Raw genomic sequence first — 72089 nt, forward strand, 5'->3', positions numbered from 1 at the left:
ACCATGCGTCAATACGCCGCAGATCCTCCTGCATTTCAGTACAATTTTCCATTGTTGCAACCTCTCGATACACCACAGCATCATCTGAAAAAAGCCTCAGTGAACTTCCGATGTCATCCACCAGGTCATTTATGTATATTGTGAATAGCAACGGTCCTATGACACTCCCCTGCGGCACACCTGAAATCAGTCTTACTTCAGAAGACTTCTCTCCATTGAGAATGACATGCTGCGTTCTGTTATCTAAGAACTCCTCAATCCAATCACACAATTGATCTGATAGTCAGTATGCTCTTACTTTGTTCATTAAACGACTGTGGGGAACTGTGGCAAACGCCTTGCGGAAGTCAAGAAACATGGCATCTACCTGTGAACTCGTGTCTAAGGCCCTCTGAGTCTCGTGGACGAATATCGCGAGCTGGGTTTCACACGACCGTCTTTTTCGAAGCCCATGCTGATTCCTACAGAGTAGATTTCCAGTCTCCAGAAAACACATTTTACTCGAACATAATACGTGTTCCAAAATTCTGCAACTGATCGACGTTAGAGATATAGGTCTATAGTTCTGCACATCTGTTCGACGTCCCTTCTTGAAAACGGGGATGACCTGTGCCCTTTTCCAATCCTTTGGAACGCTACGCTCTTCTAGAGACCTACGGTACACCGCTGCAAGAAGGGGGGCAAGCTCCTTCGCGTACTCCGTGTAAAATCGAACTGGTATCCCATCAGGACCAGCGACCTTTCCTCTTTTGAGCGATTTTAATTGTTTCTCTATCCCTTTGTCGTCTATTTCGATATCTACCATTTTGTCAACTGTGCGACGATCTAGAGAAGGAACTATAGTGCAGTCTTCCTCTGTGAAACAGCTTTGGAAGAAGACATTTAGTATTTCGGCCTTTAGTCTGTCATCCTCTGTTTCAGTACCATTTTGGTCACAGAGTGTCTGGACATTTTGTTTTGATCCACCTACCGCTTTGACATAGGACCAAAATTTCTTACGATTTTCTGCCAAGTCAGTACATAGAACTTTACTTTCGAATTCATTGAAAGCCTCTCGCATAGCCCTGATAGCAATATAAAAATCACTTAACTGCTTTTAATACTGTATGAAAGATCTTACGAAGATTATTATGTTTACTTCCATAGACTATTGGTGCAAAGCACAAGACAGCGGCGGCGGAAGTGCAGCTGCAAGGTGGGGCTTGTTCCCTTCACACCGCTCCTCTTTGCATGACGGTCTGAGGACTGGGAAAGTTCTCACGGATCCCTCTATCACACACCAACAGAAAATTGTAAGTAGGCTGTTTAAGTTTTTTATTGGTAACGCCGTCGCCACATAGCGCTCTGTATGAAAACCACTGGCTGTACCGTGTGCACTCGGTGGCTGGTTATCATTGTTGTAATACTCGCCATTGTAGTGTTGGGCAGCGGCAGCTGGATGCTAACAGCGCGTAGCGTTGCGCAGTTGGAGGTGAGCCGCCAGCAGTGGGTGATGTGAGGAGAGAAATGGCAGAGTTTTGTAATTTGTAAGACTGGATGTCATGAACTACCATATATATTTTGACTATTAAGGTAAATACACTGCTTGTTCTCTATTAAAATCTTTCATTTGCTAACTATGCCTGTCAGTAGTTAGTGCCTTCAGTAGTTTGAATATTTTATTTAGCTGGCAGTAGTGGTGCTCGCTGTATTGCAGTATCTTGAGTAACGAAGATTTTTGTGAGGTAAGTGATTTGTGAAAGGTATAGGTTAATGTTAGTCAGGGCCATTCTTTCGTAGGGATTTTTGAAAGTCAGATTGCGTTGCGCTAAAAATATTGTGTGTCAGTTTAAGCACAGTCATGTATAATTTTTCAAAGGGGACGTTTCAAAATGTGCTTATAATGAGTTAATTCAAAAAATCAAAACCTTTTATTATCAATCATAGTGTAACAGACATATCAAGTCCTAAGTGTTGTACCATGTAGTTAGTCGCCACTGTACTTAAGTTTAACTTTACTTAAACTAACTGTGTTTGGAGGGTTGTAAACAGGCTTATAAGGGACAATCAAATGAAAACGAGGCAGCTGGAAAAAAGTTAGTAAACTGCTTATTATTTGAAAAGTAATCGCCATAGCTTTTAATGCATTCATCTCAGTGTGAGACAAGACTGTCGGTGCCTTCATGTAAAAAGATTTTGTTTGCCTACAGAACCACCGAACGAGCTGGCGCAGTGGTTAGCACAGTGGACTCGCGTTCGAGAGGATAACGCGCCTCCGGCCATCCTGATTTAGGATATTCGGTTTCCCTAAATCGCTTCAGGCAAATATCGGGATGTTTCCTTTAAAAAGAAACGGCCGCTTACATTCCTTTACTAATACGAGATTGCACTCTGAAGTAAATTGATTCCCATGTATGTCTTTCTGCGGAGCACCAAAACTATGGAAATCACATGGGCAGAGATTGGGACGCACGTGTTGCCAGCGTTTTTCCCGACTATGCTCAGTGGGACAATGTATTAACAGTTACAGTGATTACTTCTCAAATTATAAGCAGTTCACATACTCTTTTTCACCTGTCTCATTTTCATTTGATTGTCCATTGCATCAGGTGGTTATAATTAAAGTGTAGCTACTCACAGAGGTCCAGCGTGGGCTCTGATTATCGTTTGACAGCGAAAATTGGTAGATATTCTAATGCATTAATGAGGAACCGATTTGCCCTGGGGAAAAAAAAACTGTTCCAGTTTTGGCTAACATGTGCTAACCTGACGCTGTGAATACAAGAAAGAAATATGGAAATATTTCCGAATGTTACGGTATATTGATAATTTTTACTTGTGGACCGTCTGACAGCAACTGAATAAAACACAATTTTAGTGCCATACGCGTTTCGCCTTTATTTTCTGCAAGTCGTCATCAGTGGCAGGTTTCGTGGACAATTTCTTACATATTACGCTCCTGTTGCATTTTTGGTGTTGTTCTTCTTCTTACGAACGCCAATTTGCGTTTTTTTTCCACATTCCACATCATTATGCACTGAACGCTTGTTTTAATGCAATTAACACTGGTTCAAAACATGTGTTGCCGATCGGACCATGCTGTAGACATAATGCAAGTAGCAAAATTTTGAACAACTCTGAGCATAAATTCATTTCTCAATAATTTGTAATTACGGAAAACAATAGAACAATTCATCATCTCATCTAACTGTCCTATGCAGTGGATGATTATAATTAAAGAGCAGCTGTTCATGGTAGTCCTTTGTGGGCGGTAATTATGGTGTAGTAGCTAATGCGTTTATGTGCACCGATTTACTCTGGAAAAAAATAGTTCCGATTTTGGCCACCAGATGCAAATTTGGCGCTGGGCAGCTTCTCGTCGATGCCTCCGGTACTCATACTGAACAAATCGTGTGAACAGCAGTTAATAATAAAATCAATATTATACCTTTCTAACTTTTATCTTTTCTGCTCACGTCCCGTTTCCTATTCCATTACATTCGGAAATTTTAAACTTTTGTAGTCCTGTCTTCCTCAGTTGCGTCTAATATCACGGTATATTGATAATTTTTACTTACGACCGTCTGACAGCAACTGAATAAAACACAATTTTAGTACCATACGCGTTTCGCCTTTATTTTCTACGCTGTTGCATTTTTGGTGTTGTTTTTCTTCTTATGAACGCAAATTTGCGGTTTTTTCCACATTCCACAGCACTATGCACTGAACGCTTGTTTTAATGCAATGCAGTGTCCTGTTACTTGTTCCATAAAATGTAATGCGCCCTCTACATTCTATTATCAGATTTACTCATCTCAATGCTACTAAATTATGAGAATAAAAATGTGAAGTTGGGGTTTAACAGAGTACCACTTACTAATACTTTCGTTGTTGTACCACCGAAATGAAGTCATTCGTAAATCTTAAAGTACACTCTATCATAAATTTCAACTATTTAGTAATAAGTATTTGTAATTCTCTTAAAGAATTTAAAAAATGTACTACATAAAAACAGATTTGAAAAGAAATTGCATTGAAGGTAAATGTGAAATAATCGGGAAATAGGGAATATGGTTGCAAAAATGCAGATAGTAATGTAAATTTGGAAAAAGCGTACTTAACGTACACAAAACACAATTCTGAGATCTGTATTAATTAACCTCTTAAAAGTACTACTTAATAACGACTGAACAAATAATATGATTCGATAAGAAATGTCTTATGTTCATTAAGTTTAGAATAAATTTCCTAAACAATTATGTTGTGATTCGTTCTACATTCATCTGTTTGTGTAAGTCGCAAATCTAAACTTCGCCCTCCGCGTCTGTGTAATCAATATGCGTTTAGTGGAATATCAAGTGTACCATGTTTTCCGACACACCATCTTGCACTTTACAACATAACAAATGAACCAGCAACATCCTTGGCGCTTCGCGGTCTGCGCCGTCTTGTCAACGTTCGCGGGGCTCCCCGTCGGAAGTTCGAGTGTATGTGTGTGTGTGTGTGTATGTGTGTATGTGTAGTCCTTAGTGTAAACTAGTTTAAGTTAGGTTACGTAGTGTGTAAGCTTAGGGCCCGATGACCTCAGCAGTTTGGTCCCATTATATCTTAGCACAAATTCCAAATTTTGCATCCGTAGCCAACTCGAGTAGTACATAACGATCTGATATTCTTTTAATTGATAAACTTAATTTTGATCTTTAGTATACTTTCCAATAATTATTACACACTATTGAAAACTTACCTCTAAAAAGTTTGTCTAGCTAGACAACAGCTTTTCTGCGCTGTAACTCACACGACGTTCGGACGAGCAGGACTCTCTACAGAGCATAACGGGAACATTTTGAAGAAATTTATGCGTGTCCTGCTGCGGTACTCCACTCAAAGGACAAGATATTGCGGTATTCCGTATACCCGACTATTCCGAAGTGCCTGACGTTTACCTTCTTCCATTTGGTCACACTGCACATTTTATTTCGCCAAGAGGAACCAGTTATTTAACCTACTAACTTCCCTCTAAATATTCCTCCTGATTACTGTTTCATAAGAGACAAAAGCAGTCATCAAATGCCCATAGAAAATTTCCAGTACGGACGAGCCTTGCTGAATATGCTAGAGATGAACGCGAATAGTCAGTTCCTTCATTAAAGGAGCTGATTTTAATGGGATAGCACGTTTATTTTGGAAAAGAAATTCAAAACGTTTTACCAAAGAACCTTTTCAGTTTATACCTAACACACAAACTACCAAAATTTCGTTATCCCACCTTGAGCCCTCCAAAACCATTTTCTCTCCTTCGTCAAATGTTTTACTAGTCAGTGTTTCTGACAGAACTAATAACTGCTTGTAATGGAATAGTGTTTTATGTCTGGAAAATGTGCACCAAAGTGAGACGTTTCATGCAGTGTACATCGCTTTGCGAAACCTTTAGCAGAATTACAGACTGAATGAACCGATTTTTCTGTTTCTATTTTTGTGTTTCAGGAATGTGAAACGGAAAGGAAGGAAGGATCATCAGAAATTAATTATGAAGATGATTAAAAAGAGAGAAGATATTCCATAGAAGGATTAATATTTGAGAGGAAAAGTATTAAAAGTACCTGCTTCTCGGAACCTCGCAGTTAAATGAGACGATTTGTAACTTCCTAAGCAAAGCTTGGGTCTGCTTTTGCTAGTGTCCTGTCTCTAAAGAGAAAAGCCCCAAAGTCCTTTAACAAACGAAAACCAGAGCGGCCAGCCGAAAATTCCTCTAACAAACAATTTACGCAGCCGTACTTCAGTTTGGCACTGCAGCTGTCTTCATACTGCTGCCTACGTGTTTTTTTGGGGAAAAATTCCTTCTGTTACTCCAAATGTGTTTATACACAAAAATACCTCTGCTTTATCGAAACTCTACAGTACTGTTAAAGTGTACCTAGTTATGTCTTAATGGTGGCTAACCCCTGCTTTATCGAAACGCTGCAGTACTGTTTAAGTGTACCGTGTTATGTCTTAATGGTGGCTGCCACGGTTGATAAATTTGCATTACTAGTGCACCTACACAATCACTGAAGTGTATGGTCGAAACCTGCGACAGTTCGTAATTATTCGTGATCATGTCAATGAACAAACAATTTTGAAAATATTCTATCTCTCGCAAGCACAGATTATTAGTATACTTCCCATAGTCGTCAGCATAATTTATTATTTAAGCGATTCTTGAGTTTCTCCCGGCGTATTTGATAATCAAAATATCCACGGGTGCACCGCCGGTCTACAGTGTCCAACGAGCACAATCCATACATTGCAACAAAGGAATTTAACTGTGAAACGTATCTCTTAAAGTCAATACAAAGTTCTTGTCTCTTCCTAATCCATTCCGAAACGCCACTGGGTAGCTAGTACGGTATGGCACGTGGTAGAGCTGGAGGCGTTAGTAGCAGTATACTTATGATAATGGGCAAATATGCTAGATATTGAACACAGGAAATAAACTTAGTACACAAATTTCGACCAAAGCGCTAAAAGCAATGGTACCTGGAAAAGACAAAATTACAAACAGCAGAATAAATATAAAACTTAAAAATGAGGATGGAAGGGATCGGGAACACTTATTACGATTGCGAGGAACCACAGCCAGTTGATGGCCTAGTAGCAGGTAATGCTGTCACTAACGCCACCTAAAGGCAAAAATGTACATTGTACCACATCGAACTGTCTTATGTCAGTTTAGTAAGCGACTATGTTACGGAATGGTGTAGCAACTGACAAGAACTTCGTACTGTTTTAACAGGTATTTTCTCAATTTGATTGCGTTGTTGCATTGCATGATTTTTAACATATGATCTTATATTGTTTGCTTCATACCACAGATCTCATGATAGGGCTATCCCGAAAAGCGTTATAGGATGATAAAATAAATAAAAATTATATTTGCGACCAGGATAAGTGTTTTAAGATTTATTGCCAAATATGAACTCAGGTCTCGTGAGAGACCTTTTGTGGAAAGTGATAAAGCAGAGAGTAGTTTTTCTAGAATCACACAGAGAATGTGCTAGGTGATTCGTACTGACTAGACTTTCTGTATGTCTGTGCAGTCTGAACACACAGATCATTCGACGAAATAGTAATTGGCTCCTTTGTCATTACCCTGGTTACAATTTCAAAAGGTCAGAGGCCGAGGGTTCACCAGATATTGGAGACAAAATAATGTACTCTAACATCACATGTTTATTCGCCCTCTTGCATAATGTATTAATACGGCCGTTTACGCGCGTGCGATCAAGGAGACCGTAGTTCACACATATTCACTGTTTCAGTGCAGACAATTATCTTAGTGACTTTCAACGCTACAGCTCAGCACAGAGGGAATGCTAGTGATCGTTCGTGAGAAAAATTACAATGGGATGAGGAAAGAAGAAATGTTAGAAGTCGTTGGAGACGGAGCACTTGCACCTCTCGCCAAGTAGGGGGAAGGAACTGTGCTGTCTTACTTCTAATTATTTCGTTATTATTTTAGAATTTTTGTTCGGAATAGATATTGCCGCTGAGTGGGTAATTGTTCAGTCGCCACTTCAAAAGTGAGCACATCACCACCTCATTCTGTGCTGGGCGGGCAGATTCGTTTAGTCAAGTTTAGGTAATAAATCAATGAGTGATGCAACTTTTATTTTTAGCATATCAGAAAATCTAATAAAGGACACAGCAATTCTATTCTTTTGTTCGGACAGTGGCTGTTGGCCCATGGTGTTCTGAATTTTGTGCGTGGTGCTGTGTAACAGTGTGCTCAACTACGAGATCTCAAAGTCAGTAAGTGGCTGGGAAACAACTAAACTGTTACCTTAAAGGGCGCATCATCCGTCTGATGAAGGTGCAGTCCAGGAACTGATCAGACGAATGGTTCCCTAGCATAGAGGTATTTGACTTTGCAGATGGAAGAAGACTGAATCTCTTGTATAGGAGTGGTTAATCGGTGAACTGGGTCCTGTGAAGCACGGTTGATTTATAGCTAAAATCACTTTCTAGACTTTCCAGAATGCGGTAAGACCACTTTTCTTCAAGGTAGTAATCGACTATCTGAATTTGTTCGTACTAACTGCACCAACTAGCATTACTTACCGGAATCTCGAGCTGCATACTGTATTGCAGGTTCGACAAAAAATATTGGCCCAAAATTTTGGAGGAGCGCAATGAAGATGATTTGTTTGATCCAATTGAGTATCAGCTGACGAAAGATAAAACCTATAGATTTACGATTGAGAAGCATGTTACCTTGGCGTGTATTCATTGGAGGCAAGGAGAGGATAATCAGTAAAGGCAACGAAGTCGCTGGGCTTCAGGATCCTTTTTACTCCCTCCCTGAGATTTTTTACTGGGTCATGTGTACTAAAGTAACCAACAAACGTTAAGAGAGCTACACCAGGACACTGAAAACACTGCTGCTCACGCCGCTCAAACAGATATGTTACGCACGCCTCACACATTGATAAATCACAAATCATGCCAGGTGCAGTCATTTTTCAGCATAGTTCTAGAGGCGTTCAATAAGCAATACCACACAATTTTCGTTGCCAATTTTTGTCGCAAAAATACGAATTTGGTTGTAGGGCGTAGTAGAGTATTCCCCCCGCAGCACCTATAATTTCATTAAGATCCAGTTGGTGGTGACGCTATATTTAATCTTCGAAATGGCCTCTGTAACGGAGGTGAGTTCCAAGCAGAGAACTGTCATTGAGTTTCTTTCGGCGGAAAAACGGAATACCGTAGATATTCATAGGCGCTTGTAGACTGTCTACGGAGACCTGACAGTGAACAAAAGCACGATGAGCCGTTGGGCGAGACGTTTGTCATCATCGGATTGAAGGAGGACATAGAAGCAATTCAGAGGCGGGCTGCTAGATTTGTTACTGGTAGGTTTGATCATCACGCGAGTGTTACGGAAATGCTTCAGGAACTCGGATGGGAGTCTCTAGAGGAAAGGAGGCGTCCTTCCGTGAATCGATACTGAGGAAATTTAGAGAACCAGCATCTGAGGCTGACTGCAGTGCAATTTTATTGCCGCCAACTTATATTCCGCGGAAAGACCAGAAAGATAAGAGAGATTAGGATTCGCACAGAGGCATATAGGCTGTCATTTTTCCCTCGTTCTGTTTGGGAGTGGAACATGCAGAGAAATTCTAGTTGTGGTACGAGGTACCCTCCGCCACACACCGTATGGTGGATTGCGGAGTATGCATATAGATGTAGATGCAGATCGCGACGAGGTCGCGCACACCTGTCCGATCTCCCGAGTGCCGGTCCACCGCACACACCTGTGACTGGTGCAATGTTGGAACGAGAGGACACTCTCATTCGTGGTAATCGACAGATCACAATGAAACACATCGCTGCAGAACTGGACGTCTCTGTTGGTGGTGCTGAGACAGTCGTTAACCAGTGGAGTTACTCAAAGGTGTGTGCCCTTTGTGTTCCTCACCGCCTAGCAGGAGACGGATTTTGCGCCTTCCGACTTCCATCTATTTGGCATAAAGAAGGATGCACTCCGTGCGAAACAGTAAGTGGAAGCTGAGAAAGTTATTGAGTCAGCAAGACGTTGACCTTGATGTCGACTAGTGCAGTGGTACCACGTGAGTCTACAGAACCTCCCAGTAACGTGCCATAAGGAATCGCATTGAACGGGGCTTATAATTTAAAGATAGGAATTGTAACCAAAAGTGGAGAATAATATGGTGTACTTGAATCCTGAATAAAACCAAACATCTTTCAGAAAACATGTGCTGCATTACATACTGAAATCCCCTCGTATATAAGGAGCTGTTTCTCAGGTAATTAACTAGAGTCTGTTATATCGTGTGACTTGTAAACATTTTCCAGGAGCTTCATTTGGACCACACTGTGAATTTACGGCGGCTACTGAGCGTAGCGGAGCGGCTGCAACGTGGCCACCTCCTGGCTGAAGTCGCTCTCCGTGTCCTGCAGCAGGTGGACGGCGTCCTCGACGAGGCGACGGCTGGCGTCGCGACGCGCCTCGCCCTTCTCCAGCACCTTCTCCAGCACCGCCCGCAGTTGCTCCGCCGCGTTCAGCTGCGACGTCCCCTCCAGCCAGCGTATCATCGCGTCAGAGAAACCCTGCGGCCACAGACATTGTCACTGAGCCAGAGTGCAGCTTTGAACGTTAACGGAAAGTCACGCAAGAGAAATTTGACTGTCGAAGATACACATCACATTCATAGAAGATAGGAATGTCACTATATGCTAGATGGGTATTGTGGAGGTCAGTGGGTGTTATCATACTAAATGCTGCTGAGGGAATCGGTTTCTTTTTCTTTTTTGTTCCTTTTTGCCGGCTTTGCAATCGGGCCTACCTGTTGCTTGAATATTTGTTGAGTTAGTGCCATTTTTTATGATGTATGAATGACTTCATACATACAACGGATATAAGAGCAGAGATGTGGTACCTTAACAGATTAGTGTGTTGTTTGTTTCTTATCTGTTTCTGGAAGATAATGGTTCAAATGGCTCTGAGCACTATGGGACTCAACATCTTAGGTCATAAGTCCCCTAGAACTTAGAACTACTTAAACCTAACTAACATAAGGACATCACACACACCCATGCCCGAGGCAGGATTCGAACCTGCGACTGTAGCAGCCCCGCGGTTCCGGACTGCAGCGCCAGAACCGCACGGCCACCGCGGCCGGCTCTGGAAGATAGTTCGTCTTTGTGTGCATGTCTAATTTCAGAATATCTGGATCGGCCTCAGCTTCCATGTGATGTTTTCTGTAAATATTTACGTCAACTTATCTATTATAGCATTATATGTTTCTGTTAAAAGGAGAGCTAAAATGTATGTTATTACACAAGTTAATGAAAGAAATGAGCAACGTAAGGGTAAAGAAAAGTGAACAAACACGTGTAATAGTGTTTTCCTCCTGTTTTCCTGTGACTCTTGGCCTGAGGGACGTCTCTTCACTAGGTCCAGCACTGGTAGGACAGCAAGAAAGAGAGCCATGCTATGTTTTCAGCATCAATCAACAAATCAAGGGAATGTTCATCAGCCATTAATTCCTTTATTTGTTGTCCTACAAATATTCCTTCCTTAGTTTTTGCTTCACTGATCCTTGGAAACGTATCTCGCAATCACGTGAATCCATTGCTTTCACTCAGGTTTTGATAAGACACAACGTAATTCGTAGTGGAGGCACACGCACATTTTTCGCTTCAGCAAGTGGAATCTTCTTCTCTCCACGCAGCAGTTTTTTTTTCCGAGGAGGCTATTTTTTATTTTATTTTCAAAAACAAAGTTTTCGTCTTCCTTGCGTTCCATTCGCATATAAAGCAGCAATACTTTGTGCACCCGAGCTACACATATGCCTTTTGTATTTCTTATGTTGAATATGCGTGGACAGCAGTTTAAAGTCCTCAGGTATCTGCTTAATGTTAACGGTATGAACAATCGGAACACAAGGAAATTTGTTACCATTATGGAGAAGTACTGTTCAGACTATAAACGATAAAAACTTTCGTATCAGGAAGAAGATTCCTTCCTTTTAATCGTGAAGCTAGAAGATCAGTCTTTTGCTTAGACACTTTTAAATCAAGAATAAGGTCGCTGAGATCTCTTGAGAAGAGAGAAAATAAATTTGGCTCATTTGATTCACAGAGTGTGTGTGTGTGGAATGTTGAGTCTGGACACATGTTCTGTGTCTTCTAGGTGTTCGTTATGTAGTCATCTTCACTCATTGTCACATTCTCAGGAGGCACTTTTCTTTGTTTTGGAGGTGATTTCAGTTGTTTTTGCCTCACAGAAATAACAGTTTGTTGTGTGATTCGTTGGTTCGCCTAGATCATGGGGGCACCAAGGTACATGAGACGTGATGCTTTTAACCAGCCGGACGGGAATGTCACACATGTCAAACAGCATATATGGGAGGCCCATTTTTTGTCTTTTTCGCCAACCTTGCAATCAAAATAAAGTTCATAGCATTATCTATTTCAGAGGATTAAGTTTTCTGCTACGGTCGCAGGTTCGAATCCTGCCTCGGGCATGGATGTGTGTGATGTCCTTAGGTTAGTTAGGTTTAAGTAGTTCTAAGTTCTAGGGGACTAATGACCACAGCAGTTGAGTCCCATAGTGCTCAGAGCTATTTGAACCATTTGATTAAGTTTTCGTTTTTGCTAGTTCAGAGTTACCACAGATATAACGAAGTGAATTTGGGTTATTTGTACAAGTATTAGGCATTTATTCTTCTGCATTCACGCAATACACAAACCTTCACGAACCTACAGGTACTCAGTTCACAAAGTCAGAGCTTCTCACTACTGAGACTGATGCGGCAAACACAACGGGTTGCAATGCAATGTGAACATCACTCATCGGCCTCTTTCGTATCCTAGTGGTGGGTGTCGGAAATGAGGATCACGTATGGAATACCTTACACATATTTCTATTTTTACTAACAATTACATCTGCAATAAATGAATGCAAATTAATTAAGCAATACCAATACAACCAATGTGCAGCATTTTCAAGTTCTTTTATAGATACAGGATAAAATACTGAACCCGACAGGCTAAATCGGATTTCATTTTAGAATTCAGTAATTCTCGGCTAAGAAAACAATTCAAATCCCTTGTGACAGAAATGCTGTTGACCTTTGTATGTACATACGAAAATTGACACAGTCTGACGCCACAGAGTGAAATTATTTAATACTAACATGGAAAAAAGTGTACTATTGTTTTTATCACTTCACTTTTAAAGATATTTGGGTTTTAAGCGTTTGCTGTCTACTCTTCCACGCACAACATAACTCCATACATTCTACTCATTTGTCACCACAGCTTTCCTTTTCTTCAGAAAAATAAAGAAGTGAACAAAATTCTAGCGACACTGAATGCAGTACGTGTGTTTAACATATATACATTGATACAGTTTGTAATTTTTTTTATGTCTCATGAAAGACGATTTATACAATAGAATACCCTGAACGAGTAGAGATGGGACATTCATATTCATAGGACAAGGAGATTAGTACGTTCTGCAGAAATTATTAGCATTTCAGACACCATAGTTAACTAGATGTCCTGTTGCCTAGTAGGCACTGGGTCCGCCATGGACCCTGATAACTTATGCTGTGCACAGTCGCATCGACGCGTTGAAAGCGCAAATGACGTCCTGTGGTGTAGCCGTCCATGCTGCTTCCAACCGGTTCCAAAATTCATCTCTGGTGGTTGGCACTGGCTCACAGCGCTGCACCCTTCATTACACCATATTCCACACACTTTCGACTGGCGACAACCCTGGTGATCTGGTGGGACAGGACAAAAAGCTGACATCCTGTGACACCAAGAAGGCACGAGTTCGTGCAGGAACATGCGATCGTGCCTTGTCTTATTGAAAAATAGTGTCTGAGATATTGTGTAGAAATGACGGCTACTGATCCCAGGATGTAATTCACGTAGGTCACGCTGGTCACAGTGCCCTGGACACCCACCAACTGTGGTTTGTGGTTGTACCCAATACCACCCCACATCATAAGGCCATGAATTGGTGCTTTATGGCTTGTGCGAATACAGTCACTGTGATGCCGCTTCCCCTGTCTTGGGCAAAGCAAATTGCGGTCATCATTTTCAAACAAACAGAAACTGGGTTCGTCCAAAGCACTATTTGACGCCATTCCTGTCCCCAGTGAAGTCGTTACATGTACCATTGCCTTGTAGCATGTTTCTGCACATTCGTCAAAGGTAGAACGATGCCCACGGAAACCAAGCCGTAACAAATTGCCACGAACTGTCAGGATGAGATGTTTTTCTCGGGAGGTGGTCTGGTTGGTGCGACATGACCCATTTCGTCGGGGTCCATGGCCTTCCGTGAACCATTCTGCACACGCACGTTGAACTGCCGAAACATTTAGTCCCATACGAGCAGCACTTTCGCTGATGAATGTATCACATTCTCTCGTGGCAATAATGCGAACTTTTTCAAAATCACTCATTTGACGCTACGGTCCACATTTACACCTGTGGGGCATCCTGCACGCCTGCTCAAGTCACACTGATCTGTTACCTTCGGTTTATAGCGACAACGAGAGCGGCAGGCACACTTTACCGGTAGCTGGTATTACGGCGCAATGTGATGTTGAGCTTTAAGCAGCCGGCCGCATGGTTCAAATGCTAATCGTTTCTGCAGAACATACTAATGTACATGTCCTGTGAACATGAAGGTCCTATCTCTAGTTCTCAGGGTGTTCTGGTTTTTCTAATCATGGGTGTATTTTATGTCCAGCGTTAAAACAACTGTAACTGAAGGATATGTACCTTCTAATATCCAATATACTACAACATTACTGAGCAGGCCAGTATTAGAAAATAACAAAAAAAGTTCACAATGCCCCTGACGAACTCCGTGTGACTAGACAGCACATCTATACTCTGCAATGACTGGGCAACACACTTTTGTATCGTAGAACAAAGACACTAGTCGTACATGGGATTACGCTATTACTAAATTACCTTTCTCTGACGTCCATATTCCGTCGAAAATAAGCACTGAACCAAATTTTGTTAGTTATCGGGGGCAGAATTAAATTTTCACTCTGCAGCGGAGTAAGCGTTGATGTGAAACTTCCTGGCAGATTAAAACTGTGTACTCGACTACGACTCGAGCTGAGGATCTTCGTCTTCCGCTAGCAAGCGGTTTACCAACTGAGCTACCCAAGCACGACCAGGTCGTGAGTTCGAGTCTCCGCCCGGCACACAGTTTTAATTTGCCAGGACGTTTGATATGAGAGCTCACTCCGCTGTAGAGTGAAACTGATTATGGAAACATCCCCCAGGTTGTTGCTAGGCCACGTCTCTTCAACATCTTTTGTTCTAGGAGTGCTGGTCCGCAAGTTTCTCAGGAGACATCGGTGAATTTTGGAAATGATATTATCTCGGACATATCGTGTTTCACAATGGCGAACTTATTCATCATGAGTTGACTGTCTGACATCTGACAATTCCAGCATGCATCATCGTGCCTGTCAAATTTGTTTTGACAGACCGGCGAACGGGTGCACGTCACACCAAATTCTGTCCGGATTTCAGGGTTCTGATACGGAAGTTACCCACCTCCTAATAGAACGCAAGCTCGCGTACTCTGCAAATTTTCGTAGACGCTTCAGAATATTATAGCTGCCTCAGCGCGTTGCTCCTCGCCTACATTGCCACTGTCATCTGAACCCAGGTCAAAGGGTAAAGTATTGCTGCAAAGGCGTCGGGTTGTTAAATGACATTCACGGCTCCCTCGTCTCCAATGAACCATAGTTTGTGGTGGACTTTTTCATAGTTGATTCCACTGGAACAGAATTGGACCTCACAGTGGATTTATAAAAACATCGTCAAATTGTGTTGTAAAAGGGATTAACTCACGGGATAAATTGTGTAGCTTCCACCCCGATGACTGGTTTACCAAACAAGAACCATCTCTTCTCTGATTTGTGTTTCTCGTTCTTTTCTGTCATGTGCAACAGCTTGCTATAATCATAAAGGAATTATTAAAAACTTGTCATTATATTTGCAAACTTAAATACGCCACTCCTCCCAAATATACACTGTTTTCATTTTATTCTGCTCATAAAATTAGTTGATTTGTTTTTAATTTGAGTTCTGAAAGCGACCACAGACACAGGCATCAAAAGTACCATGAGAAAATTCACTAATTTCGTATATAAAAATGGAGGCTGGATCTCATGATTTGATGTTATTGAGAAGATAATGCTTCTCTTTATGTAAATGCAATAACATTTACCATCACTCGGACATTTTTATTATAATAGCGAGCCGCAGCTTGCAATACATCGGTGATACCTGTTTCTCCGATATATCGATATCGAAATGGCATTATCGAGTGCCTACATTTTTATTTTTATTACATTTTTTTCGCGATTTTCGGTAAATATATGAAATTGTTCTTTGAAATTGAAGTATAACATAATTTTACTTTCGCTGTGTGAAGGAGTTTTGCTACATTTTGCGCACCTGTGTGTGAAGCAAGAATAGGTGGCACAATAAAGAAGTCCGATTGCACTTCACTTGTCTGTGTGAATGGGATAACAAGATTTACGATGTGGAGAAATAGCACACCAGTTGCATTTAAAACCAATTTTTAACGCAACTAGTGTGCTATTTCCTCACATCGGCACTCTTCAGAAACAGTTGCTGGAAAAGATCATCATAATCTAAAACACCAAGATTGGTTTTTGCTGCGGGTGGAGACGTGTGAGGGGATATGCTGACGTAATCGGCGCTCTGCCTACCAACGGAAACCGCAATGCTTAACTTCAGTACGCAATTTTGACACTTCAGCTTACTATGTGAAGAAACCGAACGACGGAGCCATCGGACACTTTTTATTGTGCCACTTACAAGCAGTTATCATTGCTAGAAAAGTGTTTATCACCAAGCGTGAATGTGCATCGTTTCCCCTCAGCGTAGCAGCTGCGAGGGGCAGCCGCGCGGTCTAGGGTCGCTCGCCATGCTCCCCACGCCTCCCCTCGTCGGAGGTTCGAGTCCTCCCATGGGCATGTGTGTATGCGTTGTCTTTAGGAACTTACCATCAAATCAGTGTAGCACTTGCAACGTACGCCCACAATTATTTGCTGGATATTTTCTACTCTTTCTTCTTCTACAGCTTTGCCCTCTACAGTTCCCCCTAGTACCTTGTAAGTCATTACCTGATGCCTTAACAAATGTCGTATCATGCTGTCCCTTCTTCTTGTCAGTGTTTTCTACATATCCCTTTCCTCCCTGATTCTCCGAAGAACCTCCTTATTCCTTACCGTATGAGTTCACCTGTTTTTCGACATTCACCTGTAGCACCACATCACAACTGCTTAGATTCTCTTCTGTTCCGGTTTTCCAACATTTCATGTTTCACTATCCAACAATGCTGTGCTGCAAACGTACACTCTCAGAAATGTCTTCCTCATATTAAGGTCTACGTTTGATACTAAGGGTCTTCTCTTAGCCAGAATGCCCTTTTATCCCGTGCTATTATGCTTTTGTTGTCCTCCTTGCTGCGTCCGTTATTGATTATTTTGCAGAATTCCTTAATTTCATCTACTTGGTCACTCTCAATCCTGATGTCAACTCTCTTGCTGTTCCCATTTCTGCTACTTCTCATCATTTTCTTCTTTCTTCAATTTACTCTCAATCCATATTCTGTACACATTATACTTTTCTTCCTATTCAAGAGAGGATGTAATTCTTCTTTACTTTCACTCGGGATAGCAATGTCATCAGCGAATCGTATCATTGATACCTTTTCACCCTGAATTTTAATCGCACTCCTGATCTTTTTTTTTTATTCCATCATTTGTTGATGCACAGAGTATCGAATAATAAATCAATGTTAACTTTTTCGAAATATCGGCGACCGATAATGATACTTCTTTAAATATCGATATAGCGGATTCACTATATTTTTGAAAATGTGAATGAAACTTTCCTGCAGATTAAAACTGGTCTTAAGACTGGGATTCGAAACTTAATTTTCGTTACGCACATATAAACACCAAATCATCCCACAGATGATATTTCCCGTGAGATTGAAGGTTCCCAGAATTTGCTGTATTAGCTGATTCGTGATTTGGGGAGAGTGGAGTGCATGTTTTCAGCCATAACTAGATAACCTTCTGAAAGTATTTTACAGATTTAGTCATTGCCTTTACCTGTTATCAATTTTATTGCTCGTCCCAGCGTTAAGGTAGTTATTCCTTAATGCAGTAGCAGATTCCCCACTAAACTGTCCATTTTTGTGATAAAGGTCTTTCACAGACATCTTTTCTCACCTATAATGTTTTGTACTTCATATGTCCACTTAGTTTTGGACGTTCTTAGATAGCAGCCCATTTGAAATAATTCCATTTTCTTTCTGACCATGTCTCACTGTTAAGCGCGACGTGCCCTCTACGTACACGTTCAGAAACATCTTACTGCTTCTTCACCTCTGACCGCCTATAACTAATATCTTCTTTGCTTTGGCCATTCTGTGCCGTATTACTTCCTAGGTATGAATATTTGTTTCATTTCACCAACTACTGGTTTGATATTAAGTAACTCGGCATTCTCTTTTCCGCTGAACTTCATAACTTTCGTTTTTCCTTTGTTTAATACACTGCCTGACAACAAACTGAAGCACGCGTAAGTGGAGGAGGAAACGATGCTTGACGGATTAATAGGCTATGTGACAGCTAAATAATGTCAAATTCACAATGAATTTGGCAGTATGAGTCCACTTGTCATTATAATATCACATCGGTTGGTAATAATGTCGTAAAGCCGTCATGTCCTCTCCTGACACAAGCTGGTGCACAAACGTTGTAACTGGTCCTTAACGTCCTGGATACTGGAAATGCTTCAGAGTTGACGTCCAAGATGGCTATACATTTTCTAGCGGGGGCAGATCTAGGGATTTTCCAGGACCACGGGAGTACCTCAACATCTCGCATACAGTTAATTAAGATGCATGTCAAGTATGGGCAAGCATTGTCCTGTTAAAAAATGCCGTCACCATACTATAGCATGAGAGGTAATATGTGAAGACGCAGCTTGTCCGTAACGTGCTGCTGTGCCGTCGGAGTTACCTGAGTCACTAAGTCACGACCTGAAACCATACCCGATCGCTACCCACACCATGACGCCACGAGCAGCTTGCTGCCTCTCCTAACATTGGAAGAACAGGACCCCGTCCTAGGTAACTGCCACAATCGATGATGATATTCAAGTTAGGGCTGACCTCGATTCATAGCTAAACAAAATGCGACGCCACTAACGGGCAGTCCATGCTTCCCGGTTATGGCACTACGCAAAATACAGCAGTTTGTGTGGCGATGTTCACGGAACTCGAAGCATGGGGCAGTCATTCCTTAGTCCGACTACAGATAGTTTTCGATTAATGATCCGGGATGACACAAAATATTGCATGGTACAGATGTGAAGGGGTTACGATGTGCTCAGGGCACTATACGATGACCCTTTCCTACGGTGGTCACACGCGGTCGACCGGAAGACTGACGAGTATGAGTACCCATGCGGTCTAATATGAGGCCGTTGTAACATCCAAACGCTCCACAAATCTGGATACTGCACTATTCGACTATACCACCAAATAGAGACCCACAACGCGGTCCCTTTCAAAGTCTGTCAGTTCCTGATAACTCTGTATGTATGTTAGAGTATGTGGCATATCACTCTGAGGCAGTGCACGCCCTTACACTAGGTGTGATCAAGATGTAACTAGATTTTATTTTGAAGGACCTTTGTTTATTCATCAGCAGCAAATTTGTCCCCTTCAAAGTAATCCCGCTCATAAACAATACACTAGTGCCAGAGCATTTTCCAATCTTGGAAGCACTTCTGGAACTCACTTTTTGTTATGATATTCAGCGCTTTCAGCGATTCTTTTTTTATTTAATCGATCTTGGCAAAACGACAATCTATGATGGTTCTCTGCGGCCACGGGAACAGAAAGAAGCCGCAGGTGACCACGTCCGGACAATACGGTCGCGGAGGCAACACAGTGGTTTCTCTCTCTTTTTTTTTCCTCCCCTAAAAACCACGAACAAGCATTGAGGCGTGAGCGGGAGAATTATTGTGATGCAAGGTGTGGTATTGCCACAGTTCTGGTCATTTTCTTCGGGTAGCTTTACACCAACGCTACATAACTTCCAAATAATACCCCTTATTGACTACAGGGCGATATGAGGCAGTAACTCGTGATACACTACCTCGCTTTAATCGATGAAAAATGTGAGAGGAATCTTCATACGAGATACGACATGCCGTATTTTTTTCTGTCCTGGCTCTCCAGGTAATTTCCATTGGGACGATTGGAACTGGATTTCTACGTCATACCCGTATACTCATAGTTCGTTACCTGTTACATACTGCTTTGAAGTTCTGGATCGCTGGAAATTTCATTCAGCAATTCCTGAGCGATGTGTACTCGATGTCGTTACTGGTCGAAATTCAACAATTTCGGAACAAACTTGACTACTACACGTTTCTTGCCCAAAACATCCGAGGAAAAATTGCTTGGTGTATGCCAAAGCATAAGCCAACATCATCAGCAATCATTTTCCTTACTTCTTCCACATTGTGGTCAGTACCTGATGTGCTAGGGCGTTCAGGGCGACCTTCTAGACCCTCTTTGAAGCGTTTATACCAATCGTAAACTTCCTGACAGTAGATTCGAGAAAAGCGACAGTCAACATTCCGAATGCGCTACTGCACTTTGCTCCATTTTTGAAGTAAAATGTAAAGCAAAGTCTTTAACCCGTCTTTTTCGAAAGTAAAATCCCCGCCGAAAACTCGAGGCCGGCCACTGTGGCGTAGGCGTTTCAGGCGGAACCGCGCTGCTGCTGCGGTCGCAGGTTCGAATCCTGCCTCGGGCATGGATGTGTGTGATGTCCTTAGGTTAGTTAGGTTTAAGTAGTTCTAAGTTCTAGGGGACTGATGACCTCAGATGTTAATTCCCATAGAGCTTAGAGGCATTTGAACCATTAGAAAACTCAAAAACATATAATGGCCGCTATCGACAGGTGATCTCAAGTTGATTCCGTATTTCTGGATTTCCGGAAAGCTTTTGACACCGTTCCTCACAAGCGACTTCTAATCAAGCTGCGGGCCTATGGGGTATCGTCCCAGTTATGCGACTGGATTCGTGATTTCCTGTCAGGAAGGTCGCAGTTCGTAGTAATAGACGGCAAATCATCGAGTAAAACTGAAGTGATATCAGGTGTTCCCCAGGGAAGTGTCCGGGGCCTCTGCTGTTCCTGATCTATATAAATGACCTGGGTGACAATCTGAGCAGTTCTCTTAGGTTGTTCGCAGATGATGCTGTAATTTACCGTCTAGTAAGGTCATCCGAAGACCAGTATCAGTTGAAAAGCGATTGAGAAAGGATTGCTGTGTGTTGTGAGAGGTGGCAGTTGACGCTAAATAACGAGAAGTGTGAGGTGATCAACATGAGTTCCAAAAGAAATCTCTTGGAATTCGATTGCTCGATAAATAGTGCAATTCTCAAGCCCGTCAATTCAACTAAGTATCTGGGTGTAAAAATTACGAAAAACTTCAGTTGGAAAGACCACATAGATAATATTGTGGGGAAGGCGGGCCAAAGGTTGCGTTTCATTGGCAGGACACTTAGAAGATGCAACAAGTACACTAAAGAGACAGCTTACACAACACTCGTTAGTCCTCTGTTAGAATATTGCTGCGCGGCGTGGGATCCTTACCAGGTGAGATTGACGGAGGACATCGAAAGGGTGCAAAAAAGGGCAGCTCGTTTTGTATTATCACGTAATAGGGGAGAGAGTGTGGCAGATATGATACGCGAATTGGGATGGAAGACATTAAATAAAGACGTTTTTCGTCGCGGCGAAATTTCACTCACCAAATTTCTGTTCCTAATGCGAAAATATTTTGTTGAGCCCAACCTACATAGGTAGGAATGATCATCAAAATAAAATAAGAGAAATCAGGCCTCGAACAGAAAGGTTTAGGTGTTAGTTTTTCCCGCGCGCTGTTCGGGAGTGGAATGGTAGAGAGATAATATGATTGTGGTTCGATGAACCCTCTGCCAAGCACTTAAATGTGAATTGCACAGTAGTCATGTAGATGTAGAAAAAAAATGGATCTGAGCATTATGGAACTCAACTGCTGCGGTCATTATTCCCCTAGAACTTAGAACTACTTAAACCTAACTAACCTAAGGACATCACACACATCCATGCCCGAGGCAGGATTCGAACCTGCGACCGTAGCAGTCGCACGGTTCCGGACTGCGCGCCTAGAACCGCGGGACCACCGGGGCCGGCAGTAGATGTAGATGTATGGACCCTTTTATACTCTCAACATAAAACTATATATTCAAGACAGACGAGAATGCAAACATACTCCAGGAGCTTATGTACCAAAGAGGCAAAAATATTTTGAAAATAGAATGTACGAATTCCGCGAATTTAAAAAAGTCCCGTTAGTTATTTTATCACATCTTGTACACCCTGCCAGGCGGTCCAACAAAAGTAAATATGAACGAGGGTAATGCATACAGGTGATTTTCCTACCGGTCAAAGGGAGGGGCAGCTCTGTACATGTACGAAGGTGCACTGGCATCCGCCCATTTCTTGCCGATGCTTCACTTTGTTTTATGGGTAGTGTATAGATGTCATGTGGCTGAGCTAATGTGAGGATGTGTGTCGGTGAGGGCTGCAGGTGAGCAACAAGTGCGGAGCCGGCGGCTGACCTCGGCCTTGGCGACGCTCTGCCTGCGCGCCTCGCCGCTCAGCACGCCGTGCAGCTCCTGCAGCCGCTTCCTGGCCGCAGACTCCTTCTGCCTGTGCGCCGCCCCCGCGCTCGGAGCAGAGCCTGATGGCGGTGGGAGGACTGCGACGGCGGGCCCGCGCGGCAGCACGCTCACGCCCTCACCCAGCGGGCCCGGCGATGTGGGGGTGGTCGCTTCTGGCGTTGCACCTGAAGGACACACGAGGCTGCGTTCATACTGACGGCTCACCCGAGGCGGTTCTGCCACTCGACGGAACAACTGAAATATGACGAACTGCTGAAATGTGACAATTGTGTGGCAGAGCCACTGAAATACACAACTGAGGTACATAAGTGTTGTGGGACTGAGCCGCTGAAATACGCGACTATTGTGCGGTGGCCTACTGAAATACGTTGTAATGGCGCTGATCCGCTGACAAAAGTAAATGTCGTGAACCACTGAAATACGTGACTATTGTGTGGCTGACTTGCTGAAGTACTTTTTACTGTGATTTATTTTTAAAGAATATTCTTAAGAATTTATTTTATTTACTAGCGATCCATCATGAACATTAACACATTTCATCACACTACGTAAGCATGGAAGTAGTTTCCAGGGAGTAACTGATGAAATCATAAGCAAATTCCTTTTAACAAATGGCAATTTTATTCACTTTAATAGTGCCTAAAATCATTTTCTAAAAGAAAGCACCCTCTAAATATGAAGTTACAATTTATTCAGAGGCAGAAATAAACAAGTTTTGACTGTATGAGCTTTCGGGTAGAGAACCTTGCCACTCCCTTTTGACACGGCCGTAGTTACGACCGCTCACAACAGCCTCTGAAAAACTACACTGGTGCAAATCTGCAACACACCACATTACTTTAAACTAAGAGTTTTAACAATTTACATAAGCACACAAACTACGCATCCCCCCGTAGCAGGGATGGAAATGGTACAAAACACTGAAAATTAAAATATTAACTTCGCCACCGAAGGTGCAACTTGATTTTAACTTCGAAGAAAAGTCTTACGGTGAAAGGGCGGTAACCATATATACTAAAATGATCATTTAAATAAAACTCCATGAAATGCAATCTTATATAAAATTCCACAAGGTTGGACAAACAAGTTAAGATGCTGTTCACTACACACATATTGCCTCTCAAGATGATAGGCAAGATCAAAGCATATTTCAGGAATTAGGCCTTTACACTCCAAGCAATAACTTTGTTAACATATCTAATCCGACAAACATGACAGAGGCAGCTACTGTAGATTGATAGGGACATTACCGAAAAACCCGAACCGCATGTTGCTCCAACACGCCCCTACTCCACAAGGGAAAAACGGAACCCCAATTTCTAAACAACCACATTCCCGCAGGTGGGCAAACAGAAAAGAATGGTGGGACGACTCCAAAGCAAAACGGCTGGTGACCTCACCAAGAAAACAAGTACAATTTAACAAGAGTAAATCAAACAACATATCACCAATCACTTAACTTCTAATAAACTGCGATTTCTTGAGAAGAGCTGGCGCAGCACCCCCAAATCGCTATCCCGAACCGTCCGCTGCCAGCCGCTTCAACGGACGCAGGAAGGCGCACCGATCTCCCGTCTCACGGCGTCGCAGCTCGCACCGGCCAGACCGATGTCGTAGTTTGACTCCTGTTGCTCTCGTGTCGACCGTGAAGCCACTTCCCCCCTCCCCCCCCCCCCCCAATCTTGTGTCTCAGTGCGCGACCGACCAAACCATCCAACCGCCAATGACCATTGCCAGAGCAAACTGGAGCAGACTGGCGGTCCAACGCGCAGACTCAGATGCAGGAACTAAGCCCCGACCGGGCGACCACTCGCTCAATTCTCTTACTGGCGGAGTGGAAAGACTCTCATTTTGCCGGCTTTGAAGGCTGATCCGAACGAGAGACATACTAGCACTCCGAACGACAGACAGACACTGACTGCGTAACAAATACGGACGAGAGACAGACTAGCAAGCTGGGGACGAGAGACTGACCCAGACTGACCGACTGGCGAGCTCATAGCGCCCCTTAAATGCACGTGAAAGGCAACCTTTAACCTTTCCCACCAGAGGGAGACACCATAGCTGCGATTGCCACAGCGGCGCCACCGCCAGAAACGGAGGGCGACTGTTTCACACTACGCGCTGCGGCGCGCTCTTCAAAACAGCAATATTTTACCACGGCTCAACGTCATTGGCCCAGTGAAATACATAACTGTCGCTAAGTTGAGCCACTGAAATACCTGACTGTTATACAGCTCCTCTGTGCAGTGGAGCTGCTAATTTGTGACTATCGTTCAGTTGAGATGCTGAAATATGTAAACATTTAGTTGCTGAGCCACTGAAATAGGCATCTATCGTCTTGTTGAGCTGCTATAGTATTTGACTATTGTGATTCTGAGCCACTGAAATAAGTGAGCTCATGTGGAGGCTCCGAGCGACTGACTGCTGAAATGTGATGATTGTGCAGTTTATCCTTTGAAATATGCGTTTATTGTGTGGTTGAGCCACTGGAATATGTGATTATGTCGCGGTTGAGCTACTGAAATAAATGACATGCAGTTGTCCCATGCAGTTGAAATGCTGAGATACGTAACTGTCATGAGGTTGCGACACTGACATAAGCGACTATCGTCTGCTTGAGCTGCTCTAGTGCGTGACTACTGTGATTCTGATCTGCTGATAGAAGTGACTTGCAAGTGGAGGTCCTATACAGTTGAGCCCCTGAAATATGTGATGACTGTGTTGTTTACCCATCAAAATATGTGGTTACTGTGCAGCTCAACTACTGGAAAATGTGACTCATGTGCAGTTGATCTATCTCCATGACTATCACGCAGTTGCCCAGAGCAGCTGAACCGTTGAAATACATAGCCATCATGGTGTTGGTCTACTGAAACACTATCGCCTGTGTGAGCTGTTTTAATGCGTAACTGCTGTAACTGTGAAACGCTGGGATAAGGGACTATCATGTGGTGGCTCCATGCGGTGGAGCTGTTGAAATTATGTGATGAGTGTGCGGTTTAGACATTGAAATATATGACTGTTGCGCAGTTGAGCAACTGAAATGCATGACAATCACACAATTAAACCGCTAACAAGTGGTTGCCCTGATTGCTTAGTTAAAACATACAGAAAAGGATTAAAAGTTGTCTTGACCCTTACAAAATGGTTCAAATGGCTCTGAGCACTATGGGACTTAACATCTATGGTCACCAGTCCCCTAGAACTTAGAACTACTTAAACCTAACTAACCTAAGGACCTCACACAACACCCAGCCATCACGAGGCAGAGAAAATCCCTGACCTCGCCGGGAATCGAACCCGGGAACCCGGGCGTGGGAAGCGAGAACGCTACCGCACGACCACGAGCTGCGGGCGGGACCCTTACAATCACTGTTATTAAACTCGGATAAAAGGTAAGTTGACTGATCTATACCTATCTTTAATCGGTGATTAATTGGATCTGCTTATTAGAAATGAGAGCGGTGTCAGGTTAGAAACGACTTCACCTTTCTGAAGAACTGACACTGACAATTTGATAATTTATTTCCTTCCCCTTTCACACAATCACAAATCTTTCACTTACGACCGGTTTTGTTCAATGTCAGCAGTCTTCAGAAACTACAACAGGAAACATGGGAACCGTATTACAAATATGGGAATTAAAAATCGTATCTATTTTGCTCGAAAAAACATGGTTTACACTCGTGGATCATTCTGTAGTAGATGTAATGCACATAAGAAGCATTGCCATACTATCTAAAAGGCTAGTATTATGCGTGTATATAGCAGACATAAGTTGCACATCGCCCCTCTCCCCATTCCTAGCACCAATAGTGCACATGTCCTCTATATGTGGCTGCAAAATATGAAAACAAGTTTCTATGCAATTATAATACTGCATTTTTATTAATTACGAAACACATTCCCGTATACCATTTTCCGCTGCCCTATATTCAGAAATCCTTATCTTCTTTCGTTTAACTTCACTGACTCGCGCTATATGTACACTGAGACTTTGTATGTCCGTTTCCAGGTTTTCCAGTTTGTCTCTTTGAAAAGGGTATGGTTGATTTCTTTCCCTATCATTTCGTAATCCAAGCTTGTGCTCTAACTCTAATGACGGTCTGTTGACAGGACATTAAACTCTAATCTTCCTTCCTCTGTTTCTTCCTAGTTATCCTACAACGTTCATTCCACAATCCCACTCGTAGAATGTTAACATTTCGTTCGTTATTCAGTTTCTTTTCTCATTGTTGCCTCCCTCTCGGCAGTCCCCCCACACAGATCCGAATGAGTGACTAATCTGGAATATTTTTTCGATGGAGAGAGCATTACGAAACATTTGCAAAGTACAGGCCACATGCGCCTGGGGATACACGTTGTGTGTCTAATGCATTGGCCTCCATTGCCATCGTCATCCTCATACCGTTGATCATTGCGATTCTTCCGCCATTTAGCGGCAGTTTCTCTTCGCGAGGGCAAGAAGTTGCCTGAAACTCTGCCCGATTCCTGGTCCTCTTTGACAAGACAATTGGCATGAGTGGGGTGGCTCCTTACGCTGGGAGTCTTCGGCTGTCATTACTGATTACTTTTATTTTACATTTTAACAATTGTGGCTTCACGAATCCGCATGGATCACATAAATATTCCGCAGAGTATAGCTCTTCGACGTGGACCATTATCAAGTGGTGTTGACGGAACAGATAGAAATGATTCAAAGATCTGCAGAATGAGAGCGTCAGATATGTAGAACAGGCGCTAAGAATACAATTTAAAGGTGGTAGACGCTGAGCAGGTGGCAGATTTTGTTGTACCTGGTCCGTGAGTGTAGTGGTACTGGTCCAGCAGGTTGAAAATGATCTGGTCGGCCGCCGCCAGGTACGAGTCCGAGTAGGCGCGCTGCTCCATTGAGACCAGCGTCTGAAACACACATGGTAAACGTACGTTGTAAAGTCCAGTTTACACGACGACACTGGGTAGCGCCGGCCGGAGTGGCCGTGCGGTACTAGGCGCTACAGTCTGGAACCGAGCGACCGCTACGGTAGCAGGTTCGAATCCTGCCTTGGATGTGATGTCCTAAGACTAGTTAGGTTTAAGTAGTTCTGAGTTCTAGGGGACTGATGACCTAAGATGTTAAGTCCGATAGTGCTCAGAGCCATTTGAACCACTGGGTTGGGCCACTCGTTGCGTGGAATGAGTTGCACGCAAATGGTTTCATGTTTGACAGTAGACACGGCGACACCAGTATACACTTCAGTTTCGTCGTTTTGTGGGTTCCTGATTCGTGTCTGAAATGAAAGTTTTGGCAGATGAACGTCGCACCAGTTGTGATGGAGTTAAAGCTTGTTGCGTGGAATCGCTGCAGAAGAAAAAAAATAAGAAACGTGTTTCGATTCTTACTGGATGAAGAAAAGACGTCAGCTCGGTTGCTCAGCATCCTTGCTGAAATTATAGTGGAAGACCTAAGAATTTCTTTTAATTATTTTAGAATGTCAACAGAACTCTTCACGTTTCTTCTAAATAGAGTTAATTACGCGATAAGGAATAAAGATACCTAATGCATCAAGCACTGTCACCAGAAGCGAGATTACATATCACATTGTGTGCATTACAATCGAGAACACTCGGCATGCTATAAGATACGGTTTTAGTGGAGATGACACTTTTGCATTAACATCAATAATTATTAACATTAACACTAATAATTATTAACATTAGCAACAATAATTATTCGAAGCATTCCGCATTAAGAAGAGAATGGTTTGCAAACTACTCTGTTGAAGATAGATCTGTACAGTGGCAATATTTCAAAATTCAAACATATGTGAATGCAATGCTGCGACGTTTTAAATAGATGAATATTGAATAATGAATGCAGCTTCTTGATTTGCGTAGCCTTCCCTCCAATCAACAATATTCCTTGAAAAAAAGAGTCAACCAACTCGAACGGTGGGATTTTAGTCTTTTAGACGATAGCATTTCCACGGTTAGCATTACATTTGCTTGTATTTTTCTTGGTTCAGTTGTGGATGTGCTCCTAATTCAAGAAATTTTGTCCTGCAGCTCAGATATTGTCAAACTATGTATGTTGTGATCGCACGTGAAGGTCTCAGGAGCAGCAGTATGTTGCTTACTTTTGTAATCAGCGTCACTGAAATCCGACAAACACTATGCAAAACATAGACATCCAAAAGGGAAACATTATTCTCCGTTCCCCACGTCATGTTTCAGTTTTTCTACACTCTACGAACACACATAACCTCAAAACTCATGCATCTAGTGTCGCCAAAGTTGGAACACGCCGAAAGCGTTTAGTTTCACCGACGAGTTTGGCAAACGCGCGCATGCGCACTGGACGGTAGTGCAGTTGCCTGCAACCTAGTGTCGTCGTGTAAATTAGGCTTAAGACGTGTCGGATTGTGCTTGATCGACAATGTCATTTGTCCTGGAATGGAACTCTGAACGTGCCAAAGAAGATTGCTTATTCAGTTTCATTACTTAAGAAACGGGTGACTGCCCGTACTTTTGTGAAAAACGACCCACGGGAAACGGCCTCAAAAATGCAAATACAATTGAAAATCTTGAGAAATGACGGTTGGCGATTACAGTTGTATGAATTTTCCTTTTCTATAGATGGCGTCTCTATTAAGAGACATCAGGTGCATTTGATCTGGTGTTTCGGCAGATGTTTGCAGCTCCGTTTTTTAAATGTCTAACTGGAGTTAGACTTAACAAATGCTGCTCATCACGTGTTTCATGCGACGTACAATGTGGGCGGAAAGCGTCGCTTTCTTTTCCGTTTCAAACAAAATGATTTTTAAAAAGGGTCTCACGTGCCCACTCGGTACAGCGGTGCCAAATTAGTCCAGTGCGATATTCGTGTTATCGGTACGCTCTGACAGGTATCGTAAATCACGAGAAATAACCAGCACACGGCAGCGACTGAGCGGTGGTGCTGCTGCACAGCGTTGGCAGTTAGCGCGGCCCAGGGCAAAAAAATGAATGTATGTTTGTGAATATATGTGTGTGTTCCACACCTCCTGCTAGAGCACCGGACCGATTTCAACCGACTTGGTTCACGTATACTGTGGGGATGAAAAAGGAGCGTAGCTCCCGACGCGTGAGTTCGTAGACTTTATTCACCAGGTATTTGAGAAAGAGAGACTTAGCGTCTTGTTACAAACCTTGAACATAATTTGAAAACCCTTACGAAAGTTTTTATCTCTGACAATCCCTGTGAAATGATGAAAAGAAAAAAGTTTATAGCTAACTAGTATTGATGCAACTGAAGTACCGAAGGAGGCATAACGCTATAATTTATTACTTCTTTACTACTAAGTGTATTCGTGAAATAGTGTTCAGGAAGTATGCACATACATCACTAAATGTAACTGCAAAATTATATCGCTGTACGACATGTAGTTCAGGAGATATGATCGCATAAACAATGTGAAACCTGAAAAACTGCAGCATCATGCATGAAGTTTTACTACGTTTATACTTTACTACTAATTGTAAGACGGTTCTACAGACGACTCGTTAAGGAAACACCTGGCACCTGGCAGGACATCTGACAGATTCTAACTGCAAGGAACAACTGTCTGTAGGTGAATACAATAGCCATGTATGGTGCTATGAAGAAGCGTTGCCACACAAACATTTACACAACAGCGTTGTAGACACACGAAGCAGTTGCATCCAGCGTACAGAAACTGTCCAAGGTTTCGTTTCTAATAGAAAATTGGCAAAATGTATACATATAACAAAGGAAACGTTACACTTTCCTAAAGAGCTACAGCAAAGATACAAATTTGTTTAAATGGAGCAATAGTTGTTTCTATCATGCACTGGGATCATATAAACGAGCTGTGTACAAATCAGTTTAAATCCCGTTCCCATCAAGTTTACTTTGGGAGCTGCAACCATACAAAGGTACACGCTGAACCTAACGCAATGTGCCTTCTAAGGCTATGGACACACTTGCGTTTTTTGAAGCTACATTAGATGCTCAGCATCAAAGCAAGCCACATTTATAAACAGGTTGGAGGGGGCCGGCGGCGGCCATACAAAGCATCTTTTTCTGCCAACGTCAGACGAGAAAGCGCAACCTCAAGGTCAGACGCTGTTGTGGTAAAACATTTTCTTACGCTAATATAACCAGGTCAAAAATACACGAAACTAAATATTTAAATATTATGAAAGCTAGCTAAATTACATTTGCTGCCTCAAGTAAGTACCCAAAGTCACACTCTATGTCCTATATTAACTTATAGGATATTAGAGGTGTCTTGTAACGCAAAAAAAATGGCTCTGAGCACAATGTGACTTAACATCTGAGGTCATCAGTCCCCTAGAACTTAGAACTACTTAAACCTAACTAACCTAACGACATCACACACATCCATGGCCGAGGCAGCATTCGAGCCTGCGACCGTAGCGGTCGCGCGGTTTCAGACTAAAGCGCCTAGAACCGCTCGGCCACATCGGCCGGCCTTGTAATGCCAGCAGGGTTTGCAAATACGTTTTTTCAGGATACAGAACCTGCGGTTGAACAGAAATATTCAGCAAACTGATGTCTCGTGTGTGTTCATTTCGCGATCCCTCTAATCCCCGAGGACGGAATGCTGGGCAAAGAACATGATAACGAGTTGTCAAAGTTGTACCCACCGTTTTCCCTCACAAAGTTGTGCAGTACGCAAGTGGCCTTAACAATGATGTCAACCAAATCGATGCTGATGTCAGTCGTACGGTGGAATGTACGCTATTTGTTGGTTCAAATGGCTCAAATGGCCCTGAGCACTGTGGAACTTAACATCTGAGGCCATCAGTCCCCTAGACTTAGAACTACTTAAACCTAACTAACCTAAGGACACACACACATCCCTGCCCGAGGCAGGATTCGAACCTGCGACCGTAGCAATCACGCGGTTCCGGACTGAAGCGCCTACAACCGCTCGGACATTTGTTGGTTACAATACCAAATGAGCATTCGACGTACCACCTCGCGCTTGATAAGCAGTCGTTAAAACTTCTTTTAATGTTAGTCATGTCTTTACCAGTGTACGATCTTAGAAGGTTTTTCACACAGAGCAAAAGCTTCATCTGCCACAGACATATATGGCTGTCTCGACCAGATGTATTTTTTGCCAGGAATGCTGGTTGTTGTAACAGTATATCATAAGCTCTAATTTGCATCAGCTACTGCCATTAAAACTACTGAAAAATACTTCTTGCAGTTAAAGTATTCGCAACTCGATCCCCATGGATGTTTACTGTCAATACGTCCCACGCAATGTGGAAAATTAGCTTTTGTTTTTTTTAAATTGCTAACTAGTATTCAACCTGTCTTCAACAGTTAATTGCGTCATGTATTGGCCTTGCATTCGTTCCCAGATTGATGAGCACCTCTCTCGAATAATCACTGACGCTGTTTGAGCGTCCAAATAGAAACTCGAAGTGTAGAGATCTGATGGAATTGCAAGTTGCGAGATGCCTACAATATGACCTTCGATTTTAGTTGTCTTGGTAAAGGCTATCATGAAATCATGGTGTTAGCTGCATCGACATTGACGAGGGGTTGGGGCGGGGGGGGGGGGGGGTGGTTGGCAAGGCGAGGGAGGCGATGTGATCATATAGTCCGTTTCTGTGGTTTTCTAGTTCACTCTACATGAATGCCGGGATGATATTTTACTGCCATTTTGTATACCATTGCAAGTGTACTTTATTATAGAGACCATGTGTTGAAACCCTACGCTCCCTCCTCCAAATCAAATCCTGGGCTACACCTATCGTTGCCATTGTGCCAAAGTGGGATGTGTATATATATGACTATACGTTTGATATGTACATGGTAAAACAAGTTATAAAATTTTACTGTGAACAGTTTCCCTTTTTACGACAGGACACTTGGGAATGTTGCTGCTGATCTAACGAAAAGTACACAATACGCCGAAAACAAGACTGCACAAGAAGAAAGAAACACAGCGACACCTGCAATGCAACATACTACATCCAAAGTCTCTGCTCTGGTCACAAAGCACAAAAGGAGAAAGAACATCCAAGAGACGGCAACAGGACCAGTTTCAAAAGAGTTTGTTGGGCGTTCTGCAAACGAGTATGCAACAACCACAGCCAAAGGATCATACAACTGATAATCCAGAATGAATTTTCTGGCTTTTGAAAACGTCCCTTATTAAGAATTTTGACCCAGCTGACAAGATGTATTTCCGGTTAAAATATTTACAATTGTTTCACTTCCACACACATGCATAGTCGTATAGAATTACATCTGCATGTGAGCGAGGACTGTTTGATTCCACAATCAGCACATCTACAATGGACTTTGAAGAAGAATCAGAACCAATCCTGTCCCTTTTCCCATTGTAAACAAATAATAAAATTAGTAATAAAATTTCTCTTACCTCAGAGTAATTGATAATAAATTCTTCAGCTCTTACGCAATCACGCAATCACGTGTTTCATCCACTAATAGTGCTCGACACATTAGATAGCAGAGTTTTGTGTGACTCGATAGACATCCTGTGGTTCTAAAAAAATTTTCAGGGTTCTATTTAAGTCTATTGTGTTGCAAATTAAATGTCCCTCTCTCTCTGGTCTGATTGTCAGTTCTGGGATCCTTTGGCTGTGGTTCTTGCATACTCGTTTGCAGAACGCCCAACAAATTATTGGATGAATCCAAAAACATATTCTTTCTCTATGTCGTCACCGTCGAACCAGCAACAATGCAGCACATATTATTGTTGCAGATAGGTTACTTCATGCATTCATTTCTACACTACTGGCCATTAAAATTGCTACACCAAGAAGAAATGCAGATGATAAACGGGTATTCGTTGGACAAATATATTATAGTAGAACTGACATGTGATTACATTTTCACGCAATTTGGATGCATACATCCTGAGAAATCAGTACCCAGAACAACTCTGGCCGTAATAACGGCCTTGATACGCCTGGGCATTCAGTCAAACAGAGCTTGGATGGCGTGTACAGGTACAGCTGCCCATGCAGCTTCAATACGATACCACAGTTCATCAAGAGAAGTGACTGGCGTATTGTGACGAGCCGGCTGCTCAGCCACCATTGACCAGACGTTTCAGTTGGTGAGAGATCTGGAGAATGTACTGACCAGGGCAGCAGTCGAACATATTCTGTAACCAGAAAGGCCCGTATAGGACCTGCAACATGCGGTCGTGCATTATCCAACTGAAATGTAGGGTTTCGCAGGGATCGAATGAAGGGTAGAGCCACGGGTCGTAACACATCTGAAATGTAACGTCCACTGTTCAAAGTGCCGTCAATGCGAACAAGAGGTGACCGAGACGTGTAACCAATGGCGCCACAAACCATCACGCCGAGTGATACACCAGTATGGAGCTGCCGAATACACGCTTGCAATGTGCGTTCACCGCGATGTCGCCAAACAGAGATGCGAACATCATGATGCTGCAAACAGAAACTGGATTCATCCAAAAAGATGACGTTTTGCCATTCGTGCACCCAGCTTCGTCGTTAGGTACACCATCACCGGCGCTCCTGCCTGTGATGCTGCGTCAAGAGTAACCGCAGCCATGGTCTCCGAGCCGATGGTCCATGCTGGTGCAAACGTCGAACTGTTCGTGCAGATGGTTGTTGTCTTGCTAACGTCCGCATCTGTTGACTCAGGGATCGAGATGTGACTGCACGATCAGTTACGGCCATGCGGATTAGATGCCTGTCATCTCGACTGCTAGTGATACGAGGCCGTTGGGATCCAGCACAGCGTATTACCCTCCTGAACCCATCGATTCCATATTCTGCTAACGGGCATTGGATCTCGACCTACCCGAGCAGCAATTTCGCGATACGATAAACCGCAATCGCGATAGACTACAATCCGACCTTTATCAAAGTCGGAAAGGTGATGGTACGCAATTCTCCTCGCATCAGAACAACGTTTCACCAGGCAACGCCGGTCAACTGCTGTTTGTGTGTGAGAAATTGGTTGGAAACTTTTCTCATGTCAGCACGTTGTAGGTGTCGCCACCGGCGCCAACTGTGTGTGAATGCTCTTAAAAGCTGATCATTTGCATATCACAGCATCTTCTTCCTGTCGGTTAAATTTCGCGTCTGTAGCACGTCATCTTCATGGTGTAGCAATTTTAATGGCCAGTAGTGTATATGTCAATGCTTCGATGTCACCCAGGAACGTCTGAAATGCCGCTGAGCGGGTGTGATATCCCTGGCTGTGGCCGCCCGTATTTTATCTTTCTAGATGCCCACCTTGATGCAGCTTGATACACGTGAAGTAGCATATGATACAAAAATGGAGTGAGGTACAAGCAGCAGATGGTACAGTATGTACTATTCCCGTGGGAGTGACCGCCAGTTGTACTGAACTTGTTTCTGGTTGGTCGGTACATTCGGGTGTTAGGTTCCAAAACAGGTTATTAATTATTTATATACTTTTCATTGTATTTAACGCAGTTTTCAGAATGATAATCTCTCATAGTTACACTACGAATCTATCATTTTTATTGAATTTCACTAGTTTTCAGAAACATAGAAATAATGACACCTTCGGGTCGCTTTGGAGCACCTGGGAGGCGAAGTACTTCGGCTGTGCTAATAAGTCTGTTTTGGTTGTTCCGGAGGGCCGGACATGTATCTCTGTTTCGGACGGACAGGTCGTACTCTACATCGGAAGTTGTCAGAAAAGTTACAGTACTATTAAGAGAGATGTGTCGAGAGTAGTAGAAGACAGCGTAAAACATGATTATTTAAAATATAAACAAACAGGATACATTAATGAGAGGTGTAGCCTACCATCATTGTCAGTACTATAGATCTTGCCCTCTGTAGGTACAGAGACTAACCTGGGCAAGTGACATAAAAAAAAATCAGATTCAAGTTCGAGTGACAGCATAGCAGCCTACGCCGATGAAGATCCCACGACCGACGAGCTGTCTTCTGCGCTGGAGACACAACTTAAGAAGACGACAGGTTGGTGGAAAGAACGGTTAGGGACTCTTATTCAATCTCTACACATCTCTCCAGCTTCCAGGTCTGACTACCAACACGACAATGTATAATTATTTTATACGGAACATAGCTACATTCACGCCTTTGGACGCTAGGACGCATTGCATTGAAATAAGTTACTATATACACCTTCGAGTGTGGCCACCACCAGGCGAATTTTGAAGCTTCTCCGTTTGGCGATGACCATCCAGCATAAAAAAACGCGTTTGGCCGTGGTATAGAGGTTCTGTGGACGAGATGTAACGTTACCGGTGTTACGGAGCGTCAAAGTGCCTAAATGCGCTGTTAGACTGCCGACTGTCGCCATACACGGGTTGTATACGTGACAGATCAGACCACACAAAAAAGTGGTTTCATTGCGCTGGTGTTGCCAACATCGAAAGAAGATGGCGTACACATGCAACAAGTACGTTGACATGTTACTGAATGCCGACACGATGCCACTGAAGAAGACATGGCGTAAGCCCAGAGATAACCTAGGAGAAGAGCTCCGGCAGCCATTACGTTCTTACGCACTGAACAACGACTTCGGTAAACAGACAACTTGCGAAGGCTCAGCTGTAACAGAAAGAAGAGCTACAAGAAGTGAGGAGGCGTAGGTGTTTCAGCTGCAATACACCACAATCCCCATGTCACCTTACGAGACGTTGCTGCAGTCGCTGGTATCAGTATTGCGTCTGTGTGGCGTAGAGTACAGGGTCACAGGTTCCTCCTGTACCGCCTGTCACTGGCCTAGGAGCTGCATGGGAATCTACAGTTAATTTCTGTGAATGGGCCATGAATAATTTCATTCCGGTATTCACAAATTTTGATGCCTCCTGGGTTCAGACAATCCTCAGTGGGTACGACCTGTCGAACATCAACGTCGGTGGTCAGTTAATCTTTGGGAATGAAATCATCGGTCTACACTACTTCAAACGTACACTGTCAGTTGAGATGTATCGGTCTTTTACAATAGTTTGGGTTCTCTCCTTGACTATTTGTGTCTAGACATCAGAGTCAATATATGGATGTAGCACAATGGTCACCCATTCCATTCTGCACATGCTATTGTGGGAAAACTAAACAATAGACACCCTGGAAGATGACTGGGGCGCCATGGCTCTCATGAGCAGTTCGCACGGTCGCCAGATTTAGCAGCAGTAGATTTTTTGTTGTTGGGATATCTAAAGAATCGTGTTTATGTCACTGAGCTCACAGCCCCAGCTGATCCAAAATGGTGTATCGAGGAAGCGTGTCGCTCCGTAACACCAGTAACGTTACATCCCTTAGAAGGTGCACTGCGTTGTGCATTCAGGCACATGGACTCACATTTGAAAACCTCATTTAAATCAACATTCTGCCGCCATAACATCCAGTCACGTATTATGTACAGCGGGTGATATCCACCCGTTGTACTTCGCCGGTTGTAACTCCCAAACAAAACGAGATAGAAATGGGATTTAAATTGATTTATACATAGCTGGATTCAATCACTCCAGTGCATGACAGAAACAACTATTATTTCATTTAGAACACTGTATATCTTTGCTGTTACTCTTTTGAGTATAACACAATACATTATATTCATCACTCCGAAGAAAGAGTAATATTCCTAATGCTGAACTACGGCAGTAAATTTTCCCGGCACCTGCTAGTTTGTAAGTTACAGAGGCAAATACTTCTACTGAAACGTCTTATGACAAACCCGGAATGCCCGGGTATTATACACACACACAATAAAATTATGCATTTGGTACGTAAATACAGCTGCTAAAAGCTTAGTTACTTTGCCTACCCTCCCCCCCCCCCCATCCCCTTTCAGGAGACGTGACGCTAATAGCCTGTAACACAGGCTCTAGCATCGATCATCAGGCGTAGCATGTAACGGAACCTCAAGCAGCAATTTTTCGGTAACATTGTTACCAGAGACGAAAGAAATCTGTTGGTTCCAGTACGATCCGGAGACGAAACACCACAGTTCTCGTCCAAAGAAGGCCTGTAAGAGTAAGTCCAGGGTGTAAACAATACTTCTACACAACTGGTATTCTTTTATCACCGTGGCGTCCCTACTGGAAATCTGTACTCCTGGGCAAACCGGGAACGCACAGTTTTACGCGGAAGTGCTTGAAGGTTGCGAAAACGAGTCAACAGTGTACAACCGGACATCGCCATTCCTGGAAGCTCCACCACGACGAAAAATTACCGTGGCACATTGCATTGTTGGTACGGGAGCGGCTGGCTAAGTACGGCGTTTCCACATTGCCCACCCCGTCCAAAGTTCAGACGTGGCTCCGTCCGATTTCTCTCTCTTCCTTGGCCCGAAGGAAGACATGAAGGGACCAAGTTTTGATTACCAACCACCCCTCCGTCAATTAGTCGCGTTTAGCGGCATTGCTGCCAACCAACTAAAGTACTAACTACACAATATCAGCAATTTTAGTTACACTCACACTGTAATGATCACAAACGATATTTATGTAGCTATCGCGTTGATAAAACAAATGGAAACCCAAAGTGCAGGAAAACACAGTTAACCTCAACACACTGCATTGTGCAAACGGTCCTTCGGTGTGGAATATGCCTTAATAGCCGTTATACTCAGTGTACATCGCTTGCACCCTTCACTATACGCTGCACATAGGTTAAATCTATTCAGCCGACCTCATCTCATCTCTCCTGTCGGTCATCTTCTCGAATCGATATCTTCTCTTCTGGGAAAAACACCAACCGCCCTCCTGGCACATTGTGTCCATACTCTGTGGTCGGTCCCGCATTTACTGCTGGCGGATCCAAGTATTAGCTCCTTACTGCACCAGCTTTGTCCTCATTGCCTGTCCACCGTCTGATCACCAGTTACATACCCACAGCAGCCACTGCGACATGTTTGGCCTGCTATGCCACCTCAGAGACGCTTGGAGTGGCCATCGGTTTGAGGCGCCATGTCGCGGATTGCGTGGCCCTTCAAGCAGGAGTTCGAGTCCTCCCTCGGGTATCTGTGTGTGTGGGTGTGTGTGTATGTGTGTGTGTGTGTGTGTGTGTGTGTGTAATTCTTAGAGTAATTTGATTTAAGTAGTGAGTAAGTCTAGGGACCGATGAACCTAGCAGTTTGGTCGCTTAGGAATTCACACAGATTTGAACATTTGCCACTTCAGTCAGGCAAAGTACCCAGTTCAGGCCCCGCATCACCCATCGACACGTTATCCGCTTTCACCACAGTTGCAGACAGAGGCTTTCCGTGATATCACTCCTGCTTTGCTGTCCACACCTCTATGCACAGTCCACATCCATCAGAATCGGTCACCATATATCACCACCACCCAGCACAGCCAACCATCGCTTCGACTGTCAACGACACACTGAAGACCTCTTGAGTGCTCCCTGTGGTGATCGCGCTGGCTTCCAGGAGATGTTTCACACTGCAAGTAGACTCGAACTCGGGATCTTTGCCTTTCGCTGGGGAGTTTCCGTAAAGTTTGGAAGGTAGGAGGCGAGGTACTGGCGGTAAGTAAAGCTGTGAGGACGGAGCGTGACTCTTGCTTGGGTAGCTAAGTTGCTAGAGCACTAGCCCGCGAAAGGCAGAGGTCCCGAGTTCGAGTCTCGGTCCGGCACACAGATTTAATCTGCCAGGAAGTTTCATATCAGCGCACACTCCGCTGCAGAGTGAAAATCTCATTCTGGAATAATTTAGATATTTTATATGTGAGAGACATTCCCTATGATTACATTTTACTATCTTCAGGCTGCTTTCAGAATAATTTATGAACTGAAAAGCAATTTTGTGCAAGTTGTCCGCAATTTTTTAAAATAATTTTGATCTTCAATTTGTTACTTTAAAATGCTACTTGGAAATTTTTGTGAAGTATGTGCAGATCTCTATCTCCTCTAGAATGATCATAATGCTACCTTCTCCTTCTACGGGCACTTGAAATGTCATTGTTGTGTTTACTGGTCTCTAAGGTGTACACAGTTGTAGCTCTGGTGAAATAGATGCACAAAAATGCTCTTCATATATCTTCTTCGCCTTCTTCTTCAGTTGCGCTCCAGCCCTTGGCGAGTCTTGGCTTCTTCAACGATCTTCCTCCACACATCTCGGCTATTTGCTGCTCTTTTCCACCTCCGGACTCCCACGCTAGTGAGATTCATTATTACGTCGTCAATCCATCTTCTTCTAGGTCTCCCTTTCCATCTAGCTGAATGGATCACACCTTTCATCATTTTCTTTCGAATTCTATCCTCTGCCATTCTCTCCAAGTGTCCTAATCCATTTGACACATTTTACTATGCTCCTATCTTGTAAAAACTCTTGTAATTCGGCATTCTTCCTCTCTTATTGGCCCATAGGTTTTGCGTTGTATTTCCTGCTCAAGGCCTCATAGTGTGAAGTTCCATACCTCTGACCCGTATGTGATAACTGCGCGGCGTAGGGAATTGTGTATTAGGGGTTTTGTTTTTGTTATAACAAGGCTATTTCTGAGAAGTTGCATATTTGTAAAGTAAGCTCTGTTTCCTGCTTGTATTCTTTCCCTTATAGCCTTTCCAATACTGTTATCATTTATGATTATGGCTCCCAAGTAGTTAAGCATTTCCCATTCATATTTAGTTTTTTAGGGGTACTTCTGGCCTCGAAAAGTGACATTACCATATACTTTGTTTTGTTTCCCGGAATGTTTCTTGTAATGTATTGATATTTCTTCCTACTATAGCAATATCATCAGCGTATGCCCATATCTGGCTAGTTTTCGTAAATAACGTGCCTCTTTTGTTGATGTTATTTACTGCACTATGCTGAATTGAATAGGACAGTGGAGAGACCATCACCTTGCTTCACGCCTTTATTAAAGTCAAAGCCTTCACTTGTTCTGCTAAGGACCTTTACTTTTGCTCGTGTCTGTGTCATTGTCACTCTGATTAGTCTTATTAGTTTAGCACATACAGCTGCTTCTTCCAGTACTCTGTATAGTTCTTCCCGGTTTATGCCCTCAAAGACTTGTATTTGAAGCCGATGAATAGAAAATGCAGATCTACGTCATATTCACAAAACTCTACCATCATTTGTCTTATCACAAATATTTGATCAGTTGTTCCCCTGTCTAGTTGAAAGCCACACTGATATTCCCCTAGTATGCCATCTCCACACTTCTGTATCCTTTCGTTTAATATAGTTGTGAAAATCTTATAAGCTGTGCTTAGGAGTGTTATACCTCTACAGTTTTCACATGCTGTTCTGTCCTCCTTCTTATAAATGGGGATTATTATTCCAGTTTTCCAATCATCTGGCACAGTTTCTCTTTCCCATATATCTAACTTTTATGTGTGGAGTTTCTTTATTACAGTCTCACCACAAGTTTTCATTAATTTAAGCGATTATGCTGTCTTCCCCAGGGGCTCGATTGTTTTTAGAATCGTGCACAGCCTGGGAGACGTAGTGTAGGATTTTTTGCCTCATTGATATCGTTGCCTACATTCAGCTCCACTCTTTCCTCCTAAGCAGCTGTCTCTTCATCTTCTAGGGTGGTGCTTAGAACATCTTTGAAACACTCTGCCCATCTTGTAACTATCTGCTCTTCCTCTCTAATCACTTTCCCATCTTTACTGGAACAGGCCATTGTTTTTGGCTGGAATCTGTTCTTCATTTTGCCTACAGCATGATAGAACTTTGGTGATTAAAATTCTTCTGGGTATTATGCCTCATCATTGCTAAAAATCTGACAACAATAATAAACTGAAACCGTCGTTTAGGCCGAATTGCAATGGCCTTCCTCAGGGCACTTTGACACCTATGTTCTTATATCAAGATAGAACTTTATTATTTCACTCTGTTCCTTTAACCCTACTAGTTATCGAAATTTCCTTTTAGTCCACTCTCTTTTCTTTCTCTTTCATATTATGTTAGCTCATTTTCTTAATTCTCTATATTATCCCGCAGTAGTTCTGGTTTCTCTCTGTAGCACTTTTGTTCTTGCCCTGTTATTTTCCTCTATTGCTAATCTGCAAGTTTCATTAGATCATGCCTGGGTTCTTCTGTTATTTCTTATGAGTATTATTTCCTCTGCAGCATCTTTAATGGCTTTTTCAGTCCTGTTCCACCATTCGTCTACTCCTACTGCGGTCTCTCCATTGCTCAACTTTTATGCCTGGTGTTACTTGATATTTTCTTTTCATCCGAGATTTTCAGCTTGTCTGTATTCCATTTAACCATATTTCCTGTTCTGTTGCCATTTGTTAGTGACAGTTTCACTGTCAAGACTCATTTTATCACAAAGTTGTCTGAGTCACTTTTTGGTCCTCTGCAGCTCCGTACATCCATAACTGACGTGTAGTGGCGTGCAATCACTGCAGTATATTAAATGTGATTGAGTACTCCATTGACTGCAGACTTCCAAGTACCCAGATGGATCATTTTGTGTGGGAAGCAGGTACTTTTAATAATCATATTATTCCTTGCTGAGAATTGGCATAGAAAGTCTCCATTCTATTCCACTCCGTAATTGAAAACGGAAACTACGTGTGTACGTGTACCTCACCCCTTATGGTAAAGTACATGTTAGTCAGTGAAAAAGACCAATAAAAAGGTGTTATCATGTGGACGTAATGTGCTGTTCCAGTCTCTTCTGTACCTAAAGTCCATCACCGCTCCGTTTGGATCCCTACGTAATTCGGTGCTCTCCGATACACACGATCAAACAGTGGAGGTCTGGTACTCAAGCGTCAACTTTAGGTTACAATATCTCCGGATGTAATTAACATTTTACAATGCAACAAACGGCACTAATTACGTATTTCTTTATATGTTCAGATGTGCTAACAAAACTAACGGGGTTCTATTTAAAAAAAAACGTAGGTTGTGTTAAAAAACATACTTCCGTGCGTTTTTTTATGGTTTGTATCAACCAATTACACTGGCCCCTCTCCTCACGTTCGGTCTGTGGAATCGATTCGTCAGTATTTGATGTGGTTTACGAAATATATCCAGGGGTAATGTTAGGTGACTCACCCTGTATAATTCTAATAGCATGTTCTATCTCGCACGTTCACATTAGCCGGGCTGTGACCGAACAAAGGCAACATGAATACGCTACTCCAGTGTCTGCACATCTGGAATGGGCTCTGCGTACACAATACTTTTGAGGTGGCCCCATAACCAGAAACTGCATCTGTCAAGTGAACGAGAAGTTCATGCACCTGGACCCCCTCATCCTATCCATCGACCAGGGAAGAAACGATTGAAATGCGTCTGGACGTTAACTGCTTAATGGGATGGGGCACCATTATGAAGCAGCCACATAACCTTTCGAATCAGCAATGTCACCTTTTCCAGCATGGAAGGCAAAGTCAACCCCAAGAAACGCCGATAGTTCCGGCGTGTTACGCGACGTGGATGGAAGACTGCACCGATGCTGACGATTCGCTGTAATCATACCACGGGACTTTTGCAGAAGTTGAAGATATCACTCCATGTAAAGGTGGCCTCATCTATGAATAGGATGGATGGCACAAAGACCTGAGGTGTAGGTGCTTGGTGAAGAAATCAGTAACAAAACTGCTCCCAATGTGGAAACTCCGCCGCTAGTAAGCACTGCATGTGCTGCAAGTGCTAAGAGTAATAACAATTGACATGGACAACGTTCCACAGGGTCGTCTGGTATACCCTGTACTGGTGGGGCAACTGCCTTGCACTGCAGACGGTCGCCTTCCACAGTGTTATTCACATATTCCTTTAAGTCTGGTGTGCGTACATTTCGTTTGCTTCCTTCATGATTTCCTGCTTCCTGAAACGACCCGTAGACAAACGATGAAAAACTGTTGCAAACATTAAATGCTTTGGGGATATGCGACCTGATACAACCTTGCTGCCCGCCACCCGTGGCTATTTGCCTTTCCGAATGTAAGTACCATGGGTACAAGCTCTCGATTCGAATACAGAATCATTTTGTACAATGCTGTATCACATTCTCTACAAAATGAGTGAATAAGAGAAGCGAATCGGATACAACATTACCAATTACTTCGGCAGGAAGCGGCGCTAGGGCATGACATACGAGGAACAGTACCAACCTCAAGGAGGAAACATGCATACTGTAACTGTGGGAGCACCGTACAGCACGTATTAGACCGCAGTCTAAGTATAATTTTATAAATTTTAATATTTTCAACATTTCGCGGCCCTGTCAGCAACTGTATAAATATTAATTTTAAATTAACAACAGCCTCAGTTGCAATGTTTTCCTTGATTTACCTATGTTTCAGTTGGGATAAACCAGCCTTCTTCAGGATGGAAGGAACTACGACAAAAACTAAAAACTATGTTATAGTAATACATTATCAGATTTCAATAACCTTCTTAACGAGCAGCTGCAGCTGCGAAACAAAACTAGGCGCTCAGTCCGGAACCGCACGACTGCTACGGTAGCAGGTTCGAATCCTGCCTCGGGCATGGATGTGTGTGATGTCCTTAGGTTAGTTAGGTCTAAGTAGTTCTAAGTTTTAGGGGACTGATGACCACAGACGTTAAGTCCCATAGTGCTCAGAGCCATTTGCGAAACAAAAACTGTTTTGAAGGTTTTCAACCGTTGTTCCATCCGCCATAATTTTAGGGAGTAATTATTATACCCTTGCCAACATGTTTTTAGCACTCCCGTTTGTTGATTATCTGGTATTTCAAACCCGTAGTTATCCTCATGCGGTCAACTTCGATGATTAGCCCGAATATGCTGGATTGGATCAAAATAGTAAACGCATTGCTCCCTTCACTTTTGACGTCCAACAAATTATTACAAATGTTAAGACAGTCGATATATCTTTGTTTCTTACAGGATAACGTATACGTCAATTTAGTTAGCCGCACCCCGTTATTCATAACAATTTTAAGTTTAGGAGTGCATGCGCTCTTGAGGCTATAGCCAGTTACAGTACAAAATCCTTTGCTGTCGTACTGCGATCGCGAAATGGGGCCAACGCTGTTTCCCAGATAAGTTATTGCAGTATGTTTTCGACGTTATGAACAAATTGTAATTCTTTTTATCCTGAAGAAGATTGAGTTATCCCACCTGAAACCTAGGTAAATCTAGGTAAACATTGCAACTGAGGCTGTTGTTAATTTAAAATTATTTAATGAATCGTCTCTAGCATGGAAAACATGTATTTCTGGACATGTGTTCATTAGACCTTTTTTGCTCTATATCCACTTGTCGATCGGTTCCTAGAGTTTCTGCACGGTGGAAAAAATTACCCACTAGGGTGGTTCTGATGCGTAATACCACAGCTGTCACTGGGGTAGTGTGTTAACGCATGTGGTATTGAAAGAACTGTCTTGTAAGTTTTGTTAGCAGTATTTCTTGCGAATAAGTGGACAGAACAGGATCCAACCCGTGTGTTTGAATCTGTCCATCCTTTAACATCATTTTTTTGTTTTGGTTAAATATCAAATGGTGTTAGTTTACCGATTAGTACAGAAGAGAAAGTTACCAAAAGACTTCGGGTGAGCACTGTTGTGTCCCAGGTACGAACTACCAAATGGAAAGTCGGAATTAATCACAACTGTTCTGGTGAAACATAATTCAGAGTAGTCACTCGCGTCCAGATCCGTACCGATGTTCATCTTCCGTAAACACTGTCACAGTAACATCGTCACGACATAGAGTAGACCTGCTCCATACTCAAAGAGGCCCACCAGACGACTCCCCTTCCGGGCGGCGACGACGCGACTTAAACAGGTGGGGTTGCATCCTGACTGGCTCCGTCGACTCCAGCGGTATGACTGCTGCTTCTCTTGAGGCGTCCCCACTCTGAGCGCTCTGAAGCGTTTCGCGTTGGTGCCACTGGTGCTCGAGAAGACGGTAGGCGGTTCTTGCGTGCGGCGATCACGCTGTATGAACGCACGACACAACAAGCACCACATATTAGTCTCACTGCTCGGTTTTGTGGTTCATATCTGAAATCAGCCTTGGGAGAGCCAGTCCTGAGAAAAACCTACCACCTGGTGAGGAAGATGAATGAGACCGGCGAAATACCCTCACACTTCAAGAACACTATAATAATGCCAATTCCAAAGATAGAAGGTATTGACAGATGTGAAAATTACCGAGCTATGAGTTTAATAAGTCACAGCTGCAAAATACTAACGCGAATTCTTTACAGACGAATAGAAAAAACTGGTAGAAGCCGACCTCGGGGAAGATCAGTTTGGATTCCGTAGAAATATTGGAACACGTAAGGCAATACTGACCCTACGACTTATCTTAGAAGAGAGATTAAGGAATGGCAATCCTACGTCGCCAGCATTTGTAGGCCTGGAGAAAGCTTTTGGCAATGTTGACTGGAACACTCTCTTCCAAATTCTAAAGTTGGCAGGGGTAAAATACAGGGAGCGAGAGGCTATTTACAATTTGTACAGAAACCAGATGGCAGTTATAAGAGTCGAGGAGCACCAAAGGGAAGCAGTGGTTGGGAAGGGAGTGAGACAGGGTTGTAGCCTCTCCCCGATGTTATTCAATCTGTATATTGAGAAAGCAGTGAAGGAAACAAAAGAAAAATTCGGAGTAGGTATTAAAATCCATGGAGAAGAAATAAAAACATTGAGGTTCGCCGATGACATTGTAATTCCGTCAGAGACAGCAAAGGCCTTGGAAGAGTAGTTGAACGGAATGTACAGTGTCTTGAAAGGAGGATATATAATGAACATCAACAAAAGCAAAACGAGGATAATGCAATGTAGTCGAGTTAACTCGAGTGATACTGAGGGAATTAGATTAGAAAATGAGACACTTAAAGTAGTAAAGGAGTTTTGCCATTTGTAAAGTAAAATAACTGATGATGGTCGAAGTAGAGAGGATATAAAATGTAGACTGGCAATGGCAAGGGAATCGTTTCTGAAGAAGAGAAATTTGTTAACATCGAGTATAGATTTAAGTATCGGGAAGTCGTTTCTGAAAGTATTTGTAAGTAGTTTAGTCATGTATGGAAGTGAAACATGGACGATAAATAGTTTGGACAAGAATAGAGTAGAAGCTTTCGAAATGTGGTGCTACAGAAGAATGCTGAAGATTAGATGGGTGGATCACATTACTAATGAGGAGATATTGAATAGAATTGGGGAGAAGAGGAGTTTGTGGCACAACTTGACTAGAAGAAGGGATTGGTTGGTAGGACGTGTTCTGAGGCATCAAGGGATCACCAATATAGTATTGGAGGCCAGCGTGGAGGGTAAAAATCGTAGAGGGAGACCAAGAGATGAATACACTAAACAGATTGAGAAGGATGTAGGTTGCAGTACTTAGAGATGAACAAGTTTGCACAGGATAGAGGAGCATGGAGAGCTGCATCAAACCAGTCTCAGGACTGAAGACAACAACAACAACATCTAAATTCAGCACTAGAAAGCAGCAGCTGTCGCCGTGATTAAACCAAAAAGGAGAAAAGTATAAATTATTGTCAGCTATCACAAAACAGTAACTGCGCTACACTTCCAAAGATGAGTGCTTGGAGATCACGGTAAGCAGTGTGTTCGCCTGACAGCAGGTGTTGCGTCGGCCCATTGGCCGCCTCTGCAGTTTGACAGCCATTTGCCCACCCGGCGAGTGGACTTCCGGCCGGCGTGTATTGTTCATGGCCCGGCGCTGTGACTCGCACTGCCCTTGCTGCCAGCTGCAGCGCCTGGCTTCCAGTGCAATAGGGGATAGCGCATCTGCTGTGTGCACCGTGCAAGCACTCACATCGTTACACTCAGCCACGTACTGTGGAACATTGCTAACTGACATGGCATCCCAAATTCGACTTTGAGTCAATACCGCTTCTGGTTGGTCATGTAAACATTTCAACACTCATTTCTTTCTTTTTTCCCTTCCTTCTCGGATAGGACAAATATTGGGAATGTGCCAGTTTTAAGTCATCATTCGTTGCTCTTTTCTTTTCTTCCAATAATGAGAGTGTTCGAACATAGAAGATTGTGTACAAAGGAACATACGAATGTTTTTTGGTCGGTTCTTCAGTCAGATTTTATAATCACATGAAGGAATGCACACTACGTATCGCCACGAGGTGTTTCCACCGTTTTCTGCAGTTTTCGCTGTTGTTAGACGTGAAGTTGTGTTTTGTGCAGCGATTGTAAACATTTAGACATCTACGCATTCAACTGCTGTACGATATGTTAAGGGCGTTTGTAACATACTGTTAATGCTGCATGTACAGAATTTTGTAGTGAGGAAAAAATATATATTTTACAAATAGTTATACAAAATGTGGATCGTTAATTCGTACTACATCTGTCGCACACAGTCTTGTAGCTCGAATCACAACATGTCCTTTACCTCAGAACACGTGATACCTGTAAACGAACTGAGTTTCTTTAATGTATCAACAATTTTTATCTTTCCTGAAAATGGAATAGGTTCAATTTAAAAATTTATTTAAGGTGTAACTTGCTTTTGACAATTCTTCTGCTTATTACATCTCACTTAATGACTATTTGTATGATATAGAGTAATAATTTAACAAATATACCACTGAATAACGTATTGACAAGATTTTCTCTACTGCAATGTTTTTAAATTTGAGTCGAATGTTTGTCCCTATTTACATGACCAAGTTGTAGCTTGCAAATGTTTTGACGTAAGGAAAAGATCTTAAATTTGTGGAGTAGCTTTTGTAATTTCATAAGAAGATTGAAGCACATAAAAAGTGAATGCTCTTATTTGGAAATGTAATAACGAAAATTATAAAATTTTTGTTACAGGGCTGGCTAGAGACGAAAATCAGATAAGTGTTCCAAGGTACAACACTCGCGCCTACTCTTTCACCTGTTCACTATGTTGTTTCCTCCTGACTTCTGGCCACTGCAGACCAGTTTTACTCACTCTCACAACTTAGAATCCTTCCATGTAAGATACCTTTCCCTAATCACTTCTCTATTGGTTGTTTCTTCATCTATTGTCTTATTCTCTTTTTTTCTAAATACTCGTTTACTCCGTCGGTCCTACTTGTTATTGAATTTCCGCCCCAGAAATATTTGAAGATATTTCTGGTTATCTAGTGTCTGCCCTTCGATATAAATGTTCAAGAAATACCAAGTTTTTTTTCTTAACTTACCGTGTTTGGATAAATTTCATGGTTACTTCGTAATTTCCATCCTTCCATTTTTCGTGGAGCTAATATTCCCATAATGATTCACCAGTATCCCTAGTTTACCTGAATTGTAGCTTAAAGACAGACACTCGCTTGGAGACAGACATTCTAGCGTCACTATAGTGTTATAATCCCTTATTTTTGTGTTTTTAGGTAGGTATTTTTTATTGTATGGGTCTCTGATTATAGAACATGCCCTTCCGTTGTATGAATCCTTACTACTATAGCAGTCTTTTCCGAACCATTTTCTTTAATAATCTTCTCAATATACTATGTTTTTAAACATTCTCTTTTGGCCAATACATGTTTTCATAAATTTCGATTTGCTAATTTTTTTCTGCACTATTTCTTATGTCACCCCTAACGCCCGTTTCTTCTAAAACACTACATAAAGTGTTACAATTTTAGAAAGGACACCGAAGTCATCTGCAAGTGCGAGACAATATTTCTCTTTTCTGTTCCCAACTTTCTTGGTGTAATCTTATATTTATTCAATTTTTCTTTCTAATCTCTGACTTTTATCTAGAACACATTTTAAAAGAAAACTTGGCAATAGACCATTACTATGCTGTATACCAGTTTTTGCATTGAATGGCTGAAAAATTCCACCTATAAAATGTTTTACTTTTTTATTTTCTGAGGCAATCACATTAGCATTTCACAGTACCGTTGTGGCTTTCGACAAGCCAGTGGTCATCTTCAGGTTAAAGGCTGCAAGCGATTTCCTTCACATTGTCAGCTGTCGTGTTGTCGATCTGTTTTATGTAAGAGATGTACTCTGTGATTAGATTTTATTAGCTTTCATTAAAGTTCATTTTTACTAAATGCAAAATTTAGAGTTGTCTTTTATTCTGAATTATTTATCTGCTGAGAAGAGCACAGTAAAAAGCTCAAAGTTTTGAGGAAGCCCCAACGACCTCTTGCTGCATCTGTCTCTACTACGAGGGTGACCAATGGCTGCTCGAAACTTGTAGCGGCATTGTCAAATATTTACATGACTGTGGCGAAATAGGACGAAAATAAAACAATATATAAATAATATTAATATAAATTAAAATTAAATAACATAAAAACCGTTACAGCCAGTCGCGCTCTGAGCCAGTGATCTGACATGTGGAGTATGGAAGCTTTCTTCCAAATTCTATCCTCCACTGTTAAGGCAGTGTGTGTGCTTTTGATAAGTTGTAACCAGTAATTTAGCAGACTTGCCCTCACACGTATCGGTTCAGTTGTTATATAATATACTATGTGCTGAGATTCGACCGCCAGCATTCCAAGTAACTGTGTTTTTCACTTGACATCTGTGAGTGTGTTGCTTTTAATGACGAAGTAAATGCTAATTATTGCTAAATTCGTTGCTGTCATATCTCACAACGCCATTGCGCTTCCTAGTCTGGATTCTTAAAATCTGTCAATTCACACATGTCCTCAATAATTTACAATGAGATTTACCATGATTATTGTGTATTCAGTATATGGATCGATGTCTTTTTAAATCATCAAACGATCTGTGAGTTGGCGCCTTTTTATCAGTTTAGGTAAATTTAGTCCACTAATTACAAATTTCGAGAGTGGCACTTTTTCAAGGCAAACGAACTTGCATAGTCATTCTTGGGATTTAGGAAATTAGAAAAGAGATATTTCGTGAAGCTCATCCTACCAGTACCTTGCAGTAGTAAAAGATCATAGGCCTCATTAAAGTCATGTCACATTCGTGACTGTTAGGGAATGATATACCAACGTGCAGTTTCCCCTCACCCTACATTTACAGCAACATACTACACGTCAGTATTGGTTAAACTGAGGAAACACATTACAAGGAAACGACCAGAACATTTATAAGTAGGCTGTTTAGGTTTTTATGTTGGTAACGCCACCTAGTGCTCTATATGAAAATCACTGTGCTATGTGAAGTCTGTGGCTGGTTTGCATTGTTGGAATATTTGCTATTGTAGTGTTGGGCAGTTGGATGAGAACAGCGAGTAGCGTTGCGCAGTTGGAAGTGAGCCGCCAGTAGTGGTGGATGTGGGAAGAGAGATGGCAGAATTTTGAGAGCGGACGATCTGGACGTGCGTCCATCAGAAAGCGTAAATTTGTAATATTGGATATAATTAAGGTAAATACATTGTTTTCTATTAAAATCTTTAATTTGCTAACTATACCTATCCGTAGTTAGTACCTTCAGTAGTTACAGTCTCTTATTCAACTGGCAGTATCGGCGCACACTGTATTGCAGTTGTTTGAGTAACGAAGATTTTTGTGAGGTAAGTGATTCATGAAAGGTATAGGTTGTTGGTAGTGTGATCCATTCTTTTGTATTGATTATTGAAAATCAGATTGCGTTGCCCGAAAAAAAAAATTGTGTCACTTTAGTGATGATCAGAAGAAGTAAAGAGAGAAATTTCTGAGAACATTCAGTTTTGCTCAGGTGTTTGAAAATCAAATAACGTAGAGGTTTTCCTGCAATGTGATTTATAAAATTTTTCTAAGCGGGTATTTCACATTCTCGGAATGGGTGACGACTTCATCATGAGATTGTGCGACCTCACGTCACTAATCGAGTCATGCACTTTCTTGCTCCATTCAACATTATCTGTGTACCACATCCGCATTATACTTCCGATCTTGCTCCCTGCAAAACTTTTCATTCCCGTTAATAAAGGCAAAGCTTTGGAGTATTCAGTCTGAGAACTATTAAGTAGTGCTCGAGAAAAATGAACTGTTTCTCAAGGACCTGACAAAGAATGGCCTGCACCATGTGTTTGAATACTGGAAGAGGTACATCCAATGATGGGAGTACTTTGAAAGAATGTCATGCAAACACCGAACTGGAGTAACAAACGTCTTTGATAAAAAGTTAGTCTCACTCTTTGTTGATCAGCTGTCGTAGTATACAGAGGATTTCTCGTGAGTCATGGCAATTGGTTTGCCAAGTTTGTCTATGAGTGTAATTCCGTTAGGCATCGACACCAAGCAGAAGAATGTTTACATTTTTTGTCAAGTGTAATTCCATTAGGCATCGACACCAAGCCGAAGACTGTTTGCAGCAGAGAAGCGACTGAGTAAATAGGAATGCTCCTGGGGGGAAACATGTGTTTGTCTACAATAGTTGTGATGTAGCTGTTATTGTTCTACTTGCTCTGTGTATGCAGCAGTCTCAATCGTGACGCGTGTCCCTTACTTCCCTTAACAATGTGTGCCTTCACAATGGAAGCACGTGCAGTGACAGGCGCGCTGCACTCCGCAACACACAGTGGTCTACAGCTGCGCCCGGCACCCAGTAGCCCTCACAACACTCCCGCCCCCTCCGCTGCTCGAGGCTATCTGCCCTCTTTCCTCTGCCGCCGCCTGCTGGTAACAAAGTTGCGCTCTCGGCGCAGCACGGCGCCCCCTAACGCCATTATCCAGACCAATACCCGCCGGGAGCCTTCTAGCACCCACGTCACTGGCGAGACAGCACTTCATCGCCTCCCACTTCCTGTTGTAATCTCGACGTGACAACACTCGTTTCGTGGCTCATCTCTAGGCCTTTAAAACCACATTAGGACCTGAGGAATGATTCAGCTGCCTCTCGATAATAAAGGGAGTAGTGAAGCATGTCTTCTAATCCACACTGTATTCCAATTAGATCCCTGTAGGAGGATGCCGTCGAACGGCTCCACTTTTAGCGTTCAAACGAGGTGCGTCCTGAAAATTTGGTTAACGGTCTCAGAAAATAGACAAGAGTTACAAACAAAATACCTTTGCTGGCCTTATAGGTAATCGCCATTACGTACAACACAAATCTGACACCGTTTCTACAGCTTTTTGAAACTATCAGCAAACGTTTATTATGGAATCGCTCTAAGCATCGTGCTTAGCAGACTAACGACGAGGATCGGAGCGCCGGGCACACTGGTCATAATTTTTAGGCCGTTTTCCAGATCCTGATAGGTGAATAGCGGGCAGGTACCCAAGTAAAACCTCATTTACACGATTGTCAAATATTTAGGATAATACTCCACGATGTAGGTTACGGTACACCACATTTTCTATGACCAGGAAAGTGGGGGGAGCATAACAGGGTGGTGACAGGAATAGCATACGAACACCCCTAAATTGACCATGAACTATCTGTTAACAATCATACCGACTCCCTGCCGATGTCCAGCAAAATCAAAATAAAATGGTGACCCCCGACGAATCGTACATCTTGAATAAAAGTAGAAATTGGTTTATAGGGCACATCCTGAGGCATGTCAGCTTACATGGAGAGCTGCATGAAACCATTCCTCGGACTGAAGATTACAACAACAACACAGAGTAGTGCGGTGTAACCACGATTATGTAGCGCTACAGCTCAATCGACGAAGATACATGCTCTGCAGGTGCTTTTCACACAATACTATTAATAACGTATCGCGTCTATGTCTCCACAAGCAGTTTCTAAACCACAGTTAGTGGGAACATTGTAATTCTTAATCCTTTTTTATACATCAACTTGCCGAGTGACCGGCGTTACCCGGGTAAATATTTATGCCCGACATCTATTACCTCCTCCTCCCCCCCTCACCCTGTTAATCGCACTAATCGCATTCTCCTTTCTTGGACCATCTTTCTTCTCCCTGTCCATCTCTTCTTCTTTCCTTCCTCTGTCAGTTTCCTCCTCCCACTATCTCAGTTCGTCTTCTCCTCCGCCATCTCTTTGCTTATCTCTTCCTCTTCCTGTCTCTCCACAGATCACCTCTCCTTTCCCTGACCATCTCTTCATCTTCTCTCTCTGTCCATTTAACTCTCCCCCCTATCTGTGTCCATCTCGTTTCCCTCGCTGTCTGTCCATCTCCTCCTCTCTACACTTTATCTCTCCCACCCTAATAGGAGGCTGGTGGTTCTTACCCCTCACAGTATTTTTATCCAGTAGATGTACCAAATCTGGTTGAAATCGCTGCTGGGTTTACCATGAGCATTTTACCGGTGCCTTTGCTCGCGTATACACATGTGTTAGATTAGGAAATGAGACGCTTAAAGCAGTAAATGAGTTGTGCTATTTGGGGAGGAAAATAATTGATGATGGCCGAGGTAGAGAGGATATAAAATGTAGACTGGCAATGGTAAGGAAAGCGTTTCTCAAGAAGAGAAATTTGTTAAAATCGAGTATAGAATTCAGTTCAAAAATGGTTCAAATGGCTCTGAGCACTATGGGACTTAACATCTATGGTCATCAGTCACCTACAACTTAGAACTACTTAAACCTAACTAAGGACATCAGACAACACCCAGTCATCACGAGACAGAGAAAATCCCTGACCACGCCGGGAATGGAAGCCAGGAACCAGGGCGCGGGAAGCGAAAACGCTACCGCATGACCAAGAGCTGCGGACTAGAATTCAGTGTTTCTATGGAACTTCCTGGCAGATTAAAACCGAAGCATGACTCACGCTCGGTACTCAGTTTGGAAGGTAGGAGACAAGGTACTGGCAGTAGTAAAGCTGTGAGTACCGTCCGTTAGTCGTGCTTCGGTAGCTCAGATGGTAGAGCACTTGCCCGCGAAAGGCAAAGGTCCCTAGTTCGAGTCTCGGTCGGGCACACGTGAGTTTTAATCTGCCAGGAAGTTTCATATCAGCGCCCACTCCGCTGCAGAGTGAAAATCTCATTCTGAATTTGTATGGAGTTGGCCGTGTATGGAAGTGAAACGTGGTCAATAAATAGTTTGGGCAAGAAGAGAATAGAAGCTTTCGAATGTGGTGCTAAAGAAGAATGCTGAAGATTAGATGGGTAGATCACATAACTAATGAGGAGGTATTGAATAGAATCGGGGAGAAAAGAAATTTGTGGCACACATTGACTAGAAGAAGGGATCTGTTGGTAGGACATGTTGTGATGTTTCAAGGAATCATCAATTTAGTTTTGGAGGGCAGCGTGAAGGGTAAAAATTGCACAGCAAGAGATGAATACACTAGACAGATTCAGAAGGATGTAGGTTGCAGAAGGTACTGGGAGATGAAGAAGCTTGCACGGGATAGAGTAGCATGGAGAGCTGCATCAAACCAGTCTCTGGACTGAAGACCACAACAACAACAACATACACATTTCAAATATATTTCACGTGTATGTAACATATTTGACACGCTTTTGTAAACATATTTCACATACTTTAGCTAATTTCACTCTACACTCATTTTAGGGATTCATTGTTTATGACGTCGTATTTCCTGAACTGCACAGTAATATAAGTTCGCAGATACGTCCAATGGTACATGTGGCTACTGCACGCGAAATGTATTGCGATTAGATTTAATAGTAAAGGAGTAATAAACTGTTACGTCATACATGAAGCCGCAGTTTTTCACGTATCTCAGTATTTGACATTGTCTCTCCTGAACTATGCGCAGTGGAAAAATATATAAGTTGCACATATAGAACGTGGTTTTGTAGGTACATTCAGCGACATATGTAGGCACTGTATGCGAATGTGTTGCGAATATGTCATTCTTGATAAGGCAGTTTACTGCATGAACAATGGAAATGTAGAAAGTGATAAGTTTTTCTTTATTTCATCATTTTGTAGGGAGACTATCAGTGAGAACAAGTTTCCTAAAGGTTTGAAATTACATGTAACGTTTGTTGCACATCACTGAGTGCTCTCATTCTCTAATACTGAATGACTAAAATACGGGTATTTGCTCGCCGTGGGCTACACTGCTTAAGTGATATGTGTACCAAGTTGAAATCGGTCCAGTGGTTTAGGAAGAGATGTGGAACACACTGGTATATACGTACATCCATTTTTACGGTGTAATAAGTATGGGTTTTGCTAAGGGGTACTTTAAGCAATCAGGAAAAACACTGCACCTGAGAGGAGCAATACGCAGGTGATGGTATACAACACAAATATAGTGTCCCCTAATCTCCATGAGCCTACCATACGTATACGTATAGTTTTAGTGTCATTCAACAAGGATCAGAAATTCTCGAACTTTCGGCTACACTTTGCTGGACTGCACTGTTGGACAATTCTGCTACGATACCAGGGTACCTATCAATCTTACCTTCGCCTTATTCTGAAACTACTTTGTACTACAGCAGACAGCTTACCACAGGCAACAGTAAAAGCAGCGACACCAGGTGTCCGTGGGCAGCCATGGCGATTCCTCCACCTGCTGTGTTCCCCAATACTGGACTGCCGGCTGGCGGGCCGCAGGGCCTCCTTAAGAGACGCCCACGCCCCTCCAGCAGTTGTCCCTCCCTCCCTCCCATACCTGTACCTCTCACGCCCGTTCGAACTGCCGGTATCGGTAAAGTCTTTTAGGAAACCAGGCTACTCGACGAGAGAGCGAGAGAGCGGCGAGGCACAGAGCACGAGGAACTGCTCAGGTACTGACTACTAATTACAGACCTGTCCTTAAGGCCGACGTCAGAGCATCCGTTCAGTCGAACGTCTACATTGAGCGTACCGCGTAGAAAGCACACGGCAGAGACTTTCCGAGCGTGAAGAGGAATGTAAAGCACGTCAGATGTTCTGAACGTGCATTTGAACGTAGAAAAATGAGAACGAAGGATGCCACCTACATCACATCCCATTTGAGTATAAAATTGGGAGGCGCAATGTGGATTTTAATTAAAGGCCTTATTTGGTGTATATTATATTACGTTCTCTGAATGCATGCTATTTGAAAGCACCAACTGATTGAGGAGCTCTTAGAAACACGTCATTACTGGTATGATTTGTTGTAATAAAGTGATAGGGAAATGTGATATTGGCCTTAAATAATATTCGTATTATAACTTACGTGTTATGAAAGTAGTTATTCCAAGGCATCAGCGCATTGATGGTCCAACAAAAGCGCCTTTTTGCTAAATAACATTGACGATTAACGCCTTCAGCAAATGGTAACATACATGGTTGCTTGTTATAGCAGTTGAGTATAGCGTAATGAATACACATACAGAGGTAAGAATTGGTACGAAATCCAGTTTATTTATTCAGCTTTGCATTTTATAAAACGGGCTGCAGCCTTCTGAGTAATTTATGAAGTATGTTCTATATTATTCGACGTTATGTAACTACACTGTCCAGTCAAAATTCTAAATAACCACCCCTTTGCAGTATGGACCAAAGCAAGTCGTGCAGAAAGAGTGTTCTGAGGTTCTGAAAGGTAGCGATAGGGATGTGGAGCCATGCCTCCCCCCCCCCTCCCCACCCTCCCCACACACGCAGTGCCATAACTAGCCGCGCCAAATTTCTCGGTCGAGAAGCCATGGCACGAACGAAGTGGCACCGCAGATCATCGGTTGAATTTAATTCGGGAAGATCCCTGACCACGGAAGTACGGTAAACTCATCCTGATGCCCTCCGAACCACACACGTACACTGCAAGCTATGTGGTGCGTTGCGTTACGTTGCGTTGCTCTGCTGGTAGACGCCATCGTGCCGAGGAAAATTAAATAGAATGTAGCCCAGGGCAAGATCCATAAGGATAGATGTAGAGTTTATTTATAGATAGCTCGTCTGCTACCAGTCACGATTTTCTTTACTTTATGTTCCTCACGACCCATTTTCAAGTGCTTTTTTGTGTTTGTCACGCCATTTGTATGTGATATTGTCGATGTGTGAGAGTGTGTCGTTGTCTTTCTATTTCCATGTGGTCCATTTAGCACAACAAACACAAAACACGCACTTGAGAAAGGGAATCATTTCCTGAAACGCGTCGTGCGAAAAATAAAGAAAATGATGATTGGTAGGAAATGATACTAAAATGTAGACTTTCTCGGCCGGAAATGTCATGTCCATTATAATTATCCGGGCTGGTATGCCGTGGTCGGTTGATGAATTCTGTGTCAATTCCCAACGTTTCGTCCCTGTCTGTGGAGGACATCTTCACGGGGGTCTGTAGCTCGATGGAAGGTCCTACACACCCACTGGCTCGCTACTGACAGTCAACCCGGATAATTGTAATGGACTTGGTAGCAGATGAGTTGTATATAAACAACCCTATCGTTTTTACAGTCGCAGGCTTTCAGAACCATTTATAATGGATCATATCAGATAGATGTATGGTTGATCAATTGTTCCTTCCAGAATGATTAGATCACTCAGGAAATGCCATATGGCCAGGAACCTTTCGACGACTATTGCAGGATGTTTGCTTTCAGACCTTTCATGGCTTACTGGCCAACGACCATCTGTCTGATGGAGACCGAAACGTGGTTCACATGAAAAGGCCACCTGTCGCCAGTCAGTGGACTTCGAGTAGCGGTACTCGCGGGCAAACTCCAGACTTTTTGCCGATGAACAGCAGTCAGCGTGGGTGCTTGAACGAGGTGCCTGCAGCGGAGGCACATTCGCAGCAAAGTTCGCTGAACGATCGCTAAGGAGACGCCGTTGGTAGCCCCTTGGCTCATCTGGACGGTCGATTGCTCAACAGTCGCACGTCTATTTGCCTGGACACATTCCGCAGCAGTCGTCCACATTGTCATATATTGTCCGTGCAACACCACAGTTGCCTCAGCGCCGGTTTTGCAGAACACCATTTCGCGATCCATGGTACCCTTTAACCACAGCAGCACCCAAACAGATTAAAAACTTAATCGATTCGGAAACGATTCCACCCTTAGCCTGAAAGACAATGATCATGCCGTTTTGGACGTCAAATACGCTACTGGCCATTAAAATTGCTACACTACGAAGAAGACTCTGCTAGAGACGCGAAATTTAACCCACAGGAAGAAGATGCTGTGATATGCAAATGATTAGCTTTTCAAATCATTCACACACCTACAACTTGCTGACATGAGGAAAGTTTCCAAACGATTTCTCGTACACAAACAGCAGTTGACCGGCGTGCCTCGTGTAAGGAGGAGAAATGCGTACCATCACGTTTCCATTTTGATAAAGGTCGGATTGTAGCCTATCGCGATTGCGGTTTATCGTATCGCGACATTGCTGCTCGCGTTGGTCGAGATCCAATGACCGTTAGCAGAATACGAAATCGGTGGGTTCAGGAGGGTAACACGGAACGGCGTGCTGGATCCCAACAACCTCGTATCACTGATACTACCAGTCGAGATGACAGGCATCTTATCCGCACGGCTGTAACGGATCGTGTAGCCACGTCTCGATCCCTGAGTCGACAGATGGGGACGTTTGCAAGACAACAACCATCTGAACTAACAGTTCGACGACGTTTGCAGCAGCATGGACTATCAGCTCGGAGACCACGGCTGCGGTTACCCTTGACTCTGCATCACAGACAGGAGCGCCTGCGATGGTGTACTCAACGACGAACCTGGGTGCACGAATGGCATAGCGTCATTTTCTCGGATGAATCCAGGTTCTGTTTACAGCATCATGATGGTCGCATCCGTGTTTGGCGACATCGCAGTGAACGCACACTGGAAGCGTGTATTGGTCATCGCAGTACTGGCGTATCACCCTTCGTGATGGTATGGGGTGCCATTTGTTTCACGTCTCGGTCACCTCTTGTTCGTATTGACGGCACTTTGAACAGTGGACGTTACATTTCAGATGTGTTACGACCCGTGGCTCTACCCTTCATTGGATCCCTGCGAAACCCTACATTTCAGCAGGATAATGCACGACCGCATGTAGCAGGTCCTGTACGGGCCTTTCCGGACGCAGAAAATGTTCGACAGCTGCATTCTCCAGATCTCTCACCAACTGAAAACGTCTGGTCTATGGTGGCTTAGCAACTACCTCGTAACAATACGCCAGTCACTACTCTTGATGAACTGCGGTATCGTGTTGAAGCTCCATGGGCAGCTGTAATTGTACACGCCTGCCAAGCTCTGTTTGACTCAATGCCCTGGCGTATGAAGGCGTTATTACTGGGTACTGTTTTCTCAGGATCTATGCACCCAAATTGCGTGAAAATGTAATCACATGTCAGTCGTGGTATAATTGTCCAAATGAATACCCGTTTATCATTTGCATTTCTTCTTGGTGTAGCAATTTTAATGGCCAGTAGTGTAAATCGCTCCGTTCCCACATTAAAACAACGACTGCACTCTGTCCACCCCCTACCTACCTCCCTCTCCCCTTAATACACTCTTCACGGCTAGTGCTGTCACCTGCCATCTATCAGTGGTTATACTACTTCCACGTCCAATGGTCGCTGATCATTACTGTGACTGGACCTTGTATGATTGTACTCTCTCTGTTTCAGCACTGAGTTTGTTCGACAGACTTGATTTATGAGCTACTGGCAGCTACTTTGCACTTCCTTGCTCCAAGTTCAACATTTCACATCTTCTATAGATTCTACTGCTGAACAGAAACAGTGACCAAGTACGAATGAGCTTTCGGTGTTAATAAAAAGTGAGAATGATGAAATAATTTTTGTCTATCGTGGAAGATTACTGGAACTTTAAGTCGCACTGCTTGTAATGCATTTTTTTTTAAATCTTCTCTTTATTGACAACACATGAAACTCTCCTTTCTGCCTTATGACACGTACGTGGACACTGATGTTTTCATTTGTGTAGACTAGAGGCAGAATAACATGAACAGCATGTGGAGGAAATATGCGTTTTAACGCAGCTAACAAAGGAATTATACGCCCATCCACTTCGGAAGCAAGCGGTCTGATCTGCTAACTAGATACCGCTGACAACCGCAGCTGGAGAGCGCTGCAGTCGCACATTCTCGTCGTACAAAAGCAAATCTCGTTAACCAGTACGTCGAATGCGACGCAGTCTCTGACTCTTATTTACTTGGTTGTAGCGTTTGCGGTCTCGCGGACGTCAGCAGCCCCGACCCGAGTGAGGACGGCTCGGAGGTACAGCAGCTAGTTTGCCCTGGTCCTTTCCAAGAACGCATGTGCACTGCGTAATTCACGCATTCACTTGTAACCCCGGTTTTCCGCTAGAGCGCAGTGCGATCGCGTATACCACCCTGAGGCACACGTATCTTAAGCAGAAGCCGGGGTTGTTTCTGTGCGCTCAGGAGCACGCAGGAGATCAAGTGAGCACGTTGCACGCTGAATGCGGTCGGCACGGTAGTTCAGCGTGTTCGGTCAGAGGGTTAGCTGCCCTCTGTAGTAAAAAAAAAATTAATCGATTAACAACGAACTTAATCGGGTGTCTTGTGAGAGGTCCATAATTAAAGAATTTGTTGCTAGCGCAATCGAGCTGATGTAATTTCGATGTATTGCTCACGCGCTGCCTGCGATATGTAAGCTAGAAGAGAATCTGAGACCAAAGAGCAGTATTGACTGCAGTAGGAACTGTGTAGCAGTAGGAGTAAGTTGTTGCTAGCGAGCAGTCGTGTCTGGTGTATCGTGTTGGCTGGGCCGGTCGTGTGCAGCGATGGCAGAGCCTGAGCGTTATAGGATAAGGTAAAAGCAGCCTCGCGCATATGTAGTATTGTTACATCAAGTCCCATGTAAATGTTTTTAAAAACAATCTGTTAATAATAATCTTTCTCATAAAAAGTAACTAACAATACTACATATGCGCGAGGCTGCTTTTACCTTATCCTATAACACTCAGGCTCTGCCATCGCTGCACACGACCGGCCCAGCCAACATGATACACCAGACACGACTGCTCGGTAGCAACAACTTACTCCTACTGCTACACAGTTCCTACTGCAGTCAATACTGCTCTTTGGTCTCAGATTCTCTTCTAGCTTACATATCGCAGGCAGCTCGTGAGCAATACATCGAAATTACATCAGCTCGATTGCGCTAGCAACAAATTTTTTAATTATGGACCTCTTACAGTCTTACGATGCAACAAACTAAAGCGACCAGAATAAGAACGGTAGCTCAGCGTGTTCGGTCAGAGGGTTTAGCACCCTAAAAAAAAAAAAAAAAAAACAAAAAAAAAAAAACCAAACCTGAGTGACCAGGTGAACGAACAACCTGAACGAGTGTCATCGGATGTCCGCCACTAACAAATTCAACGAGCAATGTAGAGCAAAATGAGACTAAAAAAAATACCACGTATAGCCATGTGCTTACAGAAGCTACCCGCGGCGAAATGACTTCCGCAAGTTTCGTCGACTCGCAGAAGTTGCGTCCGCAGCTTGGTGGAAACAGCTTTTTGCCTCATACTGCAAGAAATTTCCGAACTTGTTAGTTCGTGAGAGTTTTTCTTGTCTTTGCACAATGTTTGTGTGCTCAATAAAGGCATAAAACCGTCTTTATCACCGAGCGATGTGGCGCAGTGGTTAGCACACTGGACTCGCATTCGGGAGGACGACGGTTCAATCCCGTCTCCGGCCATCCTGATTTAGGTTTTCCGTGATTTCCCTAAATCGTTTCAGGCAAATGCCGGGATGGTTCCTTTGAAAGGGCACGGCCGATTTCCTTCCCAATCCTTCCCTAACCCGAGCTTGCGCTCTGTCTCTAATGACCTCGTTGTCGACGAGACGTTAAACACTAACCACCACCACCACCGTCTTTATCGAAAACGAGATTGCGCAGTGACAGATGGTCCGAAAGATATGTACCATTGTAGGCCCTAACAAGTATAATTGGCTACCGTCAGCCAAGTGCAAATGAATTTACCGGTTACTTTGTTTCACCTGAAGGGGAAGTAGAATGGGAGAACAGCTTGTAATAAAAGTAATAAATACTGCTTGCAAAAATATAAGGGCAATTAAAAGCGATCTCTCGATTATATAGTTTACCATATTTTTACACTGTTTTTTAATATTTGATTTTACAGCAGAAAAGAGATGTTAGCAGCTTGCATACGACACTTCTGAAAGTTTTTAATCTCAGTGAAATCCTCTCACTTCTGTTCATTCAATAAAGTTTCTTGACAAATATGTGTCCATTTTCCACCCAAACCTGCCTTTTTTCGTCACGTTTCTTCTTCAGTAATAAGAGCGCTACAGCGGTAGTTGCTGATCTGGTTTTTAAGCACGACACTGTAAATTTCCAAATTTCCTCTTCGCTATCTCACGACACGACACTAGCGGAAACACTTCTGCGAGTACTAGCAGCAAGTTCCAGAAATTAACTTGGCAAAGTGACTTGCGGAAGTGATCTTGCCGAAGTTTTATGTTTTTAATGTCAACACCTAAGCAAGTTCTTACGGAAGCCACTTGCAGAAGTTATCTCCTATTGGACACACGGCTCCATGCAGCAGGTAACAGGGACTTGATCCCCTCCGCCTCTGCCACCCCTATCCCACCCTCATCAAAATTTCCAGTGCTGTACGACGTACACAGCTACTTTTCCGTATCAGGTGAGAGCTAAGCTTGAATGCTTCTAGTGCTTGGGAAGTGACCTAGGTTCAAAAACTGTGATAACTGTATAAAGTTCCATACGTGTAAGCCGGCCGTTGTCGCTGAGTGGTTCTAGGCGCTTCAGTCCAGAACCGCGCTGCCGCTAAGGTTGCAGTTTCGAATCCTGTCTCGAGCGTGGATGTGTGAGCCATTTGAACCATACGTGTAAGAATAGTTTCACCTATTTCCAATTCGTCGACACATAACTGTACTAGGGATTCCGTCTTCTCATGGCGCTATTCATTTCTGATTCTCTGGAGTTTTAAGACGTTTCTCATCCTAAAGACAAGACGCGTTTCCCGTACCTCTTTCCTGTCGTGCGCTCTCTTTAACATCATCTTTTGTGGAAAGTAGATGACTCGTTCTACTATAAGTTACCACCGTCAAAGCTGATGATTTTCAGTCATAATTTAAATGGTCACTGGAATCGAAAACGGACCCAGGTCGTATTGTTTAGTCCTCGTAGGCTATGGTGACCATTTAGAGAATTTTGATAAAATCGAATAACGTGTCTACTGTGGCTTGGAATCACCGGGGCAATCGTAATGCTTCTAGCTTTCTGCAGAACACAGACAGTCAGAGAATTTAAAGTTGCAGCTTTCCTAGTGCGTTCAAAAAGATAGTCTTAGCAGCGTATCTGATATTTTCAGTGTCGTCAAAACGATGACCCTTCAGGTGTTAATTTACTTTAGGAAATTGGTGCTCGTCTCAAGGCAGTAGGTGAGCAGATTACGGGTAGATGATCAACCGATTGGAAACGCATGGAATTTGGCAGCCTCAGCATCAGACGTGCTTGGAGGGGTATTCTCGTGCAAGAAAAGGATTCACTGACCAAGTATCCATCGTGATTCTTCCAAATTCAGCCCTCAGCTGGTTGAGGAGAAAGGTGGGTCTCTGGTTATACTACAGCTGTCAGGCAATTCATTGGCTGACAGGAAACTTCCAAGCATAAACGAGCTCCTCATCAGGCCGTGACGGTCCAGAGGATGTTTATGGGCCTCCATGTCATCCTCTCTCTTTGGGTGTTATACTGATGCAGTGTGGAAGGGCATGCGGTCAGCACACCGCTCTCCTGGTCATGTTGCAGGCTACGCATACCCCGTACCAGAAGTCCCACCCAGGAAAAATCCTTGACAGTAACGGGAATTGAACCTGTATCCTCCTCAGAGCGGTCATCTACGCTGACCACACAGCTAAGGAGGCGGACAACCCTTCATTTATCCAGGATATTAATAATAAACCAACACGCACCAGGAATTTCCTGAACTCGGCTATCCCTTAGGAGGATATTCACTGGTCCTCAATGTGGTACCGATAGCAACGATGCCATGGCGTAAGTGCAAGTTCATAAGTTGGCACTATGAGATGCCGACGACAGCGGCCTCTAGCTAGCGCTGTGGAGCTCTACGAGCGTCGTTCCGGATTCTGCCCATTTTGATTCCGAGGAGACGACCTAGCAACATTGTTTCTATTTCACAGTGGGCAAACTACTACTTGTACGCAGAGTTAAGTAAATGTGATTTTAGTTCACACTGCTGCACCGAGAATCTTACCTCACCTGCTTGTACTCACTTCCTTCATTCGGCCAACCTTCCAGTTTTCAGGAGTAGACCCACGCGCCGCCTTCCAGGAGGGATACAAAACTCAGGAATTATCTCATTGACAGCATCGCTTGCTGATGTTGATGTTGCAGGAAGCCCACTTCAACGGTGAATTTCACGGTCTTCAGGTGAGTCACCTAGGTATTTGACAGTGCTATAGGAATTACGGCTCTCCTTAGTGTTCTTTAGCACTGTAGTGGGCATGTATCTTCCAGATTTATTCTGGAGACACAAAAAACTTCTCGGCTCCTCGAAGCTGCACAGTTTGTGGCGGTATAATTATCGGGAGGTGAACGTTAGAATTTTCTAAGGTTGGCGGCCAAGCTTAAGACTTTTCCGACCCTGGACCAGCAATAACTATTAAGTACGATCAAGGTGCGACCGTAAGGAAAATGGGCCTAAAATATATCCGCAGTTTATTGCGTAGTTGAGGCGATAAACTGAATAAAACTATCGTCGGACTGAGTAATATATCTCCATGTGCATCTACATGGTTACTCTGCAATTCACGCTTGAGCCTGGCAGAGGGTTCATCGAACAATTTTCATACTACTTCTCTATCATTACACTCTCGAATGGCGCGTGGGAAAAAGGAACACCTAAATTGTTCCCTTCGAGCTCTGATTTATTTTATTTTATTATGATGATCATTTCTCCCTACGTAGGTGGGTCTTAACAGAATATTTTCGCGTTCGGAAGAGAAAGTTGATGATTGAAATTTCTTAAGTAGATCTCGCTGCAAAGAAAACCGCCTTTGTTTCAGTGACTGCCACCCCAGATCGCGTATCACATCAGTGACACTCTCACACCTATTGCGCGATAACACGAAACGAGCTGCCCTTCTTTGCACTTTTTCGATGTCCTCCGTCAATCCTACCCGGTAAGGATCCCATACCGTGCCGCAATATTCCAACAGACGACGGACAAGTGTAATATAGGCTGTCTCTTTAGTGGGTTTGTCGCATCTGCGAGGTGTTCTGTCAACAAAGTGCAGTCTTTGTTTCGCCTTCCCCACAATATTATCTATCTGGTCTTCCCAGTTTAAGTTGCTCGTACTTGTAATTCCTACGTAGTCAGTCGAATTGACAGCCCTTAGATTTGTGCGTTTTATCGTAAACCCAAAATTTATTGGATTTCTTGTAGTACGGATGTGGATGACCTCGCACTTTTCTTTGTTTAGTGCCAGTTACCACTTTCCGCCCCATATAGAAATTTCCTCTAGATCATTTTGTAATTGGAATTGATCGCCTGATGATTTTACTAGATGGCAAATTACAGCGTCATCTGCAAATAATCCAAGGAGGCTGCTCAGATTATCACCTAGATCATTTATGTAAATCAGGAACAGCAGAGGGCCTATGACACTACCTTTCGGAACGCCAGATATCACTTCTGTTCTACTCGATGATTTACCATCTATCACTACGAACTGCAAATCACGAATCCAGTCACACAGCTGAGACGCTACTCTATAAGCACGTAATTTGATTAATAGTCGCTTGTGAGGGTCGGTATCAAAAGCCTTTTGGAAATCTAGGAATATGGAATCAATCTGAGATCCCTCGTCGACAGCACTCATTATTTCATTCTTTCGTCACTGCACGTGATCAGTGAAATTTTTAACGAAGATCTTCTGTATAAAGAAAGTAGAAATAGACTGTTACTTTCATTTTCGTTATAATTCTCACTTCAACTGTTCAAACTGATAGGCTTCACAATTCTTAAATACCACTAAGTTACTTTCACTTCAGTGTAGTCCAAGCTGCCAGTCACAAAAACACAACTTTTATGTATTGCTAGAGCATCATACGAGTAGTGCACCTTCAAAATTCCTAACCACTTCAGATTTACGTTGATATCAAGCAATAATGTTTGTCTGCTGCATTAACCGGTCACGAATACAGTCCACCAAACGAATACATAAAATGTGATTTCTTTACCGTTTTCCTTTCGTAGCCAAGGCGAATGGATATTCTTTGAAGACCGGTATTCTCTCAACTGTCGTCGCTCACGCAGTTGGGTGCCGGGAATTCATAGTCCCCAGCTCCTCCGGTTTACTGCGTTACCGGCTATAAATGATCTAAATGATCGCCTCTGTAACATATTTTCACAAATATTACTACAAATACGTCCCTCCCCCCGCCATTGTAGTTCACATATAGTTACATTCAACAATACACGTCTTCAAAAATCTGCCACTTTGATGACAAAATCGCAAACCCGAGAGTTTAAATTGCAGGTGCCGCTACTATCTCACGTTACACTTTCAATTAAAATCAGTTATAAGAACATATAAGATATAGTGTTTTTACCGCTACATAACAAGACATCAAGCTTTTATACGGTGCTGAACGCGATTTCCAAATCCAACTGGAAAAGGCTAAATGTATGAATTTTTCAGCACCTCTTATAGCAAATATTCACAAGCTAAACATGTTACAACATTTCGACAAAATTCATGCAAATTATCAACTGAACACGACTATTGTGGCTTGGAATAAGGTTTGTGCGCAGTCGCTATCAGGACGCAACCCGAATAAACACCACAGAGGACGCCATTCAAGTCACGTGTCTAGACTGCCGGCTCATCGCGAGGCGCCATATTATCTGTCGAGGGACCACGGCAGTAGCATACGAAGCACGCTGCAGCCAGGAGAGCCGTCTGCAAACCATCAAACTCTGCCGTGCTCTTCCGCCATGAGCAGACATACTACACTGTCTCCACAAACACAGCAAACACAAACTTCGGGAACAGAAACGGACGAAAATAGCATCGGAGGTGCTCAAAGGAAGAGTAAAAGGACTTTTGATGTTCTCAGTGTACTGTACATATCACATAGATTCATCAGCCCTGTCGTCTTCATCTCTTATCCAATACCACCTCCAAGTACCTAAAGGGCTCTACGATCTCCCGTGTAATACCTTTTCACCGAACAAATCCTAGTCAAGTAATCCACAACGTGAGAAAATGCCTAAGGGAGTAGATAAAAAAACACTCTGATGAAATACAAATGCCACATCAACAAAAAGCAACATTAAAAGATGATATTAACGTGAATTGCTAAAATGGGGAGGAATTATACTACCTTCACGAGTGCTACGTCTTTTGACTAAATATTGAAGAGCAAGAATATCCCTATGGAATGGGAGATTGCTAGAGTGATGTCACTTTTTACAAAAGGAGATAAGATCTATGAAGTACCTACAGAGGAGTAAGTTTACTAGGCTCAGCACACAAGATTTACACTAAGGTGGCAAAAGAAACGGGACAGAGATATGCACATACAAATGGTGGAAATATCGTCTAAACTAGTTGTAAAAGCACAGTGAAATGGCGGAGATGTCATTTGTAATTAGGTGATTCATGTGGAAAGGTTTCCGTCGTGATTATGGCAGCACTACGGTAATTAACAGACTTCGAACGCTGAACAGCATTTGCAGCTAGATGCATGGTATTTCCATTTCGTGCTGAGAATATAAAATTTCCGGTATCACTACGCAGCGAGGACAACGCAGTTGCCGACAACCTACACTTAATAACCGAGACCAGTGGCGTAGAATTGTCAGAGCTAACACACAAGCGACATACGGCGAAGGTATGTTATGACAGACATTTGGCGTCAATGGGCTACGGTAGCATACTATCGATGCTAGAGTCTTAGATCCTTTGTTAAGAGCAGGACACTGGCTGCAGTCCCTTTCCTGGGCTCTGTAGGCAAAAGCAAGTTAATAAATGGTTACATAACTTTGCAGTAAGGTGCAAGCCTTAGGCCCGTCGTAAGCAGTACAAAGTCTCAATAGCAAGCTACCACCCTCTGAGGTTGTATGATGTTTACAGGCCGTCTGCTCTTGATGAAATAGGCAGAATCTGCAGCGGAGCTCAAAGATCTGAACAGCGCCTGCTAGAGGGCGCTGTCGTCGGTGTCGGTACCGTAGTGACAACCTATGAACTTGCCCCTTCGCTGTGGCACCGTAGCTATCGATACCACAGTTTGACTCTCGAAACGCGTACCTGTGGATAACAATCGTCACATACGTGTACATACGCTAAATAACGATAACGACTGTGTTCACGATCTGTATTCGAACCCATAATATGGATAGTATTAGAATTTGGTCTATTCTCAGTGTGGCTAGTGCTTCCATCATTCAAATCACCACCAGCCACAACATCATTACTTGCTATTTTAGTTGCTTCTGTTAGAGCAACTTGTATTTGATGTACACGAGAAATATACAAAAAAAAGCAATAATGAAGTTTTGAGTTATCTGTAACAAGAGTATAAATAAAATAGGAGTATGTGAACGGCCTTCTAAGGAACGTTTTGTTTAGTTCCTCCTTTTTTATCTTTTTAATCACATTTGTCTCTATTTTAGAATGAGCACTGACAACTGCGATATTCTCGCCCTCACTTAACAATCAACACCATAATTATCACCCTACAAGGCAATCTTTTTGTGAAGAACATCCTATAAATACCACATAAGAACGTCGATATGCTTTGACTATTGTTACACAGAACATCTTCAAACTGCCTATTGGGCAACTTCCAATCGATATGATATCCCTTATCGCAGCCGTATGTACTCTCGATAATTCAACGCTCGATAATTTGAAATTCTCAAGAATCTCAAATTTTTTCCCCGTGCTTTTAAAAACTCTCGATAAATTGAAAAAGAAAATGTCCATTCGTCCCCTTGGTAAATTGAAGTTATAGTGCGAAATGTTCTGGACAGGCACTATAGGAGAAATGCAAATTACAATAGGAGAAATGCCGTTCTAAACTGAAGGCTATGCTCAAATCTTTGGTAAACATTAATTGGAGCTTTCCACATCCATATCTGCATGGTGACCATTCATAAGGATCTACTGTCACCTATGCTTTGGTTAGTATCTCGAACGAATTCAGCAAAAAATGCAACAAAAACTGCAATTTATTATTAGACTTTTGAAACTTTCACAGAAGCGTCATGAGTGGTGAATTTTGTACAAGACATGAATTTCTCTTGATGCCATATAAAAATCTGCTTCTTTTTTCAAAACAACGCAAAGTTTATACAATACTACCTCACTAACATGTTGTGGAGATGAAACTGCGAGAGAACTCAGAAACTGTGGATTATTAAGTTCATTAATTGAGAAACTGAGGAAAAGAAGGGCCAGTGGTTTATGGAAAAGCATATCCTTGGTACAAAAATAAATGTGTAATATATTCACTCATGATGTTCCAAAACCCATAGCAGTTTTCTATTGATGACTGAAAAAGTCAGTAGTTAGTGGAATAATATGGTAGATAGTGAAGTTGTACATAACTACATGGCACAATACTCTTTTCTTTGCGTTCTATCATTCGCCAAAATCTCATTTTGGTATCTTCAAACCGTCTATGAAATATGAGGAATGTTACAGATATTTCATTCTGACTTTATTGCTGGTGCATACTATAGCAAATGAGTGTGTTACACAAGATCAATGGTCACAGACAGAGACCTCCACAGATGTTTGACGAAAATTGCAGTATGTTAGCTAAATTCCACATGCAGCAAATAAAATTTATGTAATAAGCACCAATTGCAAAAACATAGCAATCCCTATTTTTTCACTGCAAACTTCCGAATTTCGAGCAGTGTCTTAGTTAAATGCAAATATCACCAAAACTATGACGATTAACAAAACAATGCACATGCCATCATGAAGCTGACATATAAAGCTGTAAGTAACAGAAACACGAACAATTTTTACCAAATCATTTGAGAAAGGCTGCAGAACATGTGTTACGATTCTGTCTTCAGAACACCTTGAAAACCAACTAAAAGTCGGCAAAAAAGTCAGTCTTCCTTCTCAACAAATGTATAAATTCGCTCAACGCTTCGGACGAAGATTGGTCACTGCACATCACCAACGGTATCCTGCATGAACTCTACCAATTATAGCAACCACGCCCCTATTTTATAATCGATAAAAAGGTTTTTTTATTATTCTTTTTCAATATGTGATATCGTGAGAGACAAGTGTGTTGTCAGAGAAACAGTTTGGTTTTACTAGTGCAAAGACAGTATAACAGTATCTTAATAAGCCACAGGAAATTGGCTGAAAACAACGATATTTTTTAAGTGTAAGAACAATTATTATTATCACTTATTTTTTGTTGCATTTTTTCTTCTTGTTCAAGTAGCCATGATGCTAGCGAGACGCACTTTAATCGGCCTCCTATTATAAGGTCTGGTATTATTACTATTATGTAAACTACCTATTGTAAATTACTGGAGAAAAATACAGAATAACGTTGTTCAACTTTATCTCGTATTTTCTGTAAGAATATTAATCTTGATCTTCTGCATTCCATCTTTGCTTCTCTGCGGACGAGATGCAACGCCGCCATTAGCGGTAATATAATTGTATGATTTTATCAGCAAAAGTTATTGTTTTATTTCAGATTGAAAATGCTGAGAACACTTATTTAATGTTGATTAATGTTTTCTCAAATCTAATACAGTCAGTTATTTTCATGTAATCGGAACAGACCGATTCTGTCATAACCGATATTCATTTATTCGCCGCCATGTCATGAAACATTTACGCGGCGAGTTTTAATTGCCGAATAATTCAGGGATATGTATATGTCATTGTAAAAAGAATCCACGTAAAGGTAACTTGATTGTATATCGAAATCTATGCTATGAAAATCTATTTTAACTTCTACCATTCTTTGTTGGCGTCGGAGCATAAAACTTTCTCATCTAAAGCTCAGAAATCTTTTCAGTAAAATTTGCCAGTTCCAGTGTTATGTGTCTCCATGTTATAAAAGTGAAGTGATATTCAAGAGTGAACTAAGTTTGCATGAAAGAAGTCAACGAAGTTAATTGAATAATATTAAACAGGTACACATCTTTACAGACAACATACGAAAACGGTTGTGTATTTCTATTTAGTTCACATTCGAGCTACTTTATTCTAGCAGGGAAATGCAGTATTTGAATGACGATTTAGAACTCTAGACATATTTAAATATTTATGTTGGGCGCTGCTAAATTTACGCATTCACATCACAGTTTAAAAGACAGCACTGACTGCGTTCTGAATGTGATGGCATCTTCTATTGTACGGGCATGTTTTTTCGAGGAGATGAATGCTGCAGGTCCTGTAACCTGTACTGTCACTGGGAAACAATGTGAGAGTCTCTTGTGCGCCAACATCATTCCAAGTCTTCAACAGTGCAGATGTGTGGGTAGGGTTATTTTTATGTAAGATCTCTCGTTCACAGCTAGAATTAACAGCCATCATTACCCTCCAGCCTGGCTGTCCAGATCACCTGATCTTTAGACACGTCACTTCTGCCTGCAGTGTCATCTGAAAGATGTTCAGTTAAAGCATGCATCATGCAACACGTTCTGAACATGACCTCTGGGACACTGATCTGTTATGGAACAGACTGTTTCCTGATTTCAGCTAGTGGCAGAAAACGGTGGACAGAATTTTCGACACGTCCTGTGGCAGTCTCACAAGAATTACAAACTGTTGCCATTTTGCTATTTATGCTGATTTTGGCCCCACGACAAGTAAAAACAGGTCTTTTTTCTTTTTTTGTGGTTTCTGACCTCAGGAACATTATTATCCAATGTCAAACTTGCAATTACAGTTTCATCTCTCGTTTGTAGCTGGCTTCATTTACATTAAGATACTTACATTCCCTTCTACTGGCAAAAAATATTTTTTTTTTTGTTCCGTGACATGTCCTCCTACAGCATTGACATACTGTTCAAAATGGATGTCGTTCTCTTTCTACACCCTGTGTATTCTAATTTCGGACAGTCT

General features: G+C 42.7%; 1 protein-coding gene across 1 annotated transcript; it reads right to left on the reverse strand.

Moving 5' to 3' along the window:
* Positions 1-9672: 9672 nt before the first annotated feature.
* LOC126284983 (uncharacterized) lies at positions 9673-55594 on the reverse strand. Its single transcript, XM_049984272.1, has 4 exons — positions 55514-55594; positions 27112-27217; positions 22250-22476; positions 9673-10086 (listed from the first exon to the last, which is right to left on the reverse strand). The coding sequence occupies exons 1-4, from the start codon at positions 55559-55561 to the stop codon at positions 9868-9870; spliced, it is 600 nt and encodes a 199-aa protein (XP_049840229.1). The 5' UTR covers positions 55562-55594; the 3' UTR covers positions 9673-9867.
* Between the last annotated feature and the right edge of the window lie 16495 nt (positions 55595-72089).

Source organism: Schistocerca gregaria, chromosome 8 (genome assembly GCF_023897955.1).
Source record: "Schistocerca gregaria isolate iqSchGreg1 chromosome 8, iqSchGreg1.2, whole genome shotgun sequence".
Classification (NCBI taxonomy): Eukaryota; Metazoa; Arthropoda; class Insecta; order Orthoptera; family Acrididae; genus Schistocerca; species Schistocerca gregaria.

Bases quoted from the DNA above. Each gene is read 5' to 3' on its own strand.
- LOC126284983 (XM_049984272.1), bottom strand. From the start codon at position 55,561: ATGGCTGCCCACGGACACCTGGTGTCGCTGCTTTTACTGTTGCCTGTG. The intron at 27,218-55,513 runs GTAAGCTGTCTG...TGTGTGTTTCAG, and splicing joins TGCTTTTACTGTTGCCTGTG to ACGCTGGTCTCAATGGAGCA. The intron at 10,087-22,249 runs GTCAGCCGCCGG...CTGTGGCCGCAG, and splicing joins AGAGCGTCGCCAAGGCCGAG to GGTTTCTCTGACGCGATGAT.